Source organism: Pan troglodytes, chromosome 9 (assembly GCF_028858775.2).
Source record: "Pan troglodytes isolate AG18354 chromosome 9, NHGRI_mPanTro3-v2.0_pri, whole genome shotgun sequence".
Classification (NCBI taxonomy): Eukaryota; Metazoa; Chordata; class Mammalia; order Primates; family Hominidae; genus Pan; species Pan troglodytes.
This window is the reverse complement of record NC_072407.2, coordinates 59,042,580-59,114,668: the sequence shown is the minus strand read 5'-3', so window position 1 is coordinate 59,114,668 and position 72,089 is coordinate 59,042,580. Positions and strand designations below refer to the sequence as shown.

At 36.2% G+C, this 72,089-nt stretch overlaps 2 protein-coding genes and 2 pseudogenes across 2 annotated transcripts; all 4 read left to right on the top strand.

Annotated features, from left to right (window-relative positions):
• Positions 1-18,413: 18,413 nt before the first annotated feature.
• Positions 18,414-19,358, top strand: LOC100612075 (olfactory receptor 5G3). The gene has a single exon (XM_024347514.3). The coding sequence runs from the start codon at positions 18,414-18,416 to the stop codon at positions 19,356-19,358; it is 945 nt and encodes a 314-aa protein (XP_024203282.3).
• Positions 19,359-36,129: 16,771 nt separating this feature from the next.
• Positions 36,130-37,068, top strand: LOC112204786 (olfactory receptor 5G3-like; annotated as a pseudogene).
• Positions 37,069-42,452: 5,384 nt separating this feature from the next.
• LOC100609912 (olfactory receptor 5G9-like) lies at positions 42,453-48,656 on the top strand (annotated as a pseudogene).
• A 13,957-nt stretch (positions 48,657-62,613) lies between these two features.
• On the top strand, positions 62,614-63,558 carry OR93CH (olfactory receptor OR93Ch). The gene is given in 1 exon segment (NM_001009111.1): positions 62,614-63,558. A coding segment is annotated over 1 exon segment (945 nt).
• The last annotated feature ends 8,531 nt before the right edge of the window (positions 63,559-72,089 follow it).

Genomic DNA, 72,089 nt, shown 5'->3' with positions numbered 1-72,089 from the left:
GTGGTTTACACATGGTGTTGGGCCTGCAGACACACAGAAGTCAAGAATTGAGGTTTGGAAACCACTTGCCTATATTTCAGAGGATGTAAGGAAATGCCTGGATGTCCAGAGAGATGTTTGCTGTAAGGACAGAGCCCTCATGGAGAAGCTCTGTTAGGGCAATGTGGAAGGGACACATGGGGATGGAGCCCCCACAAAGAATCCTCACTGGTGCACTACCTAGTGGAGCTGTGAGAAGAGGGCTACCATCCTCCAGATCCCAGAATAGTAGATTCACCGACAGCTTGCACCGTGTGCCTGGAAAAGCGGTAGACATGAAATGCCAGCCCATGAAAGCAGCCAGGAGGGGAGCTATACCCTGTAAAGCCCCAGAGGCAGAGCTGCCTAAATTATGAAAGCCCACCTCTTGCATTAGCATGACCTGGATGTGAGACATGGAGTCAAAGGATCATTTTGGAACTTTAAAGTTTAATGACTGGCCTATTGGAATTCAGACATGCATGGGGCCTGTAGCCCATTTGCTTTGTACAATTTCTCCTATTTTGAACAGGTGTATTTACCTGATACTTGTACACCCATTGTTTCTAGGAAGTAACTAACTTGCTTTTGATTTTACAGGCTCATAGATGGAAGAGACTTGCGTTGTCTCAGATGAGACTTCGGACTTGGACTTTTGGGTTAAGCCTGGAATGAGTTAAGACTTTGGGGGACTGTTGGAAAGGCATGATTGTGTTTTGAAATGTGAGGCCATGAGATTTGGGAAGGGCCAGGGGTGAAATGATATGGTTTGGCTGTGTCCCCACCCAAATCTCATCTTGAATTGTAGTTTCCATAATCCCCACATGTAGTGGGAGGAACCTGGTGGGAGGTAATTGAATCTTGGGGGTTCTTACTCTCATGATGTTCTTGTGATAGTGAGTGAGTTCTCATGAGATCTGAGTTTCATAAGGGGCTTTTACCCCTTTACTCAGCACTTCTCTCTTCTGCCACCATGTGAAGAAGGGCCTGTTTGTTTCCTTTTTCACCATGATTGTAAGTTTCCTGAGGCTTCCTCAGCCATGCAGAACTGAGTTGATTAAACTGCTATCTTCAATAATTTACCCAGTTTTAAGCAGTTCTTTATAGCTGTGTGAAAGTGGACTAATACAGCATCACAGACTGGAAAGGCAAATTCTTATCTAAAAATTTTGTTAATCCAGTGAGATCTAAACATTGCTTCTTGCAATGTGGAAGGAGTCTGATATGATCAACTTAACACCTGTGGCTCAGGGGTTGGGATAGTCAAGGGACGGGATTATACTGATGGCCCAGAATCAGGCCTTTCTATTGCAAGATGAATGTTCAGCAACAGCAACATCAACAGCATTAGTGAGGCTGTTTGATCAACCTTGGCAAGGGAAGCCCATGCTGCTGTATTTCTGTATAGCTTCTATCCCTACCACCATGGTTATGCTGTTCATGAATCCACTGTGTTAGCACTGAGGTGGTTGAAGAAAAAGGGTGGTTGCCATCAACTGGTCAAGTCATCCCATCTACCTGTTCGGTGACTTCCACAGGGGGTAATATTCATTGACATTGATATGAGACAAAACAGTCTGCACCCATTGTGCACATACCCATAGTTATATCCACATACTTCTTATCCAGGTTTCTTTGTCTCATATCTTCCAATCATTTTTTCCAGATATTTGAGTAACCAGTCGAACTATTTGCAACATCTCAGATGTTTGAGTGTATTTTTAGTTCAGGCAACTTTCCCTTTCACTAGCATGATGATTTCTTGCAGAATGCCCAGAAAATCAAGTTTGTTTCAAAGTGTACTATATACGAGGAAATTTAAAATATCCCTGTGGCAAAACTTAATGTATACCGCTATCCTTTGCAGGTGAACATAATATACTTCTATACTGTATCTGATAGAGATTGAAAATAAATTGAAAAGGAGGGAATACTTACTTGTAAAACATTTTATGAAGCCAGCGCTATCCTAATACAAAGCCAGACAAAGGGACTACAAGAAAAGAAAATTACAGGCAGACATTCTTATGAAGATAGAGGCAAAAACCCTTGACAAAATACTAGCAAACTAAATTCACAGCACATTAAAAAATCATCAAGATTAAGTAGGCTTTATCCCTGGGGTGCAAGAATGGTTCAATATATACAAATCCATAAATGTAATATATTATATTAAAGTGGAAGTAAAACACCATTTGAATATCTCAATAGATGCAGTAAAGACATTTGACAAAATTGAACATATTTTCATGACAAGAACTCTGAACAAATCAGATATAGAAGAAATTTACCTCAAAACAATAAAAGCCATACATGAAAAACCCAGAACAAATATCATTCTTAATGGTTAAAAATTAAGTTTTTCTCTAAGAACAGGAGCAGGATGAGGATGCCCCTTTCATCTCTCTATTCAACACACTACTAGAGTCCTAGCCAAAAAAGTAGGGAAGAGAAAGAAATGAGGCATCCATAAAGGAAAGGAAGAAGTGAAATTGTTTTTGTTTGCTGACATTATCCAAAGACACATGCACACGTATGTTTATTGCAGCACTATTCACAATAGCAAAGACTTGGAACCAACCCAAATGTCCAACAATGATAGACTGGATTAAGAAAATGTGGCACATAAACACCATGGAATACTATGCAGCCATAAAAAATGATGAGTTTGTGTCCTTTGTAGGGACATGGATGAAGCTGGAAACCATCATTCTCAGCAAACTATCGCAAGGACAAAAAATCAAACACAGCATATTCTCACTCATAGGTGGGAATTGAACAATGAGAACACTTGGACACAGGAAAGGGAACATCACACACCAGGGCCTGTTGTGGAGTGGGGGATAGCATTAGGAGATATACCTAATGCTGAATGATGAGTTGATGGGTGCAGCACACCAACATGGCACATGTATACATAGGTAACAAAGCTGCACGTTGTGTGCATGTACCCTAAAACTTAAAGTAAAAAAAAAAAAAGAAAATCCTAAAGACCCCACCAAAAACTGTTGAACTAGTAAATAAATTCAGTAAATTCGGAGGATACAAAACCAGTATGCAAAAATCAAGAGTGTTTCTACACACTAACAATGAACTATCTGAAAAATAAACTAAGAAAATAATCCCATTTAAAATAGCATCAAAAAATACTTAGGAGTAAATTTACCCAAGGAGGTTTAAGATCTCTACAATGAAAATGGAAATACATTGATGAAATAAATTGAAAAAGACACAAGTAAATAGAAAGATGCCTATGTTTTTAAATTGGAAGAATTAATATTGTTGAAATGTCTGTACTACACAAATCAATCTACAGATTCAATGCAATGCTCCTCAAATTTTCAATGGCATTTTTCAGATACATGGAAAAAAGTTCTAAAGTTCATATGGAATCACAAAAGATGCCATATAGACAAAGCAATCTGGAGTAGAGAGAACGAAAGTGGAGGCATCACACTACCTGACTTCAAAATGACTTACAAAGATATAGTAATCAAAACAACATGGTACTGGAATAAAAATAGACACATAGACCAGTGAAACAGAATACAGAGCCCAGAAATAAATCCACACATTTATGATCAATTGATTTTTTGACAAAGATGCCAGGAATACACAATGGGGAAAGGAGTGTTTCTTCAATAAATGTTCTTGGGAAAATTGGATATCCACACACAGAATAAAGAAATTGGACCTTATCTCATACCATATACCAAAATAATTTAAAGTTGATTAAAACTTAAATGTAAGACCTGAAACTGTAAAACTAATAGAATAAAACACAGGGAAAAACATCCACGACATTGGTCTTTGCAATGATGTCTTTAGATGTGACCCCAGAAACATAGCAAAAGTAGCAACAGCAAAAATAGACAAATGAGATTGCATCAAACTAAAAACTTCTGCATAGTAAAGCAAACAATTAACAGAGTGAAGACACAACCCACAGACTGAGAGAGAATATTTGCAAATCATACATTTGATAAGCAAATAATATCCAAAATGTATAAGGAACTCAACTCAATGGCAAGAAAACGAATATCCCCATTAAAGACTGACAAAAACCTGAGTAAACATTTTTCGAAAGAAGATGTACAAATGGCTAACAGATATCTGAAAAACTGTTCAACATCACTAATCATCATGGAAATGCAACTAAAAACTATAAACAAATATCATCTTATCTCTGTTAGAATGACTAGTATCAAAAAGATAAAAGACAACACCTGTTATAATAACAATTATCAAAAAAATGAAATGTAAAAAGTGTTGGCCAAGATGTGGAGCAAAGAGAACAATTGTACACTGTTGGTGAGAATATTAATTAATACGGCCATTATGGAAGACAGTATGGAGGTTTCTCTAAACACTAAAAATAGAATTACCATATGCTCTAGCAATCCTACTTCTGGTGCAAATCTCAAGTAATTGAAATCAGTGTATTGAAGAGATATCTGCACTCCCAGGTTCACTGCAGCATTATTCACAATAGCTAAGATATGGAATCAACCTAGGTGTCCACCAGTGTTTGAATGAAGAAAGAAAATGTGACACGTATACACAATATAATACATACAGACTTTGAAAGGAAGAAAATTCTGTCATTTGTGACAACATGAATGTTTGGAAGACATTATTATAAGTATATTTAGCCAGTCACAGAAAGACAAAAACTGCATAATTTGTTTATATGTGAAATTTTAATAAAGTCCAACCCACAGAAGCAAAGTAAAACTGTGGTTTCTGGGCACTGGGTGTAGAAAAAATGGGGAGATGTTGGTCCAAGTTCAAACTTTATGTTACAATATGACTAAGTTCTGGGGATCTCACGTACAGCATGAGTGTGATGGATAGGTTAATTAATTTGATTGCAGTTATTGTTACACAATGTATACATATATCAAATCATTGCATTATACATCTTGAATAGATACAATATTTATTTGCCAATTAAATATTTTAAAATAGAAAAAACATCTTGTACTTAAAAAGTTCACCCTGTGTTTAAAAAAAGAAGAGAATAAAGAAAACCTGCAGTTCAAAGTATCATTTGCTTTATTCAAGGCAAAACATGCTGCAGAATTTTAGAAGGATGGATGATTGTCTGCTATAGTGGTGGGTAAAAATTTCATGCAAGAAGTTAGTGATTATCCACAGTTAACAGAAAAGGCATTCCAGGTTGGAATAAGAAGATGTACAGAGGCAAAGAGAAAGGAACAGTGCAGTTGGTTGGAACGAAGTTTCACTTAGGAGAGAACAAAGTGTGGTATCTGTCATCTTCCTTTCATGTAACGTCTTTGTATGATTTTGGCATCAGAGGAATTCTGGCTGAGAGTCATTTAAGAAATATTCCTTTTCTAATGTTGGTGGTTAGCGTTACAAACTTCCCTCTAAGAGCCACTTTACTGGGTTTCCACTCATTTTTGATTCATTGCGTTTTCATCTTCTATCCATTAAAAATAATTTCTCTGGTTATTTTTGTTCCTTTTTTCACTCATAGATTATTTAGAACTATATTATTTATTTTCAAACTATTTAGGAATTTTCCAGAGAGCTATTTATCATTGGTTTCTCATTTAGTTACATTGAGTTAGAGAACATATTTTCCATGGCTTGAATTCTTTTAAATTTATTGAGGCTTTTTATTGAGATAAAATATAATCTATTTTGGCTACTATTCTAACTGAATTTAAAAACAATGTGTTTTCTGCTATTATTGAAGTGTTCTATAAATGATAATGTTTGTTTTGATAGTGTTGTCTAAGTCTTTTATATCAATACTGATATTTTATTGACTTGTGCTATTAATTTTTAGGGAACAATGTTGAAATTTCCAACTCTAGTTGTGGATTTATTTATTTCTCCTTACATTTCTGTCAGTATTTGCTTCATATATTTGGAAGCTCCGCTATTAAGTGCATAAATGCTTAGGATTGTTGTGTCTTCTTGATAAATTGGTTTCTCTATTAATATGGAATTACCATCATTATCCCTGTTTGTTTTCTTTGTTGTAGCATTTAATTAGTCCGATGTTAAGACAGCTGTGCCAGCTCTCCTTTGGTTAGTTTTAGCAAGGCTCATCTTTTCCCAGCCTTTTAACTTTAACTTATTTGTCCCTTAATATTTAAAGTAAGTTTCTTTTAGGAGGTATGTTTTTGATCTTGCTTTATTCATACTAATATAAATTTTACATTTTAATTGGAGGTATATAGAACATTTTCATTTAGAGTGATTATTGATATGATTGCACGCACATAAATCTACAGTCTTTCTGTTGTTTCCTTTTGTCCCATTAGTTATTTTTTCACTTTTGCTTCCTTCTCTCATTTTTTGAATAAGTTTTTGGTTGAAATTTGCTATTTGGGAGTGTTAAATTTTTTAACACTTCTGGCTTGCTGGGTGGTGGAAAAGTAGTGGGAAGATGATCCTCAGATAAAGAAATGTAGCTGGCATCAAGAAAATTGGCTAGCGTGCGCTGAAATGATAAGGGTGAGGCACAGGGTTTGCCACATTAACTGTTGTAAGAAAGGGAAGCAGTATGTAGACTACACTTTCAGGAGTGCCTGAAATGTAACTAGTATCTGACTTTCCTTTTCTTTTGTCTATTACGTGTTTTACTTTAGATTCCTGGGGGTACATGTGCAGGTTTGTTAAAAGGTGTATTGCATGACCCTGAGGTTTGGAAGATGATTGAACCTGTCAGACAGTGATATAATTTGGGTGTCTGTCTCCTCCAAATCTGATGGTGAATATGATTCCCCATGTTGGAAGTGGGGCCTTGCAGAAGATACTGCAGGGTTGATCCATCATGAATGGCTGGGTTCTGTCCTCATGATAGTTAAAGAGTGAGTTTTCACAATATCTATTGTTTAAAAGTGTGTGACTCTTCCCCCACATCTCCTACTGCTACTTATGCTATGTGACATTGACTACTTTCCCTTTACCTTCTGCCATGATTTTGAGCTCCTGAGTCCTCACTACAATCAGATGCTGGTGCCATGCTTCTTGTACAGCCTGCAGAACTGTGAGACAATTAAACCTCTTTTTTTGTTTATAACTTGCCTAGCCTCGGGTATTTATAGTGGTGCAAAAATGGACTAACATAACCAAGAAGTGAAGACAGTACCCCATAGGTAATTTTTCAGCCCTTGACCCCCTCCCTTCCTCCTCCTTCTTGTATTTTCCAGTGTCTATTTTTCCCGTCTTCATGTCAATGTGTACCCAATGTTTAGGTCGCACTTACAAGTGAGAACATAACAGTATTTGTTTTTCTATTATTTTCTTTAGGAAAATGGCCTCCTGCTGCATCCGTCTTACTGCAAAGAACATAATTTTATTCTTATTTATGGATGGATAATATTTAATGGTGCATATATGTCATATTTTCTTTATCCAATCCACCATTGATGGGCACCTAGGTTGATGCCATATTTTTGCACTTGTGAATAGTGCTGTGATGAACATACAGGTTGAGGTGTCTGTTTGGTAGAAAGATTTGTATTCCTTCAGGTGTACACCTACTAATGGGATAGCTGGTTCAACGCAGTCCTTTGAGAAATCGCCAAACTGCTCTCCACTGTGCAGGAACTAATTTACATTCCCACCAATAGCGCATAAGCATTTTCTTTTCTCTACAGCTTGGCCAACATTTTTTTGTTTGTTTGTTTTTTTGACTTTTTAACAAAAGCTATTCTGACTAGTGTGAGATGGTGTCTCATGTAGTTTTGATTTGCATTTCCTTGATGATTAATGATGATAAGCACTTTTTTCATATGTATGTTGGCTGCATGGTTTTCTTCTTATGAGAAGTGTCTGTTCATGTTCTTTGCCCACTTTGTAATGAGATTTATTTTTTGCTTGCTGATTTTTAAAAGTTGCTTATACATTCTGGACATTAGGCCTTTGTCAGATGCATAGTTTGTAAATATTTTCTCCCATTCTGTAGGTTGCCTGTTTATTCTGTTGATAGTTTCTTTTGCTGTGCAGAAGCTGTTTAGTTTAGTTAGGTCCCACTTGCTAATTATTGTTTTTGTTGCAATTGCTTTTGGGGACTTAGTCAAACGTTCTTTGCCAAGGTTCATGTCAAGAAGAGTACTTTCTAGGTTTTCTTCTAAGATTTTAATAGTTTGAGGTTTTAAACTGATGTCTTTAATCCATCTTATATTAATTTTTGTGTGTGGTTAAAGATGGGGGCCCTGTTTCATTCTTTTGTATATGGCTAGCCAGTTATCCCATCATCATTTGTTAAACAGAGAGTTCTTTCTCTATTGCTTATTTTTTTTTTTACTTTGTTGAAGATCAGATGGGTGTAGCTGTGCAGCTTTATTGCTAGCTTCTCTATTCTGTTCCATTGGTCTATGTGTCTACTTTTGTATGAGTACCGTGCTGTTTTGGTTACTGTAGCTTTGGGGTATAATTTGAAGTCAGGTAATGTCATTCCCCTAGCTTTGTTCTTTTTGCTTAGGACTGCTTTGGCTGTTTGGGTTGTTTTATGATTCCATATGAATTGTTAATTTTGTTTTCAAGTTCTATGAAAAATGTCATTGGTAGTTGGTAGAAATAGCATTGAATCTGTAAATTGCTTTGGACAATATGATAATTTTAATAATATTGATTTTTCCAATCCATGAGCATGGAATTTTTTCCATTTGTTTGCGTCATCTCTGATTTCTTTGTGCAGTGGTTTTTATTTCTTCTTGTAGACATCTTTCATCTTTTGGTTAGATCTATTCCTAAGCATGTTATTCTTTTTGTATATATTGTTTAAAATGTATTATGCTCTTGATTCGGTTCTTAGTTTGAACATTATTAGTGTATAGAAATGCTACTGATTTTTATACATTGATTTTGTATACTGAAAGTTTACTAAAGTGGTTTATCAGTTTAAGGAGCCTCTTGGCAGAGTCTTCAGGGTTTTCTAGGGATTCAATCATATCACCCATGAAAAGAGATAGTTTGATTTCCTCTTTTCCTATTTGAATGCCTTTTATTTATTTCTCTTGCCTCATTGCTTTGGCTAGGACTTATAGTATGATGTTGCATAGGATGGTAAGAGTGGGCATCCTTGTTCTGTTCCAGTTCTCAAGGGAATGCTTCCAATTTTTGTCCATTCTGTGTGTTGTGGACTATGGGTTTATCATAAGTGGCTCTTAAGAGATGTTCCTTTGATGCCTAGTCTCTTGAGAGTTCTTATCATGAAGAGTTTTGATTTTATGGAAAGTTTTTCTGCATCTATTGAGATGATCATATAGTTTATTTTTAATTCTGTTTATATGGTGAATCACACTTATTCATTTGCATATGTTTAACCAAACTTGCATCACAGAAATAAAGTCTACTTGGTCATGGCGAATTAACTTTTTAATGCATTGGTGGATTTGGTTTGCTGATGTTTTGTTTAGGACTTTTTTTGCCTATGTTCATCATGAATATAAGCCTGTAGTACTCTTTCTTTATTGTGTCTCTGCCAGATTTTGGTATTGGGTGATGTTGGCTTCATAGAATAACTTAGAGAAGAATCCCTCTTTCTTAGTTTTTTGCAGTAGTTTCAGTAGGATTGATATCAGCTCTTCTTTGTATGTCAGGTAGAAATTGGCTGTGAATCCATCTCATCCAGGGCTTTTATTTGTTGCTAGTTTTTTTTAAAATTATTTTTGATTCATTTTGGAACTTGTTATTGGTCTGTTCAGGGATTCAATTACTACTTGGTTTAAGCTTGGGAATTTGTGTATTTCTAGAAATTCTTTAATTTCCTCTAGATTTTCTAATTTGTGTACATAGAGGTGCTCATAGTAGTCTCTGAGGAGTTTTGTATTTCTGTGGGACTGGTTTTAATGTCATCTTTGTCATTTCTGATTGTGCTTTTTTGGATTTTCCTTTTTTTCCCTTTGTTAATCTAGCTAGTAGTTTATTAGTGTTTTTTATTCTTTCAAAAAGCAAACTTTTGGTTTCATTGATCTTTTCTGTGGATTTTTACATCTCAATTTTGTAGATTTCTGTTTTGACTTTAGTTATTTGTTTTCTTCTGCTATCTTTGGGGTTTGATTTTTCTTGTTTTTCTAGTTCCTACAGGTATGATGGTAAATTATTGATTTGATATCTTTCTAACTTCTTGATGTAGGCATTTAGCACTATAAACTTTCCTCTTAACACTGCTTTAACTGCATCCCAGAGATTTTGGTATGTTGTGTCTCTGTTTTCATTAATTTCATAGAATGTTTTTTAATTTCTGCATCAATTTTTTTGTTTATCCCAAAGTCATTGAGGAGTAAGTTGTTTAATTTACATGAAATCGTGTGGTGTTGAGAAATCTTCTTGGTATTGATTTTATGTTTTTATTGCACTGTGGTCCAAGAGTATGACTGATGTGATTTTGAATCTTTTGGAATTTATTGAGACTTGCTTTAGGGCTGAGCATGTGGTTAATCTTACAGTATGTTCCATGTGAAGTTGAGAAGAATGTATATTCTGTGGTTGCTAGGTGTTGTATTGTGTGGTTTTCTATTAGGTCCAATGATTCAAGAGTGTAATTTAAGTCCAGGGTTTCTTTGTTAGGTTTCTGCCTCTTGCATCTGTCTAACACTGTTAGTGAGGTGTTAAAGATCTCATTTTTATTTTGTAGCTAAGTTCTTCAAATGTCTACAAGTACTTATTTTATGAATCTGAGTGCTCTAATGTTGGATGTGTATATATTTATGATAGTTAAGTCTTCTTGCTGAATTTAACCCTTTATCATTATGTAATGTCTTTCTTTGTCCTTTGTTGTGGGAAGTCAGGGACCCTGAATGGAGGAACCAGCTGAAGCTGTGGCAGAATAACATAAATTGTGAAGATTTCATGGACATTTGTTTGTTCCCCAAATTAATACTTTTATAATTTCTGATGCCTGTCTTTACTGCAATCTCTGAACATAAATTGTGAAGATTTCATGGACATTTATCACTTCTCAAATCAATACTCTTATAATTTCCTATGCCTGTCTTTACTTTAATCTCTTAATTCCATCATCTTTGTAAGCTGAGGATGTATGTCACCTCAAGACCCTGTGATGATTGCATTATCTGTACAAATTGTTTGTAAAACATGTGTGTTTAAAAGATATGAAATCTTTAGGATATGGGCATCCTAAAAAAGAACAGGATAACAGCGATTTTCAGGGAACAAGGGAGATAACCATAAGGTCTGACTGCCTGCGGGGCCTGGCAGAACAGAGTCATATTTCTCTTCTTGCAGAAAGCAAATAGGAGAAATATCACTGAATTTTCTTCCTAGCAAGGAAAAACCCTGGGAAAGGAATGCATTCCCAGGGGTAGGTCTATTGATGGCCGCTCTGGGAGTGTCTGTCTTATGTGGTTGAAGATAAGGGATAAAATATGCCCTGGTCTCCTGCAGTGCCCTCAGGCATACGAGGATTGGGAAATTCCAGCCTGGTAAATTCTAGTCAGACCGGTTGTCTGCTCTCAAACCCTGTTTCCTGTTAAGATGTTTATCAAGACAATATGTGCCCAGTGGGACATGAAACCTCATCAGAAATTCTAATTTCGCCCTGGCCTTGTGATCTTGCTCTGCCCTTCTGCAATAAAAATTGCCCTTTGAAGCATGTGATCTTTGTGACTTACTCCCTGTTTGTACTCCCCTCCCCTTTTGAAATCCCTAATAAAAACTTGCTGGTTTCGCAGCTCAAGGGGCATCACAGAAACTGCCAATATGTGATGTCACCCCTGGAGGCCCAGCTGTAAAATTTCTCTCTTGTAATTTTTCTCTTTATTTCTCAGGCTGGCCAACACTTAGGGAAAATAGAAAAGAACCTACATTGAAATATTGGGGGCTGGTTCCCCTGATAGTCCTTTTACACTATTGTTGATTTAAAGACTCCTTTAAGTGATTTAAGAAGAGTAATCTCTGCTCTTTTTTGTTTTCTATTTGCATAAGAGATCATTTTCCATCCCTTTACTTTGAATCTGTTGGTGTCATTACGTGTGAGATGGGTCTCTTGAAAACTGTTCATGGTTAGGTTTTGTTTTTTCTAACTTGTCACTCTGCCAAGCAGTGCATTTCAATCATTTACATTCAAGTTTAATATTGATATGTGAGATTTTAATCATGTCATTGTGTTGTTAGCTGCTTGCTTTGTAAACTCAATTGTGTACCTGCTATAAATACATTGGGTGTGTTTTTGTGGTAGCAGATATTGTTTTTCTGTTTCTATATTTAGAACTCCCCTAAGGACCTCTTGTAAGGCTAGTCTAGTGGTAACAAATTTCTTTAGTGTTTGCTTGTCTGGAAGAATTTTATTACTCTTTTGCTTATGAAGCTTAGTTTGGTGAAATATGAAATTCTTGGTTGGAATTTCTTTTCTTTAAGGATGCTAAAAACAGACCCCCAATTTCTTCTGGCTTATAAGATTTCTACTGAAAAGTCTGCTGTTAGCCTAATGGGGCTTTTTTTTTGTAAGTGACCTGACCCCCTTTTTTTTTCCTTTTTTTAGCTGCCTTTGAGATTTTTTGTCTTTCATGTTAACTTTGGAGAACATGATGACTATGTGTGTTGGGGATGGTCATTTTTATAGCATCTTGCAGTGGCTCTCTTCTGAGTTTCTTGAATTTGCATGCCAACCACTATAGCACTTGGGAAATTTTGTGAGGCCTGTATCTTCCCATATGTTTTCCAAGTTGCTTACTCTTTGTCTTTATTTCTCAAGAATGCCAGTGAGTCCTATATTTGGTCTCATTACATAATCCCATATTTATCAGAGTTTTTTTAAAAGTTATTATTTTATTCATCTTTTATTTGTCTGACCATGTTAGTTTGAACGAATGGTTTTTGAGCTCTGAGATTCTTTCCTCAGCTTGGTCTATTCCATTGTTAATACTTCCAACTGTACTATGAAATTCTTATAGTGAGTTTTTCAATTTTGGAAGTTCTGTTTGGGTCTTTCTTAAAATGACTATGCCATCTTTAACTCTCAAAGCATGATATAGTTTGAACATTTGTCCTGCCCAAATCTCACGTTAGATTATAAGCCCTAATTTGGAGATGGGGCCTGGTGGGAGGTGATTAGATTATGGAGGCAGATACCTCATGGTTTTGTTCTTTTTCAATAATAGTGAGTGAGTATTCATGAGACCTGATCATTTAAATGTGTATGGCACCTCCCTACCCCCCAACTCTCTCTCTTTCTCTGTCTTGCTCCTGACTTCTCCATGTGAAATGACTGCTCCTGCTTCACTTTCCGTCATTAATAAAATCTCCCTGAGGCTTCCCCAGAAGCAGATGTATGGCCTGCAGAACCATGAAACCATGAACCATTTAAACGTCTTTTCTTGCAAATTATCCATTCTCAAGTATTTCTTTATAGCGATGAAAGAATGACCTAATACAGAAAGTTGGTACTGAAAAGTAGGGCATTGTGATAACATCTGAAAATGTGGAAGTGACTTTCGAAGTGGGAAGAGCTCAGAGGAAGATAGGAAGTTGAAGGAAAGTTTGGAACTTCCTAGAGACTCATAAAATGGTTGTGATCAAAATGCTGATAGTAATATGGGCAATGAAGTCCAGGCTGATGAGGTCTCAGATAGAAATGAGGAACTTATTGGGAACTGGAGCAAAGATCACACATGCTATGCCTTAGCAAAGAGCTTGGCTGCATTCTTTGTAGGGTTGTGTAGAAGTTTGGACTTGAGAGTGATGCAGATGAAAACAATTTCTAGAAGTGTTCGAGAAGTGATATGGCTTCTTCTAACAGCCTATGCTCAGATGCAGGAGCAAAAAACTAAAATGGAACTTATAATTAAAAGGGAAGCAGAACATAAATGTTTGGAAAATTTGCAGCCTGGTCATGTAGCAGAGAAAGAAAAAGCTTTTGGGAAGAGGAATCCAGGCAGGCTGTGGAGCAACCAGTTGCTAGAGATATTTGCATAACTAAAAGGGAAAGATAACAGGGAAAGGCCGGATAGGCATCTCAGAAACTTTGGCAATAGTCCCTTCCATCACAGCCCAGAGACTAAGGAGGAAAGAATGTTTTAATGGGAATGGTCAAGGGCCCTACTGCCCTGCAAAGCCTCAGGACACTGTTCTCTGCATTCTGGCTACTGCAACTCCAGCTCTAGCCAGAGCTCAAAGGGACCCAGCTACAGCTTGGGTTGCCACTTTGGGGAATGCAAGCCATAAGCCTTGGTGGCTTCCATGTGGTGTTAAACTTTATGGTGCACATAATGTAAGAGTAAAGAACAGTTGGTAGTCTCCACCTAGATTTCAGAGGATTTATGAGGAAGCCTGGGTGCCCAGGCAGAAGCCTTCAACAGGGATGGCGCCCTCACAGGAAACATCTACTAGGGCAGTGCCAAGAGGAAATGTGGGGTTGGAGCCCCACAAAAAGTCCCCAATGGGGCACTGCCTAATGGAGCTCTGAGAAGTGAGCCACAGTCCTCTAGACCCTTGAATGGTAGATCCACCAGGAGCTTGCACACTGCATCTGAAAAAGCCACAGGCGTTCAACTCCAACCCCTGAAAGCAACTGTGGGGACTGAACCTTACAAAGCAACAGGGGTAGGTAGAGTTGCCCAAGACCTGGGAGCTCACTCCTTGCAGCAGTGTGCCCTGGATGTTGGACATGCTTCTTTTGTATTTCAGATACAAAACCAGAGCAGAGCTCTGTATCTTTTGTATTTCAGATACAACCAGAGCAGAGCTCTGAGTTGGAGGAGATTTGCAGGGTGAGAATCCAGCCAGCAAACTACCTCATCCCAGCTTGTGCTTACTCCTCAATGCATCATTTTCCACTGATGTAAAAGTGGTCTCTCTTTGGCAAGGAGAATCCCAAAGGGGCACACACACACACACACACAAACACACGTGCATACACACACACATACAGAGTTTTCTTGGGAATCTTCTCTTTAAGATACAATAAGGAGATACTACTTTGTCCCAATGCTACTGATACCAGTTTAATTTTGTCCCTTCAGGTGTAAGCTCTTGAGGTTTAAGTTCTTTGGGGACCTGATTCTAAATTACTGAAAACTCCTTAAAAATGTCACTTATTTTGTGCAGTAGGTGAATGAATGTGTGGGTCAAAAAGTATCTCTTTAACCTAGGCTCATCAATATGAGGAATTTGTCTTCCTCATCAGGTACCTGGAAATTAATACTTCTTGAAAACGGTTACCACCATGGAGGGAGCTGCATCTTCCATTCTTACTAATAGAAAATGATCGTTTGCTTTGAAGCAGTTAAAGGAGATACATAAAAAAGTGAGTAAACTGCATTTGGAAAACATAAACTTTTTGGTAGAGGCAACCTTTGGTAGAAGAACCTCAGGATTAGTTTGAACTTTGGGAACATGACCTTCCACCTCAGTTTCTCTAAAGAGAGCAGACATTGGCATTTTGTTCACATCTTTGTGAAATGAAACAACTGAATTTCCTGTTTTTTAAAAATAATATGGAGATATTGTTGGTAACAATGTTTTATATTCCTAAAAGTTGCTAAGAGAGATTTTAAGTGTTCTCCCAACAAAAAATGATAAATATGTGAGGCAATGCATATGTTAATTAGTCTGATTTAGCCATTTTACAATGAATACAAATTTCAAAACATCATGTTGTACCTAAGAAATAGAAACAATTTTATTTGCAAATTAAAAATAAAATAATTACATAAAATAATTCTGTAAAATGAAAAAAGAGAAAGGCACTGTAATGTTCATGAAGAATTCTAAGACCATGGAATGTTAGATATTGAAAAGCATACAGAACATCCTCTTTATTTTATAGAAAACTCAAAATGAATTACAATCGAGTAAATAAATAAGTAGTATTTGGACTAAAACTAGAATCAGTCTGTATACCTCTTATCCCCACACACCAATCTTGACATATTTGAATATGGATAAACAGAAACACTTCTGCAATGGATAATACTCTTAATGTAAGCCTAAAATTGTCCTTGTGACTGCTGAAAATACATTCCACAATAGCATGAAGCAAACAATCATGATAATGATAAAATTATCATAAATCAGATAGATGCAGTGACTATTTATTAACTGTTTGAGAGTATATACTAAGTTTCACACATTAATTAGTATTTAATTCAAGAATGGTATGCTGTTTGTATTTTATCCACACAGGATATTAATTGAAGTGATGGTGTTTTATAAACCAGGTTCTTTTTTTCATAAATCATCCTACAAGATTGTCTTCTTCTAGAAATTTTAAGGAGTTTTATTTGTTATTTCTTGACAAATGTGTCACAAACATAGTATTTTCTTGAAGGTTTTCCCTGTATAAAGTATTAAGCATTTGACATTTCACATATTATTACTATGATTGATATTGCCTCACAGACTCCAGGATAAGTGCCTTAAAATATTTACATAAAATATAGGAAAGCATGTAAAATAATTATGTGTTACTTTAGCTCAACAGATCTTAATTTTCTATGTAATTTCCATCACAAGTTTCTGTACAACATTTGCCAGATCACCTGATCTCAAAGGCAGGGAGGGTCACTCAATTCCTCCCATGGCATCATCTTCCTTTATTGGAATTACAAGGTTGAGAGAAATTTCTAGCCCCTGTCCTTCCTTCTCAATCTATCATCTTATATTCTTGATTCCTGATGCCTCTTTTGACCTCAGATCTGTCATAGATCTGAGGGCAGGTCTTTATAAATATGAACAACTAAAATTTATTTTTACTAATTTTCAATAAGCAACCTTTTTGTTAAGTGTATTATCATTTCCACGTCCTTATATAAGGGAGAATAGGGAAAAGAGTGATAAATACACTTATGAATTATGCCTTAATAACATTAGGATGTTACTAATCATTTAAAAAGAATAAGAACTCCCCTGCTTGTATTTTCCCTGACATCTAATGTTAGGATCTGAACTTCTCATTGGTTTTGTTTTCTTTTCTTTTTTTTTTTTTTTTAGGGTGAATGCTCTGATTGCAGATTTTATTATTTTTTTTTTTAGATTTTTTCTAAGTATTTATTTTTTTAAATTTTATTATTATTATACTTTAAGTTTTAGGGTACATGTGCACAACGTGCAGGTTTGTTACATATGTATACATGTGCCATGTTGGTGTGCTGCACCCATTAACTTGTCATTTAGCATTAGGTATATCTCCTAATGCTATCCCTCCCCACTCCCCCCACCCCACAACAGTCCCCGGTGTGTGATGTTTCCCTTCCTGTGTCCATGTGTTCTCATTGTTCAGTTCCCACCTATGAGTGAGACAATGTGGTGTTTGGCTTTTTGTCCTTGCGATAGTTTGCTGAGAATGATGGTTTCCAGCTTCATCCATGTCCCTACAAAGGACATGAACTCATCATTTTTTATGGCTGCATAGTATTCCATGGTGTATATGTGCCACGTTTTCTTAATCCAGTCTATCATTGTTGGACATTTGGGTTGGTTCCAAGTCTTTGCTATTGTGAACAGTGCCACAATAAACATACGTGTGCATGTGTCTTTATAGCAGCATGATTTATAATCCTTTGGGTATATACCCAGTAATGGGATGGCTGGGTCAAATGGTATTTCTAGTTCCAGATCCCTGAGGAATCACCACACTGACTTCCACAATGCTTGAACTAGATTACAGTTCCACCAACAGTGTAAAAGTCTTCCTATTTCTCCACATCCTCTCCAGCACCTGTTGTTTCCTGACTTTTTAATGATTGTCATTCTAACTGGTGTGAGATGGTATCTCATTGTGGTTTTGATTTGCATTTCTTTGATGGCCAGTGATGATGAGCATTTTTTCATGTGTTTTTTGGCTGCATAAATGTCTTCTTTTGAGAAGTGTCTGTTCATATCCTTCACTCTTCACATCTTTAGGGTATTCCTAAGTGGGTTTATTATCTCATTATATGGTGACATGGAATATGGAGAGTAAAATAATTCTCATTTCAAATATAATTTTATAATCTGAGGGCATTTTAGGTCATATAGTTGGATGACTATTTTCTGTTTTTTAGAGACAGGATCTTACTCTGTTACACAAGCTGGAGTGCAGTGGTGGGATCACAGCTCACAGCAACCTTGAACACATGGGCTCAAGTGATCCTCCTTCCTCAGCCTCCTGAGTAGCTGGGACTACAGATGTGAGCCACAATTGGATGGCTCTTGGTGGGAGAGTGTATAGGATCCAAAGAGATAAAGAGTAAATTGTTCACATTTACACAGGATCTTTGCACAACTGCTCACATCTAGTATCTAGGAGTATCTCCCAGACCAACACTATTTCACAATTGTCTCTTATAACCCTGTTTAAAATAATCTATCATTAGCTTCAAATACTATTTGTAGCTATTAATCATTGATTTCCTTTGTAATAAAAATAATTCCTCTTTCTTATGACAGATTACAATGAACCAATGGAACCAATGGAAGATAAGAACCAGACAGTAGTGACTGAATTTCTCTTATTGGGCCTCACAGATCATCCCTATCAGAAGATTGTTCTCTTCTTCATGTTTCTCTTTGTTTATCTTATCACCCTGGGAGGTAACTTGGGGATGATCACTCTCATATGGATTGATCCCAGACTCCACACTCCTATGTACTTTTTTCTTAGGCACTTGTCCTTTGTAGATATTTGTTCCTCTTCTTCTGTTGCGCCTAAGATGCTGTGTAATATCTTTGCAGAGAAAAAAGACATCACTTTTCTGGGTTGTGCTGCACAGATGTGGTTCTTTGGTCTCTTTGAGGCAGCTGAGTGTTTTCTCCTGGCTGCCATGGCATATGACCAGTATGTGGCCATCTGCAAGCCCTTGTTGTGTACGCTCATTATGTCTCAGCAGGTCTGTATGCAGCTGGTGGTAGGGCTTTATGCCATGGCTCTTATAAGCACCATGACTCATACAATTTTCACTTTTTGCTTACCCTTTTGTGGTTCAAATATTATCAATCACTTTTTCTGTGATATTTTTCCACTGCTTTCCCTAGCATGTGCAGACACCTGGGTGAATAAATTTGTGCTGTTTGTCTTGGCTGGAGCTATAGGAGTACTCAGTGGTCTGATCATCATGGTCTCCTATATTTGCATCCTGATGACCATCTTGAAGATCCAGACTGCTGATGGGAAGCAAAAAGCTTTCTTCACCTGTTTTTCTCACCTTGCGGCTGTCTCCATCCTGTATGGGACTCTTTTCTTGATTTATGTTTGGCCAAGTTCAAGTTCCTCCCTGGGTATCAATAAAGTGATTTCTCTATTTTATACTGTGGTAATCCCCATGGTTAACCCCCTTATTTACAGCTTGAGGAATAAGGAAGTGAAAGATGCATTCAGAAGAAAAATTGAGAGGAAAAAATTTATTATAGGTAGGTAAAAGAGAATTCTATTTGTGTTGTAGCATAGATGTTGGTGCAAAATATGTAATAAAAACAAAACTGGACTGAGAACCAGAAGCTGCATGTGAGTACTGATTCTGACAGGTCATAGATTATTTAAAAATGGATAAGCTTTAAAATATTTTTCTGCCTCAGTCTTATTTTCTGTGACATAATGAGAATCTCAAAATAAATATAAAGATAGACTGAGAATATAAATATAAAAATATACTAGAAGAAAATGTAAGTGAACATTTGAAAAATCTTGAGTGTGTGAATACTTTTGAACCCAGATATAAAAATGAAAAGTTATAAAGAAAAGATCAAAGCACTACATACAATGTTAAAAGACAAATAATAAAATGAGAGAAAATAGTTGTGTACCTGTGCTAAGCAATCAATATCCCTAATATCCAAAGAAAATGCCCAAATTCACAGTCGATCAAAGAGAAAAACAAAGATAAATGGGCCAACTCATGAATAGGCAATTCACAAAAATGAGAATGCAAATTGCTAAAAATATATATTTAGGATGGTGCAAAAGTAATTGTGGTTTTGAACTATGAATTTTGAATTATTATAACTAGGCCCAAACACAACCTCATTAATCAAAATAGGAAACATTGCAATTAACATATTTTTGCCAACGAGAAATAAGTTTGTTTATTCCTGTAGCATAAAAATCTGTGCTTTGGCTGGGCATGGTGGCTCACACCTGTAATCCCAGCACTTTGTGAGTCCGAGGCAAGCAGATCACGAGGTCAGGAGATTGAGACCATCCTGGATATCATGGTGAAATCCTGTGTCTATTAGAAATACAAAAAATTAGCCAGGTGTGGTGGGACGTGCCTGTAGTCCCAGCTACTTGGGAGGCTGAGGCAGGAGAATCACTTGAACCTGGGAGGTGGAGGTTGCAGTGAGCTGAGATCACACCGCTGCATTCCAGCCTGGGCAACAGAGCAAGACTTCATCTCAGAAAAAAAAAAAAAAACCTGCTTTGAGATTCAACAAACTCTTGGAAAGCATTTTCTGCAACCTGCTTGTTGTGGAAGTGTTTTTCCTGCGAAAAGTTGTCAAGATGTTCGAAGAAGTGGTAGTTGATTGGTGAGAGCTCAGGTGAATATAGGGGATGAGGCAAAACTTTGTAGCCCAATTCATTCAAGTTTTGAAGCATTGGTTGTACAACATGTGTTTGGCATTGTTGTGGAGAAGAATTGGGTCCTTTTTGTTGACCAGTGCCAGCTGCAGGCATTGCAGTTTTCACTGCATCTCATTGATTTGCTGAGCATACTTCTCAGCATGTAATGGTTTCACCGGGATTCAGAAAGCTGTAGTGGATCTGACTGGTGGCAGACCACATAACAGCAACCATTGTAAGAATTAAATAAAGAGGAGAGAAACACAAAGGGTGGCTTGACAGTTAATGGTTTATTTCGGAAAACAAACATGGGAGGGACTTCAGACTGAGTTAGGTCAAAAGCTTCACTCTCTTACAGACTAAGAGTTTTTAAGGATTCAGGGTGGGAGAGTTTATTAGAGGCTTGGACTGCTTCTGTGTCTCTTTGTTGTGCTTATCTGGGAGGGAAAGTTGTGTGTCAGTTCCCATACACCTTTCTGCAGCTGCAAGCACCTCGCCCGAGTCTGCCTTTAGCTTCCCTATCTTAGTGGACCTGAAAGGAAAGGAATGTGCTTATTACTGGGGCCCCATTGTATGAGCGTGAAGTTTGGCAGTTACCCAAGAGACTTCCTCCCCACCCTCCTCTGCACCTGAGCTGTGTTATCTGTGTTTTACTGTCTGCTCTTTTCTGGCTGCTTGTAGTTAGAAGAGAAGTGATTCCTTGGAATCTGTGAAGCTAGAAAGGGAGCTGGAACTTAAAGTAGCAGTGTTTGTCTGAGATAATGGTGCTCCTGCTCTGTCAACCATGACCTTTTTTTGGTGCAAGTTTGGTTTTGGGAAGCGCTTTAGAGCTTCTTCTCAGTCCAACCACTGAGCTGGTCATTGCCGACTGACATATAAAATCCACTTTTTGTTGCACCTCACAATCCGATTGAGAAATGGTTTGTTATTGTGTAGAGCAAGAGAAGACAACACTTCAAAAAGACATTTTTAAAAAATTTTTCCTCAGCTCATGAGGCACCCATGTATTGAGCTTGTTTACCTTTCCAATCTGCTTCAAATGCTCAATGACTGTAGAATGGTTGACATCAAGCTTTTTGGCAACTTCTTGTGTAGTTGTAAGATCAGCATTGATGATTGCTCTCTCTTGGTAATTGCCAACTTCTGATTGCCGGCCATTATGCTCCTTATCTTCAAGGCTCTTGTCTCCTTTGCAAAACTTCTTGAACCACTGCTGCACTGTACATCTGTTAGCAGTTCCTGGGCCAAATGCATTGTTGGTGTTGAGAGTTGTCTCTGCTGCTTTACAACCCATTTTGAACTCGAATAAGATAATCATTCAAATTTGCTTTTTGTCTAACATCATTTCCACAGTCTAAAATAAATATAAAATAAATGGCAAGTAATAAGTCATTAGCAAAAAAAACATAAAGTGAGACATGTCCATTAGAATGATGTATAATATAAACACATTTACTTAAGAATGCATTCAAATGTCAAACGGCAGATTCCCACTGAGTCTTGTAATAAGCTCCACACTGCTTCTTTTCCCTCTACTGCAACCTTCAACATCATAACATCTGTTGTACATCACGTGGCTCAAGTGGCAGGGCTGCTTGGACTGCAACTGGGATCTGCTGCAGAGCCCTTTCCTGCAGCAGATTCCAGTTAACACTAGCAGCCTTTGTGTCACTTGGTATAGGGGTTGGAACAATATTCTTAGCTGTGGAATGTGTTGCTTCCAAAACCCAGGGTCCTACCAAGACACTGCCTCTGTGATCTTCACTTCAAAGGAGTTATTCTAGTATTCCCCTAAGCACTGAACCTGCAAAAGCTTTCCCTAAGTGTCCAAATTCCCAAATCTTAATATGGTTTATCTCATACCCCCTGTAGCACATGTGCTTTACCAAGATCTCCAATATTCTAGTAACTACTTGTGTAACTTGCTCTGTCATTATGATGTTATCAATGTAATAAATCAGTATGATGTTTTGAGAAATGCTTAGGTGGACAATATCTTCAGTCTATATTTCCTTGGGCAGGAAAACTAACATAGTCTTGAGACATAATTGAAAGTGAATACAGTATCGTTCATCTCACATGAATGTAAGTCATTTCTGATCCTCTTTTCTAACCGCAACAGAAAATAATTCATTCCCCAAATCACTGACTGTATCATATACTGGAGACCTTTTAAATGATTCTGTGTTTAGTATAACACTGCTATTGGGGCTACTACTTGGCTGAACTCGAGGCAGTCTATATTCATTCTCTAGAAAACATATGGGTCTTCAGGGTCCAGGCTGATGAATTAAATAGAGAGGGAAAAGAGACAACTGCTGCTAGATCTTTTATGTCTTTAGTGGTGGCATTAATTTCCAATTCAAGTGTTCTGGAATCCTATCATCTCCAGTGACTCTAGGAAGCCTAGATCCATAGCAGCATCTCAAACCACTGAGCTTTTCACCAAGCTGGTGGCTCTCTAGTGCTTCTCTTTATTGCTTTAGTGGAAAAAGTGTCCTTTGGGTCTTCTCAGGAATACATGCATCTGTAGCTTCTTTGGTCTTGTGTAATAAATCCTTTTTAAGCATCTCTACCTCTTTGAGCATTTGGGCCTTTTCTTTAACACTCTGCATGGCAATAATGGCATCCCTACCTCTTTTACTGCATGCTGTTATTTTTTCCAAAATTCAAAGAGCCATCCTAACAGTGCGTTAGAATCAGCTTCTGGTGTCCTGCCTGCAAGCTAATTTCTGAGTCACTGAGGTTCTCCTATGTCAGAAAAATTTCCCCTACTCAGCTTTTTATTTCCCCAGTCCTAGAATTACCCTCAAGATATTAATATATGCTTTCATATGTTCTCCTTGTTCTTGTGGCACATTTTAGCCAATTCTTTGAACTCCTGGTGGGTAATCATTTTCCTCTTAAAGTAGAGCCAATTCTCCTTAGTCATCACACCTCATGATTCTAAGCCTTGACCCTGGTTGCTAAGTCTAAGAGCCATGAGGGGAAGAAAGACTACATCCTGAGAAAAGAAATTACTCTCTTGTGAATGCTCTGACCCATGTGAGGCCTCTTTATTCTCTCTAAGCAAAGGAAGGCTGCTGCCTTCCGGCAAGGGGAACAGGACTACTTCTGCAGGTTCAAGGTTTCAAGGGTACTGGAAAATCTCAAGCACATTCACACCGATGTCTTAGTCCCAATTCTCAGTGTTCAGCTTTTCCCCTGTCAGAGTTCTGTGGCTCTAAAGAGGCTTTGAATTTAGCTTTTTTATTATTACTTCTTGCAACCTGGTACAAGATGTATAACATCTGTAATATACAAATCTGATTGAGTTCTCATGCAGTCTGGGTTGAGTTTTCATGCAGTCTGGTCTCTAATTGCAGATGAATGTTTTTTGAACATTGCCTTTCTGATTTTGACACCATGCCCGAGTTGAAAATTGTCCTATTTGAGTCTGTTTTCATCGTTGAGCATATTAAAGACATTTAATGTAAATTAATTTCATAGTTTAATAATTATTGTTGCTCCCCATATTTCTCATGTTGCATAAGTCAACATACATCTCTCACTTGCACCTTATCCCAATTCACTGCAGGTGAGTCTTGGTAACTGAGATGCTAAGGCATGCCCATGGTTATTACCATTCTGTTCCATCAGCAATGGGTATTGTTGCCATCTTTCCAGTGAGTAATTTGATTCCAGAATTACATCCCAATAATCTGCACCTTAAGGGTCACTCTGGTAAGAGGCATCTTAGTTGAGTTTTCCAGGAAACAAACCTTGAGGAAAAGATTCAAGTGCAAGCATTGGTTGATAATAGTTTATTTGGGAAGCAACTAAAACACTGACAGGGAAGTTAGAAGTGAGATAATGAATGGAAAGAAATTAATACTCTCTGGAGGAGTTTCCTATATTTATTTTGGGAGTGATGGTATAAAGGTGCGTATTCCACTTGATAATTTAGAAACATGGTAATCAGTTCTTATCTCTTCTAGTGGTTACCTTTTGGATTCTATGTAATACACAGCTATTTATTGAACTATTTAAAGTGTTAATGAGAAGATCACTGCAGTGGTCAACTGAGCACTGCCAGTGCTGGAGATCTCTGGGTGCCAGTGCATAAAACACAAGAATCAGAGTATTCCCACCTGAGAGGGCCTGAGTCAAGAAATGTTTACATAAGCCAGTCTTTGGTTGAGAGCTGCTCCTGGAAAGTGTTCATTTTCTGCCACTCCCGGCTTGTTAGGCAGGTAGAAAAGTGGCAGAAAGATAAATCCTCACACACACACACAAATCCACACACAAAAACCTCTGGTGTTAGCAGTTGAAGATGGAACTGAAGTGCACTGAAATGATAAGAGAGAGGCACAAACGGAGTTTGCTATACTGATCATTGCAACAAATGGAAATAGTTTTCATCTATACTTTATCTAGGGACAGTCATTTAGTCAGGAGCTGATTTTAACCTTCTTATTCTCTGCTAGTAATGGGAGAAACAGTTGCATCATGCACTGACCCTGCCCAGTGAGAAAGTGACCACATTTCATTTTGAATGACTGTGTGTGGGTCAGGAGAATATACAAATCTGATTCAAATAAACTGCTGGGAATATCAATATTCATATTTTGGCTTAAAGAAATGAGTTTCTTCTTGGTCGGTGGTTGGGGAATAGTATTATTACTTATGTTTTTGCAAAAGGGTGGCAGTAAAGAGAATTTACAAGTTTGGAGAAGACATTCATAAAATGGAAGTTTTGGTCCTAATTTGTGAGTCTTTTCTGTGAATGGATATACTGTACATGCTATTTTATATTCTGATTTCTATCCATTGATATAAATACCTTTCATTTGATTAAAAACTTCATACAACTTATTACATTAAAGTATTTTTATATTTTAAAGTGTATTTTTATAATACAGTATGATTGTACATGGTACAAAATTCAAATAGTACACTAGGAAATGTAAACAAGATAAGCTTCCTATCCATTCCAAACAGAATTTATGTTGTATTTTTTGAGAACTTTTTTGCATATAGCAACATGTATAAGTGTATGTGCATGTGTAGATTCTGAAGAGTTACACAAATGAGAGAGTGGACTTCCATTGAAGTTACAGCATGCTTGAATGATCTATTTCACCAATACTTGCTTATGGAAATAAAGGGAAGTGACAGCGGAAAGAAGAAGAGGAGTGGAGGAGGGGATTGAGGCCAAAGGAGACTCTGACCACATACAGGTATTGCACAGAATATTTTCAGATTGTTTGGTTTACAATGAGTGCTATAGCTCCATTTTTGTGTAGCAGAAAAAAATGAGATTTCAATAATTCTTTTCGCATTTTTTGTTTTTATTATGTATTATCCTTATCAATGGACGGAGACTAGCTAATTTGGCCATGAGAAGAAAATTGCTGAGACACAACTGCCTTCAGAGGAGATATATGCCTCTCTATTTATAAGTACCATTCCCCTGAGATCTCTGTAGTTAACTTTACTGGGTCTACTAGAGGATGAAGAGGAGTGAAGGAAAACTATCCAACCACCCAAAAAAAACTTTATAATGACAACAGTGTGATTGCTTAGAAGTTCCTGTATAAAAAATGTATCAGTTGAAAGCAACTGGGATGTTTTATTCATTTCACAGTGTTCTTTTTTCTTTCTCATTTCTCTTTAAAAGGAAAATGACATAAATTCAAAAAGATTCCAGTCTGAAGCACAACTATTGCCTGCATAACAAAAACATCTTAACTTTTTCTGCACATTATTATTCTCTTACAGGTTAAAAAGAAAGCAATTTTTATTGTATTAGAACTCTCTAATGGTAAAAAGTGCAAGAATTTAAAATTTTTCTTTTATATTCCTATGATCTTCAAAGTATTAACTTTGAATATACTTGAGTTATTTTCTAAAAAGTGCTCAATCTGAAATAAATTACATTGACTATTTGGCTTTGCACAATAGGGAGAATATAACTGGTTTGTTTACTATATAGAGAGACTAAGAAAAAAGCTAATATTAATTGCTACCAATTCTATGATAGGCTTTAATATTTATGGAGGTATGATCTTTTAATTTTATGAGTAATATTCATTTGAAGTTGTAAAAGAAAGCATTAATCTTAATTATAGTTCATTTCATCTTAAAATGAAACCATACATTGTGAATCTTGTTTTCATCACATAATTATTAGAAACCAATATTTATTTTCTTTGAAGTACTATTATGAACCTTGATTATTTTGTATAGATACTTCCTTAAAAGTCCTGCTTAAAGTTAACATCTAAAACAGTTATGCCAATGAAGTCTTACTCTAGGTAATATCTGTATCTAAAAGATGAGTGCCCACCATTCTGGTAGCTTTGTTTTGGTGCTGTTCATCCCGTGATGCTGAGACAAATATATACAACAGTAGAAGGAATTCAGGGATATGATTACCCAAAAGGGAAACTTTTCTGTCCCAATTTGAGTTGTGTTGATAAGGTGTTCCCAAGATGTTAAGTACGCTCATATTTTGTATGCTACTAGATCTGGTAAACAACTTCAGCACTTTCAGGATACAAAATCAATGTGCAAAAATCAGTAGCATTTCTAAACACCAATGACATCTAAGTTGACAGCCAAACTAAGAATGCAGTGCCATTCACAATAGCCACAAAAAAATAAAATACCTAGAAATACAGCTAACCAGGGAGGTGAAAGATCTTTACAATAAGAATTGCAAAATGCTACTGAAAGTAATCAGAGACTACACAAACGAATGGTAAGGCATTCCATGCTCATGGATAGAAAGAATAATATTGTTAAAATCACCATACTGCCCAAAGCTATTTACAGATTCAGTGCGATTCCTATCAAGCTACAAGTGACATTTTTCACAGAATTAGAAAAAAATTCTAAAATTTATTTGGAACCAAAAAAGAGCTCAAATGGCCAAAGCAATTCTAAGTAAAAAGAACAAAGCTGGAGGCATCACATTACCTGACTCAAACTATACAACAAGGCAATAGTAACTAAAACAATGTGCTACTGATACAAAAAACAGACACATAAGCAAATGGAATAGGTTAGAGAAAGCAGAAATAAAGCCACACACCTAGAATCACCTAATCTCAACAAAGCCAAAAATAATAAGGAATAAGGAAAGGACTGTTCAATAAATGGTGCTGGGATAACTGGCTAGCCATATGCAGAAGATTAAAACTAGACCCCTACATTTCAGAATATAAAAAATCAACTCAAATATGGATTAAAGACTTAAATATAAAACCTCAAACTATAAAAATCCAAGAAGAAAACCTAGGAAATAACATTTTTGACATCAACCTGGGCAAAGACTTCGTGATGAAGATTCCAAAAGCAATTACAACAAACTGATAAGAGTAGATACTATACTTGATCTTAGCCAAAAGGCCAAAAAAACCCAAAAAAACCAAAAAAACAAATATTGACAAGCAAGACCTAATTAAGTCAAAGAGTTTCTGCACAAGCAAAAGAAACTGTCAACAGTGTAAACAGACAGCCTATAGAAAGGGAGAAAATATTCACAAACTATGTATCCAACAAAGGTCTAATATCCAGAATCTATAAGAAACTTAAATTGACAACCAAACAAACAAACAAAAAATCCCATTTAAAAAGTGGGCAAAGGACATAAACAGACACTTTTCAAAAGAAGGCATACATGTGACAAACAAACATATGAAAAAGTGCTAAATATCACTAATCATTAGGGAATCGCAAATCAAAACGACAATGTGATACCATCTCACACCAGTCAAAATAGCTGTTATTAAAAAGAAAATAACAAATGCTGACAAGGTTGTGGAGAAAAGGGAACACTTACACACAGCTGGTGGGAATGTAAATTAGTTCAGCACTGTGAAAAGCAGTCTGAAGCTTTCTCAAATAATGTAAAATGGAACTACCATTCGACCCAGATATCCCACTACTGATTATATACCCAAAGAAATGTGAATTGTTCTACCATAAAGACACACACGTGCATATGTTTATTGTAGCACTATTCACAATAGCAGAGATATCGAATCAACCTAGATGTCCATTAATGGTTGACTGGATTTTAAAAATTTGGTATTACACACCACAAAATACGACACAGCCATAATAAATGAGATGTTCTTCGCAGCAACATGGATGGAGCTGGAGGCCATTATCGTAAGCAAATTAATTCAGGAACAGAAAACCAAATACCACATGTTCTCATGTGTAAGTGGGATCTAAACACTGACTACACATGGACATAAAGAAGGGAACAGTAGACACTGGGGCCTATTTTATGGTGGAAGGTAGGAGGAGGGTAAGGATTAAAACATTACGTATCAAATATTATGCTGATTATCTGGGTGACAAAATTGTCTGTACACCAAACATCCATGACATGTAATTTACCAGGATAACAAACCTGCACCCGTACCCCTTGAAACTAAAATAAAAGTTAGAAAGTAAAAAGAAAACAAATGAGAGTTTACTGTACACATTGCGCCACTTTTTGCTTTCTTAAGAATTTTATTGGCTATTATTTGACAAAAAAACACATAGCTGTTTCTCCTTGACTATTTGTTTGACCTGCCCCTTATTGATAAATATTTACTTTCTGATTCTCTGTAATAAAAAACTAATTTTGCAACAACCACATTAGAAATGTGTTTTGTCTTAGTTTTCTCTTTTCTTTTAAAAATGATATTCGCTTTCAAGTGCTTTTCCCTAAAACTTTTTATATGGCAATATTCTTAACCTTAGAGAAATAATATAGAATAGATAGATAAATTTAAATAATGCAAAGAACACTCATATACTTTTTGCTCAGATTCCTGTTAATATTTTCCATTTCCTTTGCCACTACTCCCATGTACATGTATATTATCACACATACAAAAACATTTAAATGTAGGTTACATGTATTATATTTATTATGGTTGTTTATCCCTAAATACTTTCTTATGTATTTCCTAAGAAAAGGAATATTTTCTTACATAACCATAGTGTAGTTATCAACTTTAGGTTATCATTTAATGCTTTAAAAAATTTAATGGCTACACAGTGTAAATTTTTTTATGTTTTGTGGAGTTATGTAAAGGTATATATTCCCTTGATAACTTTATAATATGTTTTTATCTCTTCAAGTGGTTAATCATGCATTTTTTAACTTTATCAGTTAATTCCAGGCTAAGAAAAATGTTCAAAAAGGATACTTATGTGTCTTTTTGTTGTCATTCTAGAATTTTTAGGTTGTATTATTCTTGTTGGTTCTAGTGGTTAATTTTTTTCCTTTTCAAAATATACATGGAATGCTGTCAACTTTAAATACTTTCTGATAGAAATTTCCTATGAGATGAGAAGATGGGTGGATGTATTCCATCTGCCAAATTCTTTCTTATTCTGTTTTTCACTTTTGATAGCTTTTGATTGTTGTCATTGTCATATCATCATTGCTTGTGTATTTTTCCATTCTATAATATTCATAATCTTTTAGTTCTTGTCCTCTATGTAAAGGTATTCACTCTAATATAGTCTGAATAATTGTATCTTTTGACCAAAATCTCCTTTTTATCCCCACCCCTACTTCCAGATCCCGGTAGCCATCATTCTACTCTCTACTTCTATGAGTCTGACTTTTTTTTAGAATCCACGTGTAAGTGAGATCATGTGGTATTTAACTTTCTGTGCCTGGCTTATTTTATTTAGCATAATGTTTCTAGGTACATCAATGTTGTCACCAAATTTCCTTATTTTTTATGACTGAATATACTACTAAATATAAACTTTTCTTCCTCTAGTCATCCATTGATCAATACTTAAGTTGCTCTCACATCTTGGCTATGGTGAATAATGCTGCAATAAAAATGGAAGTGCAGATATCTCTTCAACATATTGATTTAGATTTTTTTGGATATATGCCCAGAAGCGACATTGTTGGAATGTATGATAATCCTGTTTTTAGTTTTTTGAGGAATTTCCACACTGTTTTTAATTATGGCTGCCCTAATTTACATTTCTACCAACAGTTTACAAGGATTATCTTTTCTCCACATTATTACCAATATTGGTCATTTTTGTATTTTGATAATACTCATTCTAACAGATGCCAGTTGATATTTTATTGGGGTTTTAGTTTACATTTTCATGATTGTTAATGATGTTGAATATTTTTTATATACTTGTTGGCCATCTGTATGTCTTGTTTTGAGAAGTGTCTATCAAGCCTTTTTGGCCATTTTTTTTTTTTTTTTTTTTTTTTTGCTATTGAGTTATGCGAGTTCCTTACACATTTTGGATAAGGAAGAAATGAAGCACCTGATCAGATATATGGTTTTCACATCTTTTCTCTCAATCCATGGGTGTTTTTTTTCACTGATAACTTTTTCTTTTCATGTTCAGAAGCTTTGTAGTTTGCAACTTAATTTGTCTAGTTTAGCTTCTGTTGCCTGTGCTTTTGGGCTAATAAACAAACACACAAAAAAATAATGCCCAGACTAATGTGATGGAGCTTTTACCCTTTATATTTTTTTCTATTAATCTCACAGTTTGAGGTTTTAAATTTTGAATCCATTTTGGGTTGATATTTATATGTGGTGCAAGATAAGGTTTCTCATGATCCAACCCCTAAAAGAAATTAGATTAATTTCCTAACTCCCCTTTTTACAGCCATACTCTTAGAAGTATTTGTCCATTTATTCACTTACTCATTTGTCTGAAAATATTCATCGAGCACTTATTTTTTAATGAACTCTTTGGAAGCTTGGGAATATATTGTTGACAATCCTATAAAATCCCTGCTCATTCTTATGGGGTAGGTGAATGCAATAACAAGTCAATGTTAGTTAATACCAATTACTTTGAACAAAAATAAAACTGGGCAAAGAGAAATGAAGTGAACGAGGCTGAGTTGGGGTCAGCTATACTCTTTTCCGAAGGATGATTGGAGAAAGCCTTTCTGATGAGAGGATATTGTAGCAGAAACTCGGATAAAATGAAACAAATTGTGCAGCTATTTGGAGAGAAAATTGTTTTGAGAAGAAGGAAAAAAGAGAGCAAAGATTCTGAGGAAGGATCTTGGTTTGCTGGTTTCAAGAAGGCAAAGTGGACTGGGTGAGTGGGGGAAAGATAGGACATCCTAGGCTTTTCTTTTCTTCTTCTTATTATTATACTTTAAGTTTTAGGGTACATGTGCAAACGTGCAGGTTTGTTACATATGTATACATGTGCCATGTTGGTGTGCTGCACCCATTAACTCGTCATTTAGCATTAGGTATATCTCCTAATGCTATCCCTCACCCCTTCCCCCATCCCACAACAGGCCCCGGTGTGTGATGTTCCCCTTCCTGTGTCCATGTGTTCTCATTGTTCAATTCCCACCTATGAGTGAGAACATGCGGTGTTTGGTTTTTTTTGTCCTGGCAATAGTTTGCTGAGAATGATGGTTTCCAGCTTCATCCATGTTCCTACAAAGGACATGAACTCATCATTTTTTATGGCTGCATAGTATTCCATGGTGTATATGTGCCACATTTTCTTAATCCAGTCTATCATTGTTGGACATTTGGGTTGGTTCCAAGTCTTTGCTGTTGTGAATAGTGCCGCAATAAACGTATGTGTGCATGTGTCTTTATAGCAGCATGATTTATATTCCTTTGGGTATATACCCAGTAATGGGATGGCTGAGTCAAATGGTATTTCTAGTTCTAGATCCCTGAGGAATGGCCACACTGTCTTCCACAATGGTTGAACTAGTTTACAGTCCCACCAACAGTGTAAAAGTGTTCCTATTTCTCCACATCCTCTCCAGCACCTGTTGTTTCCTGACTTTTTAATGATTGTCATTCTAACTGGTGTGAGATGGTATCTCATTGTGGTTTTGATTTGCATTTCTCTGATGGCCAGTGATCATGAGCATTTTTTCATGTGCTTTTTGGCTGCATAAATGTCTTCTTTTGAGAAGTGTCTGTTCATATCCTATTCATCCTCTTTTTTGGGTTCCTTTGCCATTTGATTGAGTTAGTTCTTTCAAACCACTTAGAAGAATGTGACACATCAGTAAACAACAATAAGATTAATGTCCTGTGGCATCTATTGTGTAAATAAATTTCATCTGTTTTCTGAAATACCTTGATAGACTCCTCATTATTTACAGAAAAAAAATTCAAACTCCTTTGCCTAATGTTAAAATCTATATGAAGTTTAAGGCCAAATATATGTTTTCAGACTTAACATTTGAAATTTTTTATACAGTGGATGTGGACTCTGTCTCGCAGAGATGCTGTCCAAATTTATAGCTGTTCATTGCTGCATAGAAACCTTCAGTCCACTTTCCTTTTATTTACCATATCTTAGCCTCCTTTTGAGATTCATCACCCCCATGAGACTATGTTTAAACCCTTCTGGTTACAGAGATGTCACCTGCCTAGAACTCCTGCACCAATCACAGCATTCCCAGAGCTGCTGTGCACCCAGACCCCACTTTTGACTGTAATCTCTGAAGCAGGACTCTCTTTTTAGAATTCTCACATCTGCATAGTGCCAAGGGCTGGTGTTCCTCAGGCAGCAGTTGCAGGCTGACAACTAGAATTTCTCTTTGGGGCAGACTCAAAGAGAGAGAGAAAGAGATATAGTTATACTTTGTGCAATTACACTTTACTTAAAACTCCTAAGATTATTTTCTTAGAAAATAACGTTAAAATCCTCCCTATGGACCTGATCCCCTGAGCTTCCGATTCCTTGAGGTAGTTGGTGCCAATTTACTGAAAAACTCTTTAGAGAAATCTCTCCTGTGTCCTGTGCAGAATTGGGTCAATGAACTCTTTTTTAACAGTGCTATTCGAAGGTTCAGTTTTCAAGATGGTATCACTATATTATTTCTCTTCTTGGACACCTGAAGAATCTGAGAAGGAGGACAAGTCTACATTTGTAGGGTAACTTATTTTAATATTAGGAACTATGGGTTTTGTGATTCACTTTGACATAGGCACACAGAGTCTAGAGTTTCTTCAGATGGGGGAGTTAAATGATCACCCAAATTATATTCAGGAAGCCATGTATGCAAAAAATAAGCTTAGAAGCCTGGAAAAACGTGATCTCTAAGAGCACCCTGAAGGATGGTTTGGTAAAAATAGAATATTTGTGTCTTTTGGTTTCATTGGCCCAACTTAAATGTACTGAATGGCCCAACTGAAGTCAGTTGAATTTTGTGTTTGGCATAGAGACAGTGAAATTTGCTGGAAGGTTTATGGGTTCATTGAATATTAGAATTAAGAAACCTTGGCTTTTCTGGCTTGTAATTACTTCACTTTACCTAGAATGTGTATTATAAGTAGAAGAGAAACTTCTGGATCAGCTGAGTTGAATTATCATTTTGCTCAGGCCCCAAATCACAATCATGTATAGTATTGCAATTTTCTCTATTACAATCTTTGGCTTGTATAAGACTGGGAAAAATAAAGCTTAATAGCCTTTTCTGCAGCAACTATTGTTTTGCACAAGATTTCAGGTTTAATACCAAGTTTAAAAAAAAGTAACAATTATTAATGGTGTATGTGCTTCATTAACTTCATTTACAGAGGCAATTATCTGAGGCCATCAATGTGTATATTCCAGTTCCAGTTTTCTAAAATTTTTCCATAACCTAAATTTATTCTGACGCTTAAAATTCTATTTCCATTCTTTTGCATGATAAGTAATGAAAATATAAATAACCTGGGGCTAGTGTCTATGTTTAGAAAAAGTAGAATTCTTGAAACATTTTACTACTAAAGTAATAGATTTTCCTTATTAATCTTAAATTTACATCTCTTCAGGCCTTTTCTTTTTCAAACTCCTTTGCCTCTGAGACCATAAAAAGTCAGTGGTTTTTCATTACATGAATTTTCAGGTAACCAAAATCCTTTTGAAACTTTTAGATCAGAGGAGAATGTTGTTAGACCTTCTTTCATTACTTCTCCTCTGTTGGAATCATTATGAATATTTCAAGATAAAAATTGTATGCCTGACTTCCTCAGTTTTCCTTTTTCCCCTTCATCCTCATTCCCCCTTCTTCTCCCTTCTCTTTCATTGTAATTTTGTTCTAAATTTATATTTTCAAAGAATTATAGATTACCAAGAGGTACACAGATAGCACAAAGAGGTCCCGTGTACTCTTCTTCCAGTTTTTCCAAAGTTATATATTATGTATCTATAGTACAATAATGTAAACCAGGAAACTGATATCAATTATAGTATTATTGTATGATGCATGCATAGAATTCCATATCATTTTATGTCATGTGTAGATTTGTTTAACCACAACCAGAATCAGAATACACAACTATCTAATCACCACAAATATCTCTATTGTGCTACTCTTTATAATCACACCACCACCCTTTTTTTAACCATCCCTAATTTCTGGCAACCACTAACTTGCTCTCCATCTCTATAATTTTCCATCCTGAGAATGTTAAATGAGTGAAATCATAGAGTATTGTACCTTTTGAGACGGACTTTCCTCAATTCTGTGTAATGTCCCTGAGATCTATCTTAGTTGTTGCCTGAATCATAGTTTGTTCCTCTTTATCACTGAGTAGTATTCTATGGTATGGTTGTACCACAGTTTGTTTAACCAGTCACTTATTGTAGGATATTTTTTTTCAAATTTTTGGCTATTATAAATAAAGATGTTATGAATACTCTTGTACAGGTTTTTATATGGACATGTTTTCCTTTCTCTGGGATAAATGCCCAGGAGTTCCCTCTTTCTTTCTTAAATTCTTTGTCTTTCTTTTCCAAGAAACTGATAACACTGATTGGATCATAGTACCTCCTCAATATTGAAGAACTAGTCTCTTCTTTGACGGGCAAAATTCAATGAAGAGTGAATGTGTTAATGGGTATATACACCAATGATATGAAGGAATACAGGAGGATCTGAGAAGGCATCCCAGAGAAGATACTGTTGAGTTGTTTGAGTCCTGTTCCAAAGACAGGTTCTCTTGTTTCAGCCTTCCCTCCATTATTTTAGACAATTTGATTAACTGTTGCTATAGAATCTAAGTGAATTGGAAAGGGCATTACATTATCTAATTCTTTTTGTATTTTTAGTAGAGATGGGGTTTCTCCTTGTTAGCCAGGCTGGTCTTGACCTCCTGATCTTAGGGGATCCACCCACCTCAGCTTCCCAAAGTGCTGGGACTACAGGTATGAGCTACTGTGCTGGGCCAATATCTATTTACTCTTAATCTGGTGTGATGATAGGTATCAGCCTGAATTCATTGCTTTCATAATTCCTTTTTCTATGATGTGTTTCTTAAAATATCCTTGGTTAGAAGGCAGATGTTTTTAGAAAGGTAACCTGACACAGTTAGAAGATTACATTAAATAGTCTCCAGAGTTTACTTCTAGGTCTAAAGTTCTAATTCTGTAAGAAAATCCTCTTTTGATCAAGAAGGAAACTGAGGAACCTAGTGAGATTCCGTAAATAGTTCAGTATCACCGAAATGGTTCACAGAGAGTAAGTAGGACACCAGGAGTAGAATTTAAGACTGTTGTACTACTTAACTTAAATAAAAGTTAAATTCAGATGTGAAATTAAGAAGCACTTAATTATGAATATATTGCATATAAAATTATTTCTCTTTCTTGTAACAGGTTGAATCAGAGAAATGGACTATAGAAATCAAACTTTGGTTACTGAATTTTTTTCCGTGGGATTAACAAATCTCTTTCAGCACAAGATTGCTCTCTTTCTGGTATTTCTCTTTGTTTATCTTGTCACTGTTCCGGGAAACTTGGGAATGCTCACTCTTATTTGGATGGATTCTCGACTCCAGACCCCCATGTACTTTTTTCTCTGCCACTTGTCCTTTGTGGATGTCTGCTCCTCTTCTGCCATTGGTCCCAAGATGTTGACTGATATCTTCGTGGAGAAAAAGTAATCTCTTTGGTTGTGCTGCCCAGTTATGGTTTTTTGGCCATTTTGTAGTAACTGAATGTTTCCTTCTGGCTGCCATGGCATATGACCGGTATATGGCTATCTATAAGCCCTTGTTGTATACACTCATTATGTCCCAACAGGTCTGTGTGCAGCTGGTGGTGGGCCTTATGCTGTGGGCCTTATAAGCACCATGACCCATACGACTTTCACCTTTCGCCTACTCTACTGTGGTCCAAACATCATCAATCACTTCTTCTGTGACCTTCTCCCTGTCCTCTCCCTGGCATATGCAGATACCCATATTAATAAATGTTTACTTTTTATCTTGGTGGGTGCCCTGGGAGTACTCAGTGGTGTGATCATCTTGGTCTCCTACATTTACATTGTCATTGCCATCCTGAGAATTCACTCTGCTGACGCGAGACGCAAAGACTTCTCCACTTGCTCTTCACACCTGATGGCTGTCTCCATCCTGTATTGGACACTCTTCTTTATCTGTGTATGTCCAAGCTCTAGTTTCTCTATCAACATCAATGAAGTGGTTTCCCTGTTCTACACAGCAGTGATCCCCATGTTGAATCCCCTTATCTACAGCCTGAGAAACAAGGAGGTAAAAGATTCATTCAGCAAGAAGTTTGAAAGAAAGAAGTTTCTTATAGGTAGGTGAACTAGAATACCAATTATACTGCAGATTGAGAAGTGATACTTAATAGAGGCAAGACACTGGACTGAGTGATATTTTGTGTTTACTGCTTTGTTTTGAGATTCTACAATCTGGTATATAGTAAGAGTTCAATGTATATTTGTTTATTGAAAGGTAAATATGTGGCCAATACTAAATTATTTGTTTAATGGACATTAAAGTTGGACAGGCATTGGTTCAAAAACAGCTCTGGCCAAATTTTCCTGTATGAATGACCTACCCACAGAATGGAAAAATGCATCAGATTGAATATGTATACATAAACACACACTTAAAAGATATGTATGACTTAACATTGAGTTTGGCATGCAAAAGATAATCAAAAATGGTAATTTTTAAAGAGAAAAAAGTGACATTTTTCTTTATGATTTTTTTCTTTATGATTCCATTTCTCACTATATGGCAGTTCTAATGATATGATTTCTATTTGACTTTCTGGTAAAGCATTATATTTCGCAATTTTTTCCCTGTAATATGTACTTGTTTCTTGGTTGTAGATATCCATGTTCTCTATGTTTACAATGGTACCCGGATTTACCTTTAGAGCATTATCTCTCACTTACAGAATACAGTTTTAGAGGGACTGAGATGTCCTTGACTTCCCACAGCATGGTATAGACAAATACCTAAGCTAAAATTATTTCTCCCTGGCCTTTGAATTGTAAGCCAAGTGACACAGTAGGAAAATGGTTGAGACTCATTCATTTCAGCTAGGTCTCCTGATTGTACAGCCTCTGCCATAGGGACACTAAAAGCTGTCTTGGCTCTTATTCTGTTTATACTGTTTCTCTCACCTTCCCATTCATCCTGTGAGCTACCCAGTATTCTTGCAATGAATTTCCTATTTATGCTGCTTGCAATTCAAGAAATCTGACATATTGCCCAATATTTCTTTGCTTATGAAAGTATTCCATGCTCAGTTAAATTTTCTTTAATAATTTTAAAATAGATTCTTAAGGGTTTACTATTTAGCGTACCTTAGGAGTTAGATTAAATTGTAAATTTATTCTATCTAAATGTTACTTGCAGATCAAAGCATTCTTTTTTTGTTTTTGTTTTTGAGATGGAATCTCACTCTTGTCACCCAGGCTGGTATGCAGTGGCTTGATCTCAGCTCACTGCAACCTCCACCTCCTGGGTTCACGTGATTCTCCTGTCTCAGCCTCCTGAGTAGCTGGGATTACAGGTGCCCACCACCACGCCTGGCTAATTTTTGTATTTTTAGTAAACACTGGGTTTCACCATGTTGGCCAGGCTGGTCTCGAACTCCTGACCTCAGGTGATCTGCTTACCTCGGCCTCCCAAAGTACTGAGATTACAGGTGTGAGTCACTGCACCCAGCCCAAAGCATTCTTAAAGTGCCTTCTTTGATGATCAGTTAACCCAGTTCCATTTGTTGAATGATTCCATTAATAATTATCATTAATTGAACCTCCACGATGTACCAGAGGACCTGATTTAACTAAAGAACATCTGCACAGCAAAAGAAACTACTGACAGAGTAGTAAACAACAATTTACAGGATGGGAGAAGATATTTGCAAACTATGCATCTGACAAAAACCTAATATCCATAATCCATATGGAACTTAAATCAACAAGTGAAAAACAAATAGCCCCATTAAAAAGTGAACAAAGGACATGACAGACACTTTCTCAAAAGAAGACATACAAGCAGCCAACAAACATATGAAAAAATGCTCAGTATTTTTCATCAGAGTAATGCAAATCAAAACCACAATGAGATACCATCTCACACCAATTAGAATAATTATTATTAAAAAGTTAGGCCTGACATGATGGCTCATGCCTATAATCCCAGCACTGTGGGAGGCCAACGTGGGTGGGTCGCTTAAGCTCAGGAGTTTCAAGATGAGCCTGAGCAACATGGTGAAACCTTATCTCTACAAAAATATCCGAAAATTAGCCAGGTATGGTGGCACCTGTCCCTGTCTGTAGTCTCAGTTTCTTGGGAAGCAGAGGCGTGAGGATCACTTGAGCCTGGGAGGTTGAAGCTGCAGTGAGCTGTGTGTTCAAGCCACAGTATTCCAGCCTGGGAGATAGAGTGACATCCAATCTCAAAAAAAAAAAAAAAAAAAAAAAAAGAAGTCAAAAACAACAGATGATGACAAGGCTGTGTAGAAAAGGGAACACTGCTACACTATTGGTGGGAATGTAAGTTCAGCTACCATGGAAAGCAGTATGAAAATTTCTCAAAGAACTTAAAACAGAGTTACCTTGTGACTTTTAGCAGTCCCATTACTGGGTATATACCCAAAGGAAAATAAATCATTCTACCAAAAAGTCACACACATTCATATATTCATTGAAACAAAATTCACAAGAACAAAGACATGGAATCAATCTAGGTACCCATCAGTGGTAAGTTGGATAGAGAAAATGTGGCACATATACACCATGGAGTACTACACAACCATAAAAAATGAAATTATGTTCTTTGTGGCAACACGAATGGAACTGGAGGCCATTATCCTAAGCAAATTAATGTAAGAATAGAAAGCCAAATAACACATGGTCTCCTGTGTAAGCGGGAGCTAAATATTGAGCACACATGGACATCAATACGGGAACAATAGACACTGTGGACTGATAAACGGGGCAGGGAGGTCTGGGAGCATGGGTTGAAAAACTACCTATTGGGTATTATGTTCATGACCTGGGTGACCAGATCCATACCCCAAACCTCAGTATCAGGCGATATTCTCATGTAAAACACCTGCACATGTACACCTTGTATCTAAAATAAAAGTTGAAATTAAAATAAAATAAAATGTAAAAAACAATGCTGTATAATCCAGAGGTTTAGAAGTTCAGGTTGTGAGCATTTAATGTGATGGGTAAGAGTTCTCTCTACTGCTATCAAATTCCACTAGGTGAATACCCTATGGATTGATTAATCCTCTATTCTCATTCAAGGATAAGGAAAGAAAAAACAAATTATACACAGCTGTGAAATAATGCGTCATAATCAGAGAAAGGGCAGGATACTGTATTTGGAAAAGAACCTAATGTGCAAGTTATTAAAAAATAAGAAAAAATGTGTTTACGTGTGTGTGTTTGTGTGTGTTTTTTTTCTACTGAAGCAAGAGAAGAGGAGATGAGGATGAAGAACCAGTAGTGACTTACAGTGCACATGTGTTGTGATGATGATTAAGTTTCAGCATACATCATGTGAGTGAAAAATAAATAAATAAAAGAAAGAGAATACCTAAGTTGAGAGAACATTTTCCCAAAGACATTGGTATCGAAAAAGGGTGAGGTGATTAAGCAGTCATGAATGAATTGATAAAGATTTTTGAAGGCAAAGTTTGAAAATGACTGAAATTATTCTTGATTTGACTTCTTCCTCAATATTACGACATTACACCTTATGTAAATGTTTCTGTCTGCATTCGTTTCTTTTGGTTTCAGAGTTTTTAGAAGCAGGGCATTTGGGAAGTGGGGGTCTAAGGTATACTTGTGGCTAATCCTCTAGTGTAGTATACTTTGGCTGAGCAGTTGCAAAAATTTTGCAGTACTTCTTGTTGGGAAATCTTAGCAGTTGTTACATCATTGTGCAAAAGTTTTACTCTGTAAGTATTTAACTGTTTCGGAAAGAAGTGGGGGGAAAAGTTTACCAGTCAAACACAGAAAACAAATAAACTGATCCCAGTGGATTTTGAAACAGCATTTGAAGACAGCAAGAATATCTTAATTTACTTCTCTTAACGATGAAATCCCCAGGGTATAGCATACTTTGGGGACATAAGTTCTTCCAGAATGAAAAATGATATAACTGCTCCTGCAAATTTTAATACAAGTGATTAAGATGCTGAATTTATTCCAGAGTGGAATTTTACCAGTTTATTGGGAAGAAGATTAAGAACAAAATCAAGTAACTCCCAGAAAGTCTGACCTCTTCTTTGTGCAGTCACAGGTTGAGGAGGGAGATAGAATGCATATTTAAAAGGAGTACAGTTTCTACTCCATTTAAATTTTAATCCTTTTTGTTATCTTCAAAGAAGAAAAGATTTCATTAGAATGTAAGTTTAGGTCAATTTTAAAATCCATTTCTGTCTCTCTGTTTACTCTTTGAGAATACAAAAATGAATGAAATGTATTTACAGGAAAATGAAAATGATTGACATTTAAAATGTGACATGGAGGAATATCCAATGTCAGATATTAACTGGTTAGAATACTGCATTAAAATCTAGCAACAATAATGTGAAATCTTGTAAGATGCACAAAGGGGCTATGATCAAGTTAAATTTGTCTTCAAGTCCAAATAACTTTATTCTTTTCCTTAGTCCACATTTATAGATGAATGTGCCCTGAACAGGAGAGAGGTTCCGCACCCATTCTGGGAGTGGTGTCATCAGTATGGAACACTGCATCACCATGAAGGCATGAGGTGTGAAAGGTAATGAGATGACTATAAATAAGAGCTTAATTTGCAGGTGTTTGAGAGCTGCTGTATTTAAGCTAACTTGGGCCCTACACAAAATTTATCTGGAATCTCATTGCTTTCTTTGTAGTAGCCTCTTTACTGTTAAATGTGCATTTGAATTGATGGATTCTATACTTCAGAAACAGCATACAGGTTTGGATTGGGACATTGAAAGATCTCCCATTATTTTTGTAATGTCCTGATGGAATGCCACAGTGGTAAAGTAATAATGGAGGCTGTAAATTCAGACATGGCAATATCTTAATCTCAGCACCCTAAGGAAGTAGCAGTGCTAGGACTGCTTCATCATCTTCCACAGAGTTTTGATTTCCTGCTCTGTGAAATGAGGTGGGCCAAATATTTCTTATCCCAGTTTGGGTGGAAATCAAATATATGGTCATTTGTGAAGAACTTGAGGCACAGTCTGGTAGGTCATGAATACTTTACAATTGTTGTTGTACAATATTCACTGTAGCTTCAGTCATATCCAGTCTTTAGCACTGCATGGTGGAAAGTGATTTTGTATTTGCCACCATTTCTATAGTCTTGGGTGAGACATCTTGGAGCCTCACTTATTTATAAAGGATGAGGGTGGGGCTCTCTTAGCTTCTTTGAATTTTAGAAATCTAGAACTCTAAATGCATATTTTGAAATTGTTTCTCATCCTTTACCTTCTGGGTTTTACACATTTCTTGCTTCTTGTTTTTATACTAGGCTGATTGCAGCTATTTTCTTTTTTAATTGCTGAAATACTTGAAGGAATTGCTTTTGATTTTCATTATTTTTAGTCAGGTTTTGGATTGTTTTTAATTACAAATATAATGCATGTACAGTTGCCCTTTGAACAACATGGGTTTGAACTCTGGAGGTCTGGTTTTACATGGATTTTTTAAAACAAAAATTATACCCAGTGTGCCTGTCTCTCCTGCCCCCTCTTCTATCTACTCCACCTCTTCTACCTCTGCCACCCCTAAGACAGAAAGACCAAATATTCCTCTTCCTATTCCCTCTTAGCCTACTCAACATGAAGACAAGAATAAAGACCTTTAAAATGATCCACTTCTATTTAATGAATAATACATACATATTCTCTTTCTTAAGATTTTTAATACTATTTATTTTCTCTAGCTTATGTTATTGCAAGAATACAGTATATAAAACATATGCAAAATATGTGTTAATTGACTGTGTTAGCATCAGTAAGGCTTCCAGTGAACAATAGGCTATCAGTAGTTAAGTTTCTGGGGAGTCAAATGTTATACGTGGATTTTCAACTGCTTAGAGGGTTGGTGCTCCTGACTCCTGTATGGTTTGAGGATCAACTGTATATTTTCTCTTTGTAACAAAATCTTAAAATTGTAAGTAGGGCTAGCTTTAGTTACTCACTCAAATAGGGTTCCCTGCCCCTTTGTTCTCAGAGCTAATGACTGCTCATGTGGTATATATCCTTCCAGACACATTTATATATTCTTTTTTTTCCCCCATAGGTTATTGTGGAATAGGTGGTGTTTGGTTACACGAGTAAGTTCTTTAGTGGTGATTTTTTTGAGATTTTGATGCACCCATCACCCCAGCAGTATACACTGCACCCTATTTGTAGTCTTTTATCCCTCACTCCCTTCCCACCCTTTTCCCCATTAGTCCCCAAAGTCCATTGTGTAATTCTTATGCCTTTGCATCCTCATAGCTTAGCTCCCACTTATGAGTGAGAATATAATGATGTTTGGTTTTCCATTCCTGCGTTACTTCACTTAGAATAATAGTCTCCAATCTCACCCAGGTTGCTGTGAATGCCATTAACTAATTCCTTTTTTTGGCTGAGTAGTGTTCCATCATATATATATATATTTTCTTTTATGTGTTTATTTTTTTTTAGCTCCAATATATGAGACCATTGATGTTTGACTTTCTGTGCTTGGCTCATTTCACTTAACATGATGTCCTCCAGTTACCTCCATGTTGCTGCAAATGACAGGATTTCATTCTTTTTATGGCTGAATAATATTTTGTAGTGTATATGTACTACATTTTCTTCATTCATCTGCTTATGAACACTTAGGTTGATTCCATCTCTTGGCTATTGTGACTAGTGCTGCAATAAACATGGGAGTGCAGATAGCTCTTTGACATACAAATATATTTTCTTTTGGGTATGTACCCAGCAGTGAAATTGCTGAATCATATGGTAGTTCTACTTGTGTTTTTTTGAGGAAGCTCTATACTGTTTTCTATAGTAGCTGTATTAATTTACATTCCTACCAAAAGAGTATGAGGGTTCTCCTTTCTCCAGATCCTCACCAGCACACATTATTGCATGACTTTTTGATAAAAGTCATTTTAACTGGAGTGAGGGGATATCTTATTGCAGTTTTGGTTTGCATTTCTCTGATGATTAGTGATGTTGAGTAATTTTTTTCATATAACTGTTTGCCATTCGTATATCTTCGTTTGAGAGACATCTATACAGAGCTTTTGCCCATTACTTGCTAAAAATTGTTTGAGTTCCTTATAGACCATTTAGTAGGCCACAAAAAATTCAAAAGTCTCAAAAAATTAAAAACAATTGAAATAATATCACATACATTTTTCTGACCACAATAGAATAAAACTAGAAATCAGTACAAGAGGAACTTCGGGAACTATGCAAATATATGAAAATTAAACAATATGCTTCTGAATTACCATTGGGCCAATGAAGAAGTTAAGAAGAATTTGTTTTTTCAAAAGGAAACAGTTAAAAAGAAAACACTATATACCAAATGTATGCAATAGAAAATAAATCAGTACTAAGGGGTAAGTTTATGATAAAAGCCTACATCATAAAAGTAGGAAGACTTTAAGTAAATAATTGATGCAGCTTAAAGAATTGTAAGAGCACTTTGTAGATTCTGGATATAGCCCTTTGTCAGATGAGTAGATTGCAAAAATTTTCTCCCATTCTGTAGGTTGCCTGTTCACTCTGATGGTAGTTTCTTTTGCTGTGCACAAGCTCTTTAGTTTAATTAGATCCCATTTGTCAATTTTGGCTTTTGTTGCCATTGCTTTTGGTGTTTTAGACATGAAGTCCTTGCCCATGTCTATGTCCTGAATGGTATTGTCTAGGTTTTCTTCTAGGGTTTTTATGGTTTTAGGTCTAACATGTAAGTCTTTAATCCATCTTGAATTAATTTTTGTATAAGGTGTAAGGAAGGGATCCAGTTTTAGCTTTCTACATATGGCTAGCCAGTTTTCCCAGCACCATTTGTTAAATAGGGAATGAACAGACACTTCTCAAAAGAAGACATTTTTGCAGCCAACAGACACATGAAAAAATGCTCATCATCACTGGCCATCAGAGAAATGCAAATCAAAACCACAATGAGATATCATCTCACACCAGTTAGAATGGCAATCATTAAAAAGTCAGGAAACAACAGATGCTGGAGAGGATGTGGAGAAATAGGAACACTTTTACACTGTTGGTGGGACTGTAAACTAGTTCAACCATTGTGGAAGACAGTGTGGCAATTCCTCAGGGATCTAGAACTAGAAATACCATTTGACCCAGCCATCCCATTACTGGATATATACCCAAAAGAATATAAATCATGCTGCTATAAAGACACATGCACACGTATGTTTATTGTGGCACTATTCACAATAGCAAAGACTTGGAACCAACCCATATGTCCAACAATGATAGACTGGATTAAGAAAATGTGGCACATATACACAATGGAATACTATGCAGCCATAAAAAACGAATGAGTTCATATCCTTTGCAGGAACATGGATGAAGCTGGAAACCATCATTCTCAGCAAACTATTGCAAGGACAAAAAACCAAACACCACATGTTCTCACTCATAGGTGGGAATTGAACAATGAGAACACTTGAACACAGGAAGGGGAACATCACACACCGGGGCCTGTTGTGGAGTGGGGGGAGTGGGGAGGGATAGCATTAGGAGATATACCTAATTTAAATGAAGAGTTACTGGGTGCAGCACACCAACATGGCACATGTATAAATATGTAACAAACCTGCACATTGTGCACATATACCCTAGAACTTAAAGTATAATAATATATATAAATAAATGTAGCTAATTAAAAAAAAATTAAATGACCTTTATGTACTATTTAAGAAGACCATTCTTACAAGAAAATTGTAATGCTATCTTTATTATATCTTGTCACATATTTATAGTTAGGATTATTTAATTTAGGTAGTGTAAGGTAGAGTTTTAATATTTGTTATTTTTTCAAAAGCATTCAAATATTATAATACCTTTTATGTTTAATTCATCATTATTTTCCCAATTTGAAATAAACATTTATGTTAAATTGGCATATGTTCATGAATCTGCTTTTGGGTCTTCTACTCATATTTCCGTATAGTCTAGGAACAACACCTTGTTGTTATAATTATGGTAGCTTTATAATCTGTGCAGATACCTGGCATAACACATCCTTTGTCTTTGGTTTTCTTTTTCAAAATTGTGTTGGCTATTGTTGAACATTTTTCTTCTTTATACATTTTTAAATCAAATTGTTTTATTAAGATATGTTTAGATTTTGGTTGGAGCTACATTAAATTTGTAAAATAATTTGGTGAGTATCTTAACCCAAATAGCCTGAGAAAACCAGGAGCAAACCTTTTTCTCACCAAATCACCTTTATTGATCCATCACAATGAGGGAGACCACACAGCTTATAAACTACGGATGTCTCATTAAATGAAGGAAAGATAGTTATTATAGGATCATTGAGAAGGGCTGAGTTTAGGTAAAATTTATACCAAGAGAATTTTTGATATACACCAAGCAAAGTGGGGTTGTCTATAAAGCAGTCAACATCAGTTTCAAATTACAAAGCAGACACAGGGTCCTTCTTCCTTAGGAATTACAAAGTTAAGGTAAATGTGGAATATTGCATCTTGAAGCCCCTTGTTTGATGTTCTGTATCTGTGTTGGAAATTAGACTGCTTTGCTATGTCAAGGTGACTTAGATCTTCTAGAAGAGAGTAAGCTGTTTTATCTACTAATATAATTTAAAAGAAAATTAGATGGCCTAGTATTTTAGAATACAAAGTCATTCTTGAGTAATAAAATAGTAATTACTCAAAGAAAAGTGTTGTTGGGACACTTTACAGCTGCAAAATATTCTATGGAGAAATCTTGTTTCCTGCTGACTCTGCGGTTGTATTTATCTAAGTCTGTTGGTCCAGTGTGAAGAATGGCCAGTTAGATTTTTACTTTCCCAATAGGAGCTAATTTATTTTTTCCAAGAGAAAAAGACTCTTTATGACTAAGTCATTTGATCCAGAAGAGATCAAAAAACAAAAATATTATGTTTTTCTGGCTTATTTTGTCATTTTTTTAAATTTCATTAAAGTTCCATTATTTGTATTTTTCTTCATAGAAATCTTGAAAATGCTTTGTTAGGCTTAATAGTGGTTTTTTTTTATCAATTCCAGTTGATTAATATGATTTTTGCTGAGATAATTTACATTTGATTATTTTTGATTTTCCATATTGATTTTCTATTCTACTACCTTGTTAAGCTTTTATTATTTTTTTCTAAAAATTTATCTTAACAGTTGATTCTCCTAGGTTTTCTATGTGGGTGATTATTTTGCCTGCTAATAGTGACAGTTATTTCTTCTACTTTTACTACAGTACTTATATTTATCTTTTTTTTTTAGAATTTTACAATCTTTAATATAAATGTTAAATACATATGTTATGGACATCTTTAAATAGTGTCTGATTATAATGTGAATGTTTCTAATGTCTTAACACTACACACATTTTTTTTTCTGGAAGATTCTTTGTATTAAATTAAATAGTTATTTTTCTTTCCAGTTTTGGAAAGTTCTTCTTGAGAGCTGCATTTTATCAAATTCTTGTTCAAATTTGATTGAAATAATAATAATGCTTTTTCCTATAATCTGTAAGGGTAGTGATTAATTTATATAGGTTTATAAAGTTTTAACCATTTCTTAGTTAAGTCCCAAATTTCTCTTTAAAACGCTTAAACCATACTATTTTTTAGAACTGTGATATATCTAATGTCCTAGCATTTTATTTGGGCTTTTTAAAAAATATCAATGTTTCTAAGTTAGTTCCAACTATATTTCTTTTCCTGTGCAATATGTTATGATTTTAAAAAATCAAAGTTGAATGCACGATCAGTTCTCTATTTTTCTCACTATAGAGACTAAAATCAACCAATGGCTGATGGAAATATAAAAGGATCACAGAATTCATTTTTGTAGGCTTAAGGTATCATCTTCAGCTGCAAGTCTTCCTTTTCTTACCATTTCTACCTTTTTTACCTCATTACTATGACAGAAAACTTGGGCATGATGGTTCGCATCTGGCTCGATTCCTGCTTTCACACACATATGTACTTTGTCCTCAGCTACCTGTCCTTTGTGGACATCTGCTTCTCATCTGTTGTGGGCCACAAGTTGCTCACTGACTTATTTGCTGTAAGGAAAGCCATCTCTTTCCTGGGCTGTCCCTTGCAGCAGTGGTTCTTTGGGTTCTTCGTAGTCATTGAGTATCTTCTCTTGGCTTCCATGGCCTATGACAATTATGTGGCCATCTGTAACCCATTGTTGTACTCAGTGGCCGTGTAATAGAGACTGTGCATCCAGCTGGTGGTTGCACCTTATGCAGCTGATTTCTTCAACACCATAACTCACACAACGGCTGCTTTTCAGTTTCCCTTTTTTCACTCCAACATTATCAATCATTTCTTCTGTGACGTGTCTCTCCTTCTTTCTCTCGTGTGTGCTGACGCCCGGATCAATAAATTGTTAGTTTTCATTGTGGCTGGAGCTGTACTAGTTGTCAGTAGCCTGACCATTATAATCTCCTATTTTTACATCCTTACTGACATTCTGAGGATCTGCTCTGCTGGTGGGAAGAACAAAACTTTTTCCACCTGCTATTCACACTTAACAGCTGTTTCCATCTTTTATGGGTCTCTCTTCTTTAGCTACGTTCGACCAGGTGCAACTTTTTACCTGGAACTCAATAAAATAGTGTTGGTGTTCTGTACATCCCCATGTTGAAACCTCTCATCTACAGCTTGATAAATAAAGAAGTATCCTAGCCACTAGACCACCAGGGAAGTGGGGAAAGGATTCCCTATTTAATAAATGGTGCTGGGAAAACTGGCTAGCCATATGTAGAAAGCTGAATCTGGATCCCTTCCTTACACCTTACACAAAAATTAATTCAAGATGGATTAAAGACTTACATGTTAGACCTAAAACCATAAAAACCCTAGAAGAAAACCTAGGCAATACCATTCAGGACATAGGCATGGGCAAGGACTTCATGTCTAAAACACTAAAAGCAATGGCAACAAAAGCCAAAATTGACAAACGGGATCTAATTAAACTAAAGAGCTTGTGCACAGCAAAAGAAACTACCATCAGAGTGAACAGGCAACCTACAGAATGGGAGAAAATTTTTGCAATCTACTCATCTGACAAAGGGCTAATATCCAGAATCTACAATGAATTCAAACAAATTCACAAGAAAAAAACAAACAACCCCATCAAAAAGTGGGCGAAGGACATGAACAGACACTTCTCAAAAGAAAACATTTATGCATCCAAAAAACACATGAAAAAATGCTCATCATCACTGGCCATCAGAGAAATGCAAATCAAAACCACAATGAGATATCATCTCACATCAGTTAGAATGGCAATCATTAAAAAGTCAGGAAACAACAGGTGCTGGAGAGGATGTGGAGAAATAGGAACACTTTTACACTGTTGGTGGGACTGTAAACTAGTTCAACCATTGTGGAAGACAGTGTGGCAATTCCTCAGGGATCTAGAACTAGAAATACCATTTGACCCAGCCATCCCATTACTGGGTATATACCCAAAGGAATATAAATCATGCTGCTATAAAGACACATGCACACATATGTTTATTGTGGCACTATTCACAATAGCAAAGACTTGGAACCAACCCAAATGTCCAACAATGATAGACTGGATTAAGAAAATGTGGCACATATACACCATGGAATACTATGCAGCCACAAAAAATGAAGAGTTCATGTCCTTTGTAGGAACATGGATGAAGCTGGAAACCATCATTCTCAGTGACTATTGCAAGGACAAAAACCAAACACTGCGTGTTCTCACTCATAGGTGGGAATTGAACAATGAGAACACATGGACACAGGAAGGGAAACATCACAAACCGGGGCCTGTTGTGGGGTGGGGGGAGTGGGGAGGGATAGCATTAAGAGATATACCTAATCCTAAATGACGAGTTACTGGGTGCAGCACACCAACATGGCACATGTATACATATGTAACAAACCTGCACGTTGTGCACATGTACCCTAAAACTTAAAGTATAATAATAATAAAAAAAGTAAAAGCTGCCATGGGGAGGATGATTACCAAAAAGAAGTTTTTTAAAAAGAAAATTACAATTTTAATTCTCATCAAGAACAAAAAATAGATAAAAGGAAAAGCTTCCAGACATAGTTAGACTTCCTGGTCATCATCCCAAGATACTAAGCCATTTGCAAAATTTAGGGGATGGCATATTTCTATGCTTCCATCTGACTTTTATTTTACTACTTACTATTGGAAAAACCTCCATTTCATCATCTTTCTATAAATGATAAAAATTCTTAGTTACCTACAGAGTCAGAACAATTATATGTCTCCCCAAAATCTTCATTACTAGGAATATGATAAAGTCTAATGAATATTAGAACCATCTAGCGACTGTTTTTACTGGCACACTAGTTATATTTAATAATGTAAATGTCCACACCAGGAGTGATTTATTGGGAAAAAAACATGTGTTCCCCATTCCCATCTACAGAATTGAAAATGTAAAAGGTTACTTTGCTTAAAAATAATTTTTTAAATAAAAGGAATTCTTTTTCTTATATTCCTTTGAATTTATTTTATGCCTATTTTCTTTATTTTTATATTCTAAAAACAAAATAAATCATCATTATAACAGAAAATATAAAATATAAAGGAAAAGAGGAGCAACAATAAAAATAAAAACCCTAGAGTCTTACTATTTCATACAGAGACAAATCCTGGCAATAATTTTCAGATGACTCTCTGTGTATTTGACTCTTAAGTCATTTCAGCTATTACTTTATTTGTTGATATTTAGTTTTTTTCTTAGTTCTTTTAGGTAAAAATAAGTGGGAATAGCTTATTATAGAAACTAGAAATAAAATGCAAGAAAGTGAATAGTAAAATAGAAAAATTTTTAAAATTCAGAGGCACTGGGTATGGAAAAGTTAGAGGTAAATTAAAATACAGAAAATTTACAGCCTATTTTCATGTGACCCTTTTTTGTTGTTTCCAAATTGAAAAAGAAATATAATAGACAAAATTTTAAAATAGTTTTAGCATCTTTTTGTTTCTTTGAAATTAAGGAAGAGTTTCTGGTCAAGAAAAGTGGATGCAGAGCTGATCCTGTGCATCTAAAATAACTCTTCATACAGAACCCCAATTTCAGAATGAATCAGGTGCTATCAGATCTTCTCCAGTGTTTACAAACTTCCCTGGAACACATTGGGATGATACGTGTGGACACTCTACTTTCCCCAAGGCTCTCAATATTTCATGGGTGTCTCATTGAAGGAGGGACCAATAGACATGTTCAGATGGAAAGCGGTCTTGTCTGGACTCAGAACAATGGGTCAGTAACTGCAGTCTCCTTGAATTGCACTTGAGCAATTCCAATGCCAAAAATAATGGGTTGAAGGCAAATCTAATGATGTTGACAGAAAACAGACTGTCTGTAGCCTGAGTGTGATGAGAGGCTTTGCACCCTCTTAGAGATTTCAGAAATCACTTTTTCCAACCACAGTTTTTACCATATTTTAAAAGTAGTAAACAAAATTTTTCTTGAAATGAGAAAATTGTTCCACTTAGTAAGATTATTATATAATTTAATGTATTAATTGAATCAAAACGTCTTTGGCCTAATAAGAATATAAAATATATGGGCCTAAATTAAAAAATACTTTCTCTTGTTGCCTAGGAAAAGCAATAAATACATACTTTTAGAGACCTAAAATTATTAGAGAATGTTTGGAAAGCAGAACACAAAGAAAGTAAAACTCACATGTAATTTCACTACTCACATATGAAAACAATGGTAATACACATCAAAATAGATATTTTTTCTACTATTTAAAATTTATATGTTTGTACCATATATATAGGATTCTGAAATATAAAAATGCAGATAGTTTATTTTATAAGACAATGGGATCTAGAAAAACACACGTTCTTGTCATGTAATTTTATTTGTATAAATAATCTATGCTAAATCCATTGTTTACGTTCTTCCAGCATTTTCTTATATGTAGGTATATATATTTTTACAAGATTTTTATAGGATTTTATATTAAATGTTATTTTTAGCTTGCTTTTAACTAAATAAATCCTAAATATTTTAAAATAAATTATGTGCTATTAGATATTCTTCACAAGAGGATTTTTAGTTGTCAAAATTAAGTTAAAAAATATGTATATGGTGACTCCTGATTAGCAGGCATTATTCCAAGTCCTGAGGATACAGCAGTAAATGAGACAGGAAAAGTTCTTTTCTCCTTTGGAGGGAGAGAAGTGTGCATTTAATGGCGAACCAGCTAGGGATTAGTATTACTACAAATAAAGAAGAGCTAGGGATCAGCACTACTACAAAAAAAGAAGAGCTAGGAATCATTACCCTACAAAAAAAGAAGGATCAAATATATCTCATGATGGAGACAGGATCATACAGTTTATTTACAGTGGGGTTGGGATTCTAACTCAGGTCCTCAGACAGCAAAACTTGTGCTTTTAGCTATCATACAAATGCCATCATGAAAGGAAGATCATCTAAGGGGAAAAAATGGCTAAGAAGAAAAGAAGCCAAATAAATTACATTTACCTCTGTAGCAAATACTACTAAAGAGGAATTCCATCTTTCATTCTCCTCTTGCTTAATGGAAGCCCCATTTTTAGCTGGTCACATTGCAACCAAGATAGAACACTACATTTTTCAGTCTCCTTTGTATGTGGCTGTTGCCACATGACAAAGTACTGAAATGTAAGAAGAAAATGTGTGAGGTTCTTCTGGGAAGTCTCCTTAGATGTTTAGGTTAGCATTCTTCCTGTCACCTGTCTCCTTTTTGTGACCTAAATGTAGATTCAGTGGCAGTCATTTTGTACTATGGGGAAACATTTGGGCTCCTGTCACTGTATAGCAGCCTTTTCTGCCCTACATTGGCTGTTTACTTACTCGTTTTATAAGAAAGAAAAATAAAGTTTAAACCACTTGTTTAAGTTACTGCTATTTTAAATTTCCTATCACATGTAGGCAAACCTAATCTGAACTGATAAAATCCCTTTTTTGGGGGTGGGTAGGGAAAGAACATCCATGTAACACCTTTGGTCGACTATTGGTTTGGCTTTTAAGCTTTAGCTCATTAAAGGAAAATAAAATTGGGACAATATAGTTAGGAGAAGTTTTCTACTCATTTCTTTTCTGTCACTATTTGACACCATTCAAAAGAAACAAAAACTGTCTTTGATTGACCCAATTTTTTTCTACTTGCCTGTTAGCTGTGTCCAGAGTACTGGTATCCTCCAACTGACTTATTCTCCTGGATCAGGGGCCTACCTCTGTGGTTTGAAGATTCAGGGCCTCATGGTTGACAGCCACACCAGGTGTGGGAGGGACAAGTTATCTTAGAACCACTAAAAGAGTGGTTTTTTTTTGCCAAAAGAAGGGAAAAGGGACATCTGATTGGGAAGACAAACATATTTAAAATGGAACTTTGAGGAAAGAAAGAAAAAGGTTTAAAGATGTTTTGAAGAAAGAGAGAGGAAAAGATTGTTTTTAATACTATTAGATTCAGTGATGTGTGTGCATGGTGTGAGTATGTGAGAGAGAGAAAGAGAGAGGAGGATGTGACAGTCAATTGTAGGTGTCAAGTTGGTTGGACTAAGGGATGCCTAGATAGCTGGTAAATAATTATTTTTGGGTGTGTCTGAGAGGGTGTTTCCAGAAGAGATTGGCATGTGAGTAGGTAGACTGAGGTGGAAAAATCATCCCTCACTCAATGGGGGCAGGCACCATCCAATCGTCTTGGGGCTTGCATGAAACAAAAAGACAGAAGAAAGGCAAATTCTATTTTTTTCTCTCTCTCCTAGTGTTGGGACACTCTTCTTTTCCTGCTCTTGGACATCAGAACTCCAGGCTCTCCAGCGTTTGGACTCCAGGATTTGCACCAGTGGTCCCAGGTTCTCAGTCCTCAAGCCTCAGACTTAGAGTTACAACATCAGCTTCCCTGTTTTTGAGGCCTTTAGGCTTGGACTGAGCCATGCTACTGGCATCCTAAGGTCTCTAGCTTGCAGATTATCTGCCTGGGACTTAAACTTCATAATCATGAACCAGTTCCCCTAATAAATTCCCTCTTAGGCATCTATATCTCTATCTGTGTCTACATCTATCTATCTCTGATAGGTTCTGTCTCTCTGGAGAATCTAATATCTATATTATATTCACAAATTTAAATATGAATGGCACAACTATATTAAGGTTACGTAAGTGAGGCTACATTCTGCAAAATTCAAAATAAAATCAGTATCCAAAATTACACATAATTTATAGAAATTTTTTTGTATTCTTAGCTATAAAATGGGGATAACATTATCTAGGGCATTGTATTACTATCAAAATTAAATAAGATATTGCAGGAGAGTATTTAGAAGTGCTGGATGATGTTTCTATTCTTGTTATTACTGACTTTTTTCTTATTATTATTGATATTCATATAGTCATCTTTATGGATGTTGGAAAGGCATGGGACATCATCTGCTCCTGATTAAAACACAATTTTATTTACCTAGAAATAGAGGAATTCTTCCTTATCATATGTCCCAAGGAGCTACTACTTGTTTATCATGAGAGCCTTGTACAGTGTCTGGCACAGAGTAGTTATTCAATAAAAGTTTGTTGAACCCAACGGAGCATAACAGGCTTTTGTTTTCTTCAGATCCATTTGGAAAGAAATGCAAGGAAAGATTAACTATTAATGTTGATTCATCTTTCTCCAGTTTCTCTGTTAGTAAAGATTTCCTCAAAATGACCTTATATCCTGAGTTTTCAAAACCTAATTTTAAATATTAGTTCAATTTCCCAACCCATTAAATTTTGCTTTTATAATGTTTGCTTTCAGTACTCATGAAATATACATTTTCATATTCTTTATGAAACATCCTTTTCTCCTTCCTTTTAGTAATCTTAGGTAAGAAATTGTGAAGGAAAAGAAATAACTAATTCAACTGAGTTACTCCAGTGACAACTTTCTGTAGAACTCTTTTCCTGAGAAATTATCAGATTTGTATAAGGATTATATTTTTCAAAACTAAATTTTAATTAAAAAATTACTCTAAGTTTATATAAAATATTTCACTAAGAAATATATTGTATATCTTTAACTCTTAAGTCAACTCTTGTTAACATGCTCTCAGCGAATACAGAATACGTTTAAGGGTAAACAGTATTCCCAGCGAAATAACACTGTCGTGGTTTCTTCTTAAGTTGTTAAGCATTGCCACTAGATGGCAGCATCAACTTATCAATTAAGATAACAAAATTGTCTCAGGTTTCCTTTATTAATTGAAAGCATTACTAAGATGTTAGGCTTGGAATTTTGGAGGGCCGTGAAGTCCAAAGTTTGTGTGTTAAGGTCTATGCACATTTATTCCACAGGAAAGGACCGGAGCTTTCATTAGATCCTCCAAGTTAATGGCACATCAATCTTTAAAATTGCTGATATACTTTCACATTCGTATCTTTTGATTTGTGAAACTAAAATATAAAGAGAGAAAATAACTTTCCAATGACATGTAACAGAACTATGGCATATCTTTTCTAGAAACACATAGTTAAGAGCTTTTGACTCCATCATCGAACATTCTTAATAGCTCCTTATATCACATAACGATCATAAAAAAAGGCATATCATTAGCTGAAAATACTTTCTAGTCTGTCATTTGCTACTTTCCAAATAAATAAAAGTGAGTAAAATATGTATATTTTAAAAATGACTGCTTCTACCTTTTAATATCGACCACAGATTAGAATGTTTAGAATGATTTGTATTTTACTCTAATTATTCAGGAATTTAAAAATATCTAAAAAGTAACTTACTTCCTTTTCATGGGGTAATACTTACATATTAATAATAATGGTAATTGCAAAATGCTGCTGTTAATGGGGGTATTGGAACACTCTTTAAGAGAAAATAATATTATAAAACTTTTTAGCAACAGGTGATGTAAGCCCTTTAAAAATTATTTTATTAAAAAAAACTTTGCAAAGTGGAAATTATTCTCATTCAAGAGATAAGAAATCCTGAGGTTCATAATAGTGGAGTGACTTTCCTGAAGCTACATGGGAGGAAATGGCAGACACAGATGTCAAATTAAATTCTGCTTGGTTCCCAAGCTCTTCTTTCTCTTTATTGAAATGTTCACAGCTTTCCTTGGCTAGGGGAGGGAGTTCCCCAACCCCTTTCGCTTCCCAGGTGTGGCGACACCCCACCCTGTTTCTGATCGCCCTCCCTGGGCTGCACCCACTGTCTAACCAGTCCCAATGAGATGAGCCGGGTACCTCAGTTGGAAATGCAGAAATCACCCGCCTTCTGCATTGGTCTCGCTGGGAGCTGCAGACCAGAACTGTTCCTATTCATCCCTCTTGCCTGGGAATCCAGTGCTTCTTAATTGTCAGCTTGTATTTAATATTGGGGCAACTTAAGGCTGTTTAGAAAGAATGGGTATCTGAGTGAAGATTGTACATTTTAGGTTTCACGGTAGAGTGACTCACTGGGCCACTTCATTGAGGAACTCTCAAAGTCAGCATCCTAGTTCCTCTTTACACTTTCATTGAGATCTGTAATCAAATACGGGCAAGTTTTTAAAAACCAGAGCTTTCATGTAATGAAAGGTATGTCTTTCTTTAATCTCAGTATTTTCACAATGGACTCTTGAGGTGATGTGTTTTCAGTAAGTTCAGATTTACATATTGTTTCCGTAACATTTTCAAAATATCTGATATCTGTTGGAATATTCTAGGTTATTCTGTAATGACCAACCATCTTCCAATTTCTGAGACTTTAATAAAGAAATACATTAATTTTTTCCTCACAGTACATTCTCATTTCATGTTGGTGTATTCCGTGCACAAAGACTTCAGGTAGTTGAACACTCCATCATCTGGAACTTTCCTCCTCAGTTTGGGAGGAAAGAGAATATAGGGACTCTTCTTTGCATCTTCCCAAGAGTAACACATACCTCTTCTGTTCAAATTGCAATGATCAAAGGAAGTTTTATGGCTATGCCTACTTCCAATGGAGTGAGGAAAAGCAATAATTTGTAATGCTGAAATATCAAGGGGATAGGCATATCACATATTCATTTAGACTATGAATGATAGATCTTCATTAGTTTGTTTGGGACATATTTGCAGCTCAAGCCTTCATCTTCAGAGAGTAACTAGAGCTATTAACTCTTCTCTGTTATTAATGTCTATAGATTCCTCAACCACTATAAGGAAGCAATTTTGATATAATAATCTTTTGAATTAGAGTTATCTCCATCTTAACAGGTATATTGTCAATTTGTCTGTTCGTATTATTTTCTGCTTGTTTTATCTTATTGATTCTCAAATATAATGTTGATGGTAAAATATAAAATCTGCTATTGTATAAAGCATTTTTGCTTTAGCTATTGATTGCATGAATTTGAAACACAGTTTTCAGAATCAATCTGATACTACCATAAACAACTAATAACATAACTTTTTTTCTGATTTTACCCTCATTTTCAACTAAAAATGTGCAAATCTATGATGGCATAAGGTGAATATTCTGTGGTAAGGCCTGGCATAGTTTGTACCTTTCCTTCGTTTGCCAACTGTTTCTTGCCCAATGATATGGTTTGGCTGTGTCCCCACCCAAATCTCATATTGAATTGTAGCTCCCATAATTCCCATATGTTGTGGGAGAGACCCAGTGGCAGTAATTGGATCATGGGGGCAAGTTCCCCCATAGGTTCTCATGGTAGTGAATAAGTCTCACAAGATCTGATGGTTTTATAAGGCATTTTCCTTTTCACTTTTCTCTCATTTGCTCTTTTGCCTGCTGCCATGTAGCCTTTTGTCTTCTGCAATGATTGTGAGGCCTCCTTAGCCACGTGGAACTGTGAGTCCATTAAACCTCTTTTTCTTTATAAATCACCCAGTCTCGGGTATGTCTTTATCAGCAGTGTGAAAACCAACTGATACACCCAGAAAATCATTTAGGTAAAGGAAGAAAATACTTTTTAAAAGCACAGACATATACATTGAAAATAAAGCCAATCATCTGCCTTTTCTTTGACATATGGGTTTGTTTTGTAAGTTTAACATCTTAACTTTAATCACGAGTAATTATCCCATTACTTCTAGAAAAGCACTATCTAGAAATCATCTTTGTGGCTACAGAAAATACATTTTTACAAAAACTTAGAAATATAGATTCTAAAGATTATTCAGCACAGATGTACATAAAGAAATTTAAAATAATTATGTGATAAGCAACATAGGAAGAATTAAAATATTAATATTGATTCTTATTTAAATCAGTAAATACAATTTCAAAACAGTTAGAAAATACAAATACCCTCATGGAATAAATATTTACCTGTTCTTCAAATAAAAGTGCTTTAACCAACCATTAGAGAGAGGGTAAATAGAGTCAGAACTCTAGTAACATCTCAGATGTGTTTGTTTCCATGAAGAAGAGGCAAAATATTATAGGCAAAATCATAGTAAAGTAATAATGAAGAGGATTTGTGAACTTTAAGGAAACTACAATGCAGCTGCAGAAATAAAAGCCACATGGAGGCTTTAAAAGGAATCGACACTTGGAGGATCAAATTTCTGTTTGAGAGTAATTTTTTGTTTTTTTTTTTTGAGATGGAGTCTCCTTCTGCCACCCAGGCTGGAGTGCAGTGGCACAATCTCGGCTCACTGCAACCTCTGCCTCCCGGGTTCAAGCAATTCTCCCACCTCAGTTTTCTGGGTAGCTGGGATTGCAGGTGTGCACCACCATGCCCGACTAATTTTTTTTTTTTTGTATTTTTAGTAGAGACGGGGTTTCTTGAAAAGTTCTTACAAAGTGCAGAGAGAAAAGAAAACGTAATTAAAAGGATGAAAAGACACATACTGATATCAAAAACATAGAATAGAGATTCACCCAACAGATAATATGTGTATTTTTAGGATAAATCAGAACAATCAGGGCAGAAAGGATGATCAAGGCTACAGAATGTTTCCTGGGCTAATAAAGGGTCACATATTTAGGTCCAGGAGTGGTGGCTCATGCCTGCAATCCTAGCACTTTGGGAGGCCAAGGCAGGTGGATCACTTGACGTCAGGAATTCGAGACCAGCCTGGCTAACATGGTGAAACCCCGTGTCTACTAAAAATACAAAAATTAGCTGGGTGTGGTAGTGCACCTGTAATACCAGCTACTTGAGAGGCTGAGGCATGAGAATCCCTTGAACCCGGGGGGTGGAGGTTGCAGTGAGCCGAGATTGCGCCACTGCTCTCCAGCTTGGGCGACAGAGTGAGTGAGATTTCTTCTCAAAAAAACAACAAAACAAAAAAAAAAGAAAGTCACGTATTTAGATTTAAATTTTTTACTACATCTGGACAAAAATCAAGAAAAAGAAGCTCACACCTAGACAAGTCCTAAAAGAGATGGTTTTATTGTAAGGTTAATAAAATAATTATTTATGTATGAAGACAATCAAACCTGCTACCCCCAAAGGGGGAAAAGTCAAATAATTATCAGTATCCTTAACAATATTAAACATAGTAAAAATTAATATCATTAGTAATAATGACTGTTAATACTATTTTAGACAAAAAAAAATTAAGAGGTGATACCTAAAGGGTTTTCAGGGGAGAGGTAAATTTGTTTTGCATGCATATAGTCAACAGACTCATAAAAAATTTAGCTCTCATAAAAAATGCTTTAAAGAACATGGCAGCATGTAAAGAAATCAAAAACAAAATTCTCAGAGTAGGGACATTCTGTTGTATGCTGAAAGACTTGTAGTTGTCTAGAATCAAAATTCAGAATTCTATTTTGACTTTTTTGTCAGGTTAATGCTATTTGCAGTGGAGGTAAAACTTAACCATGAAGTGTTTTGTTGAACTGGTTTTTATTCTTCTCTTGGCAACAAGAAATGTGTATTCTTTACCATACTTCAACTGTTTAGATATAATCTGCTGAAGTTTAATGATCAATTAATACATCATCAGAAGTCATCTTCCAGCTTACAATAATTAAACTCTTTCGTGTTTTGGTCAAAGTTGTGGGAAAATTAACTTCTTCAGCAACATGTGTTAAATGCTACTTCTAAGGAAAATCCATTTTCTACAGATTTTGCTCATGTTCCCGAGACATGAATGCAAAACAGATGGGGGGCAGAGATAGCTAAAGTTCTTTGGTGGCCCTCCCTCTCCTGTGCTATGTCAATTTAAAAAAGATACCTTGTAAATGGAGTTTCCTTGCTTAGTATGGAACTAGAGAGAAGTGGAGTCACTATATCCAGTTAGAAACAAAACACAAAATTATCAGGAAACATCTTACTGGACTTATTTAGAATATAAAACAACTTTAATTGCACTTTCCCTTAAGCAGCCTCATTCCCAAGTTATGGCACACTCTGGGGACAGAGTGCCTTCAATAACAACAGCAAGAAAAAAAATGATGCAACTAGTTCAGGGAACTTTTATCTAATTGGAAAAGAATCTGATTATGTTTTACACTGATGTCTTCCACATTTATTTGGAAGAAGATAAAGAATAAAATCAAATGACAAAAGTAAATTCTGACCCATTCTCTATGTCAAAGTAGCTGTGTGAAGGGGAGGGTTGTAACTTGAGACAGGGCTTAGTTTTACTTTAGTTCCTTTTGTTGTTGAAGTAGAGGGAGCCCATTAGAATGTAAGTTGAGAACTTTTAAATAATTTCTTTTCGTCATCGTTAAAGAAGGAGGAACTCATTAAAAAGTGAGTTGAGAACTTTTAAATAATTTTCTGCTTTTTAATTATCTGCTTATTAACAAGCTCAAGAAAACGTAAATTTTTTCAAGTGGAATTCAACTAGATTACATATTTGGTTCATGGCAAGATCAGCATTACCCTTGTCATTGACGAATGATTCAGCAAGAGCTAAGAAGAGATGATGTGTGTAGAGATAAGTCAAGGTTCTGCAACCAGATCAAACTATAATCACATAATTATAAAGTGGGACAGAGATGCTTTAGCAGTACTATAATGGGACAAGACAGCATTGAATCCCACCCATTCGATGCCTAAAACACCCAGGTGATTTCCTTGCTAAGGGAAAGCTGTTGTAGGTTGTGTTGCTGGTACCTTAGTGCCCTGAATATGAGAGCCAATTGTGTCTCTCACTCTGTGTGGTTTGATCTCTATGGACCACTGTATTCTATTCTAAGCACTGAATAAAACAGAAAAGGAGAAGCCAAAATGTGTCTAGAGGGATAGAAGGATTGGGCAGTTGTAGAAACGAAGATTGACAAAGAAAGGGTGAAGAGCTCTGGACAATTTTCAAGTCAAAGGCTGAAATGTAGCGTGTTCCTGGAGGAGCTTAAGCCAGAGGTGAGTGTGATGGTTGAACACTTAGACTGGCCACCTAATCTGTCTTTTTAATTCCTCTGAAACAAATGATATCATGCAAAGTGTGTATATTATTGGCCTTAAAGGAGGTCTATTAAAGTCAAATAATAAATCTCATGTTAGAAAAATGAAAGAAAAGTTCCTATCGTAAGTATGATATTGAACTGCAATATTCGAGGCTAATAAAATAGTTTTCTGAGCACTTGTACCTTGATCCTCTCATTTTAAGTGGATGATAATTCTCAGAGACCAAAGAGCAAGAGTTTTTGCTATATTTAATAAATCAAGCAGCTAAGATTTGGAGAGATCAGCTGAAGATCACCCTTATAGTGGATGACAAAAGAATATACAGAGGATACAGAATTTGGGCTCTTTTTCCAGATTTTTTTCTTTCTTTTGGATCTCTTTTAAGAGCAAAGGAACTGTGAAGGCACAGGAAGCATTTAAAAAGTGTGAAAAAGGAAGGAGTATAGTCCTTTTGGATGAAGTCCAAATATGGGGTCCATGTTTGAAGTTTGACAGACCCGTGTTCAAAGTTCACCTCTGCCAGTCACAAGATTTATGAATGAGGGTTGAGCTTCAGTGTTTCTCCTTGAAATTAAAAAAAAATATTTAGCTTGCAGGCTTTCTAGAGGGATTAACTAATGTGATAACATGAGTAGTAATTATTGAGCACTTATCTAGATGTTTAGTAAGACTCTTCTAGATATTTTGCATGCATCATCTCATTTAAACCTCACAACACTTACATGGTAGGTATTGTTATTCCCATGACAGAGTTGAAGATAAGTTACTTTTTCAGGGTCAGAAGAGGTGGACTCCAGTGCACTTGGAAAACATGCATTTAGCCTTAGGTTGTAATCATAAAGTGCACAGCATATGGCCTAGAAATGAGTGGCTGTTCATTTCCTCTCTAGCTTGCTCACTCCCACTCTCCTGCATCCCTTCACCAGGTGTGTGTCTACCTGGTGGACTCAGGTAAGGGTCACTGAAGTAGAAGTCATTAGGCAAGTATTCAGGAATCAACTCTGCCAATAATTAGTTATGTGACCTTGAGAAAGCTGCTTCTTCTATTTTCTCATCTATGTACAGATGGATTTTCATGGGGTCTTAAGATGTCATAGCTTCAGGTCTGCTGTTTTGCACTGGTGTATATCTCACTTTTGTTTGACTGCATGGTGTAACTAATTTATATCATTCTTGACTTTGACCAAGTTCGTGGCATATTTTTGCTGTGTCTCATTTTTGAAGTCACATTTATCAAGTCTGTTGTGAATTCTTTGCTCTTCTTCTAGTAGAAAGCAGAACCAGTCAATGGCTAATGAAAACTACACAAAGGTCACCGAATTCATTTTCACAGGCTTGAATTACAATCCTCAGTTGCAGGTCTTCCTCTTCCTACTCTTTCTGACAACTTTCTATGTCATCAATGTAACTGGAAACTTGGGAATGATTGTCCTTATCCGAATCGATTCCCGCCTTCACACACCCATGTACTTTTTCCTCAGCCACCTGTCCTTTGTGGACATCTGCTTCTCCTCAGTTGTGAGCCCCAAGATGCTCACTGACTTCTTTGTGAAGAGGAAAGCCATTTCTTTCCTTGGCTGTGCTTTGCAGCAGTGGTTCTTTGGGTTCTTTGTGGCAGCAGAGTGTTTCCTCTTGGCGTCCATGGCCTATGACCGCTATGTGGCCATCTGTAACCCATTGTTATACTCAGTTGCTATGTCCCAGAGGCTCTGCATCCAGCTAGTGGTGGGTCCCTATGTCATTGGACTCATGAATACCATGACTCACACAACAAATGCATTTCGTCTCCCTTTTTGTGGCCCTAATGTCATCAATCATTTCTTCTGTGATATGTCCCCCTTACTTTCCCTTGTATGTGCTGATACCAGGCTCAATAAGTTGGCAGTTTTCATCGTGGCTGGAGCTGTGGGAGTCTTCAGTGGTCTGACTATCCTGATTTCCTACATTTACATCCTCATGGCCATCCTGAGGATCCGCTCTGCTGATGGGAGGTGCAAAACCTTTTCTACTTGCTCTTCTCACCTGACAGCTGTTTTCATCTTGTATGGTACCCTTTTCTTTATTTATGTACGTCCTAGTGCAAGCTTCTCCCTGGATCTCAATAAATTAGTGTCTGTGTTTTACACAGCAGTGATTCCTATGTTGAACCCACTTATCTACAGCTTGAGAAACAAGGAAGTCAAAGATGCCATCCACAGGACTGTCACTCAGAGGAAGTTTTGCAAGGCCTAAATTCTTATCTAGAAGGAATTAGGGAGGAAAATTTAAAAGAACAGAGTAATTGTGTGGCTTCCTAAGATTCCAAAACACTTGCAAGTGTTTGGGGGCTTTTAGCATCCCTTTATCCATTCAACCATCCAATTATTCACTTATTTAGTCAATCCATGTGGATTTATTGGGCCCTATATGTAATCTTTTCCCTATAACATACCAATATTACAGTTCAAACTCGTGGTCCATTTAATTTTACTTCCCTCAGACATCTCATGGTCCAATTATTTTCAAAAAAGCTTTACTTTATTATTTATTTTTTGTTATTTTTAAATCACTCTGCTAATGTATTTTTTGATGAATCCCTGGCATTAGAATATAAAAATTCAGTGCTGTAAGTTTTGTACTCATGTCTAACTCCCGTCAATAGGAATTTGTAAAAAAAAATGATGTGGGATTTTGTGGTTGGCCTCATGAATGGAATGAAACTCTTGGCTGTATGCACCAGGATTTTAGGGTGGCCTTGACACAAAGAACTATGCATATCTCTGGGAATGAAGACAGATCTCTTTTGAACTGTATGACAAATGAGGCAGGCCACTGGGCCTACTTATGGCAATAAAGAGACTTGCATGCATCTCTAATGAATTTCATACCTAAAAGAGCTTCTGATAAAATCGGTTCTGTATTTTCTCATGATTCAATTTTCTGATAGATGTTTAGAGGATGTTTTGAACTTTGATAGCTTGTGGTTTGGTCATGTGTATGATAATGTCTTCTATAACCTGGTAATGGCCCAGCCAAGAATGTATGGAGAAATGTTATAGTAGAAAGTAGGCCCTTTGTAGATCTGCTGGCTCTAGTGAGATTAGTAGATTTCCAGCATCATAAAGGACCACATGCATGCAGCTCAATTTGACTGGCATGACTCCTGGGCATGATGAGTACTGAGCATCCCTGTGGTCTGTAGCCCAGTGATGTGTCACCACAGCATGAGGAGAGTGGGCACCCATGCCAGGGGTTCCATGTCCTCTTAGAGTCCTACGATGGTTACCCAATTCTATCTTGTCTCTCCCAACCTAGCTTTACCTCTTGATTTTGTAATGAAGAGACAAAAAAGAGAGAGCTTCACTGAGGAATAAATCAGCTTCCTAGATGACATTAAAATCATAGCCAAATTGTTACAGAAATATTCTAAGGTTTTTAAGGGACTTTTAGTTCCACCTATTTGCCCAAAATGAATCCGGCAAGGATAATTAAAATGTTTTCACTGAAGGTCATATTCTACTGGCTAGGTAAATAAATAAAGTTTCTATATTTTAGAGTGCATTATATGTACAAAGTATTATGAGCTATTTTTATTGATTATTCCAGAATGCACAATTTCTGAAAACAGACAATTGCTCAATGAGTGCCCACATAATTATAACGTGTTTAGCTGGAAGGGCCTTAGAGATCAATTTATTCTAGCCAGATTATTGGCCAGTTACGGAGGCTTGGGAAAAATCTTTTTTATTATCTTGTCATTTATAAAAATCCAAAATGTGGCTTGCCATAAAATGTACTTATGGTAGTTCCACTTGGACTTCTGGAACCTGGGTGAAAATAAATTTCCTAGGTAACATAAAGTTTCTACCCCAGATAGTAGAATATTTGTTGGATATGGTAGAGAAGAAGTGTGATATAGTAAAAATAATTATAGGATTTAAAATCGGAAGACTTCATACATTAATTTATTTTAACAAATAATTATCGAGCTTCTTCTATGTGCCAAGCACTGACCCTGGTGCTACATGTGATAGTGAAAAATATGAATATCACTCCTGCATCCATGGAATTTACAGGATAGTGGATCTAAGATACATTTCTGGTAATTACACTTTTGATGTGTCAGTCAAGTCCAGGATGAGATAAATGGAAGTAATGACAATATCCACCACATCATAGGGCTTCTATGAAGATTAAATTAGGTAATAGATGTGGAATTACTACATAAGTTATAAACACATTTTGCTGCTTCCTAATGAAACTTATTCAATGAAACAGCAAAATTTTGGAACTAGATTGTTTCCCTAAGTGTGCCAGATTCCCCAATATTTGTTCCATTGCAAGATTTTAACATGTAATAATGGAAGGGGAGATGGAGGCAGCATGGGTGTGGAAAGAGCTTGGGTTTTGAGACAGTCTAGGTCTAACTGAATTCTAATCCTCATTTTGTCACTTGAAGTTTGTGGTTTTAGGGCTGTCTTTTAATTCTACCTATAACCTTGGGATAATACCAAATTCGCTGAGTTTTTTGAAGGAGCTGAAGTACAAAGGAGCTGAAGCAGAAGCTTTATTATTTTTTGTAATTGGCCCTTTAAAATGGTATTATTATCTTAAACCTTCCTTCCACTTACTGGCATTGTAGATAGCTAGCTCTAATAGTTTTTTCTTTCACTCAGAAGTAAGAAACAAGTGATTTTCTTTAAAGTATTAAAAAAAAAGTTGAGTCCACTGTAACATCAAGCTGTATACCCTATCACAATTAATCACCCTCACTACCCCATCTCAGGCTCTGGAGACTTTAGTAGAGAAAGGAGGCAAATCAGATTCCCCATTTAATGCTGTTCCTCATTTCTGACTATGTAGTTGCTGTGTGACTAGCCCAAGATCAAATGCCAGGATTGAAAGAAGAGGCAAAAGAGAGCAAAAATAGATGACTGGAGTAGTAGGAATCTGGTGTTAGCACATTCTAAGAATGTCTGCATGATTGCTAGTTCTTTCTCTTGGGAGATGCTTTCATAGCTTCCTCAGAACAAGAGTCCCTGCTTCCCCTGCGACCCCTGAAGGCTTGACCTCTTAATTCAGCCCTTTAGTTTTTTGTGAGGCCAGTGCCTTATCGGGCTGGACATTTACGGTTCCTCCAGCAGTTCCTTAGCTTTTGGCATTGACTTCTATACCATGATCATCTCACCCCCCAGGAGATTGCCTTGAAAGGGTTCCTTTTTAAGATGATACAGAATCTTCCCGCTTCAATGAGACCCATATCTGGCTAATGGGGACACAGATGCCTCCTGTTCCCTCCATGCTCTGGAAGAGTAGGCTCTTCCACCAAATGTGGACCTTTTGCAGGCTCTGTCACTTGGTTTAGGTAGAAGGAAAAGAATGGCCATTGACAATTCTCTCCAAGGAAATTCTCCCCCAGTTCTCTTCACTTCCTCTTCCCAAATTCTTTTCCTCTAGGCTTAGAGAGTTCAGAGGTGAATGATCAAATCTACTAATGGTGGAGGAACCAGTATGGGATGCTCCCATCCCCTTAGCAAGCAGATGTCCATATACTAGCTTTAGAATTCACTGACTTCAGACACTCAGCAGTTTGCCCTTGATTTGGGGACCTGTGCTGAAACTCAGAGACAACATTTATTTTCCTGTTATAATTTAAATCAGATAATAAACAGTAGGTATCTAGTTTTTTACCTAGATATAATAAATGCTCAATAATAATTTTATCATTGCAACATTTATTGTTTTTGACACATGACAATCTCTAAATGTTGCTGCATGTAAACTAATTTGATTTCTGTGTTATTAGCAGGCACTTCATCACCAACACTTCTAAAGATACCTTTATAACTTCTTAGTTTACTTTGAGATTTCCCATAACAGAGAAAAGAAAATGTACATAAATATGGAATTCTGTTTTATATTCCTATAGTAATGAGTTGAAAAATAAAGACCTTTATTTTTCTTTCCACAAATAACAAAACTGTTAGAAATACAGTTTTGCGATCTGATGAGATGGGACACATTCAGGGACTGTGGAAAACAGTGTAGAAATTCCTAAAGAACTAAAAGTAGATTTGCTATTTGATCCAGCAATCCCCCTACTAGGTATCTACCCAGAGGAAAATAAGTCACCACACAAAAAAGATACATGTTTGTAGCAGCACAATTTGCAATTGCAAAAATATGGACCCAGAATGCCCATCAATCAATGAGTGGATAAAGAAAATGTGGTATCTATATACCATGAAATACTACTCAGCCATAAAAAGGAATGAAATAATGGCATTCGCAGCAACCTGGATAGAATTGGAGGCTATTATTCTAAGTGAAGTAATTCAGGAATGGAAAACCAAACTTTGTATGTTCTCACTCACAAGTGGGAGCTAAGCAGTGAGGACATAAAGGCATAAGAATGATACAATGGACTTTGGGGACTCTGGGGAAAGAGTGGGAAGGGGCGAGGGATAAAAGACTACACACTGGGTACAGTGTACACTGCTTGGGTGATGGGTGCACCCACCAAAATTTCAGAAATTATCACAAAAGAACTTATTCATGTGACCAAACACCATCTGTTCCCCCAAAAACCTATAGAAATAAAAGATTAATTAAAAAACTTGTTTAAGTTGATTTACTCAACAACTCTTTGTCGGAATGTAACTCATATTTGTATCCTGCCCTTTATAACAAATGCTCTCAGTTTGCAGAAAAGTAAATGAGGTGTAGGACATGAAAACTCCTTTCTCCATTGTATCTTGGATCAGAAGATGAAGATAAGAATACAGATACCTAGTGAATTATCTGTATGAGTTTTAATTTAAATCTCTTCTTGTATGTAAATTGAGGATAATATTTATCCTAGAATGTTGTTTATAAGAAGTTGATTTTTTTCTGGTATTATGGGAAAGTGTTTAAGAGTAAGGTGCTTGATGAAAGATTCTTTTGAAGCGAAGAACAACATGCCACAATGGAAACACACCTGGGATGAGACTGTGAAAATTTAACAAGGTGGTAGGTCATTAAGCATGTTACATATCCTTTGAGATGTAATAAGCACTTAATACATGGGTCTATATCGCTAAAATCATTGTCTCATGCTGGACTCACACATTGTCATCCTAGACTCTACATTTTTATATATTGTGTTTTCTTTTTTGGTTCATGTTTGTCATGGATGGTTTCTTGCGACATTTTTACATGCTCCAAATGGACTTTAGATGGAATGCAGTCAGCTAAATGAGGTGGTCACTCTTTACTTAACTGTTATGTTGCCTGTGTCTACCAATACTTGAAACCAGCGAGCTGTGGGAAATATACTAATGAGTAAGTGGGACTCCACTGTAGTCAGTGCCTTAGTTTGGGATTAGGTCCTTTTTGCTATATCTCAACCTTCCTTGTTCTTTGGCCCCTGAGTGCCTGGGATGGAGGGAGAGAAAGATAACACAAATACTGGAGGATTTTCCCAAAGTAGCCTGCCTCAGATAGCCCTTCTCCAACTGTGTGAGTTACTGGTAGACATAGAAAACAAATTCATAATAAAGTATTTTGGAGAAGACTGTGTCTTGTATATTCCACCTTTCCTCCCCTTGGTGACTCAATAAGAACTTTAGCATAGAAAGTGTTTCCAGAACTATGGCATTAAATAAATCTGTTTATATTGATGGAACCAGTGTTATCTGACAATGGAACCTTTTGTCTGAGTTATAGGCACAAGTTCTGTCCCACGATTACAGTTTGAAAAACAATGTTATATAGGGAAAGAAAGAACACGATAGGAATGTAAATCTTTCCTGTCACTTGAGGTAAAATAAATTGAGTTTTGAGAAGTGATAGAGAGAAGCTTTACCACTTAAAAATAGATCTTTAAAATTTTTGTTTCTTAAAGAAAGGGAATGAGAAGGGCATGAGGAAGAAAGAATTTAGTCAATATTTGCTCTGAAAAATGACTCAGATAACCAATGGTAAAGATAAGCATAATACTAGCAAAACATATGGGGGTACTGGTGTATTTTCTAGGCTTAAAAGGGGTGTAGAAAAAACGTGCTAGATAGGTTTGACCATATATCATAAAACTTCCATGGTCAAAAAATTAAAAATCAATTTAAAATGTGGGAAAATATTTGTAGAAAATACATACCTGGAAGTTTTCTTACTATTTTTGCAAAGGGCTCATAGATATATGAGAACAGTTCTGACTAAAATGTCAAGAGAAAATGCTTAAACCAAACATTGGAAAATATCTCACAGCTTGGTAAGTAAAATGCATTTTGTTCTTGTAAATGGCAAAATCAATTTGTAAATATCTATCAAGAGGCTTTAAAATGCTTCTGTAGTTGGACTCAGTAATTTCATTACAAATAACTTGTCCAATGGAAAGAACTCCAAATGGGGAGTAAGATGGGGTGGCACCTCTTATTCAGGGACGTGTTTGTTGCTGAGTCTGTGCATAACCCAAGCATCCCCTGGATATTTTAGCTTATAGCTTAAAATGACATGCTTTTTCCTTTAATGTCAAATTATAATGGACTCCAGTTCTCATTCTTCTGGGCTGCAAGAAATGCAACTGTACCAGTGTCTCTTCTCCATGGAGTTCAGGGTATTCCAGGGGAAACAATGAGTGCTGGTGCTCTCCTGCCTCCTTGATTGCCTCTGGCTGCTTCTGCTCCACTGACAGGCTCCAGGACTAATTGCTGCAAGTTTCTTCTGCTTCCCTGCTGTGGCTAGTCTTCCCTCTGCCATTTCTTCCCAAACATGCAAACCAGCCTATCTTATCCAGAGCCACCCACAGCATAGTTGAGGCCAGTCTGCAACTTCTAATGAGTCTTTATTAAAGACTGGGTATAATAAGAGAAAAACATGTAATTCTGGGAACATTTTGGAGCTATGACATGGCTTACCCTGAGCCTACAGGTAGATTGCTCCATGGGCTTCAGAAAGACAAGTCTCATCAGAACAAAGGAGTCAATTCATAGATTATTTTGCCAAAGGTTTAGTGATTTAGTCTTGAACAACATTACGTGTGGGTCTCCACAGTCAAGTCTTGGTTGAGTTCAGCCAAACTGTACAGTCTTGTCTTCATTTAAAGGTGCTTCCTGTAGAGTTTCAAACCATAATTTTTAAATAAGAATCTAATTCAAGGAGAACACAATGAATTGGCCACAATTTAGAGGGATATTGCTATCTAAATTCTTTCTTACAAAAGAATCATTTCTCCCAATCGCTATCTTTCAAACATGTCCCACAGAAGAAAATATAGAAAGACCCAGTAGAGTCATACAAATATACAACTGGAAGAAGAGTTCCACAAAATATACTTAGTTTTACTCCTTCAATACACTTTAAATATTCTGCTTCAGAAATCAGCAGACTATGATTTGTGTATCAAATCCAGCTTGACACCTGTGTTTGTACAACTTGCAAGTCAGGAATGGTTTTTACATTCTTAAATGATTGGAAACAGTCAAAAGGAGAATATTTTATGACTCATGAAAATTATTTGTAATTTAGATTTTAGTATCCATAAAAAAAGTTTTACTGGAACACAACCATCTTTATATTAGAATCTCTCAACAACAGTTCTACTGACATTTTGGCCTGGATAACTCTTAATTGTGGGGATATCCTTTGCATTGTAAGACATTTAACCACATTCTGCCCTCTGCATTAGATGCCTTTAACACCCCTCATTCCAGGTGTGATAACCAAAAATGTATCCACATGTAAGATAATAATATATAAACCACAACTACTGATTTATGAATAGTCCTTGGATGCTTTGGGACTACAAGGGCAGTGTGGGGTTCCTCTATTTTTCCCATTTTTTCTTTGTCTTGACCAAAAAATATGGAGTATCTTGATTGCTCTTGTGACCTTACCAGCTCCATGTTTTTCCCTGCATACTTGAACTCAAGCTTGGACATTTCCAGCACTGATACACTTGTTTAGGTTGTTGTCTCAGATACGAAAAGAAACTAGCCCTGGTCCTGAGATGAATTCTTTAAACTGTCCTATAAATTCCATAACCCAACACATTCATTGGGCATATGCCCAGCAGAACCTCCCTTTCTCTTGCCATCTGTCATGAGGATTGCTGCAGCACTTTGTAAGTTTCTCTAATAAATGCTTTGGATGGATCACCCTGGTGTTTAGTGTTTCTATCTTTGGAATCCCAATTGGCCCCATCTTGGGAGGGTTTTGGGCACTCCTTTTTGAGACCTCCCCTGCAGTCACTTTTGGGGTTACTCTAGCCTCAGGTTTGGATGGATGAAACAAATAGAGCTGAGTAGTTGTCACATAAACAGTATGCCAGCAAAGCCTAAAATGCTTTCTATATGGGCCTTTATAGAAAAGTTTGACAACCGTGTTTTATGTATTTATTGTATCGCATTCCTTTAAATAATGCTAGTCATAACCTACTAAGATGATTTCATTTCCCGGTAATAGAACTCAAACTGCAGCTTGAGAAATTCTGTTTCTATGTAGCTTTAGAGAGACAGTATACTAAGTATTGGATAAGAGCATGTGCCTTAGAGCCACACATATCAAATCTTGACTGTGCTACTTGATAGCTGTGTGGAGATGGGCAGATTACTTAACCTCTCTGAGCTTCCATAACCTCCTATGTAGAGAGAAGGTGATAATAATAGTAGTTAAGCAGTTAATTTTTGTAAAATGTCTAGCACAGTGCTTTGGTACATAATGAGCACTAGTGGTTTGCTATTATTATTGGTGCTTAACATATTTCATGTTATGGTAAAATAATGAAGAGCATTTTTAATATATGA

What these genes read in the sequence shown, in the direction of transcription:
- LOC100612075 (XM_024347514.3), top strand. Translation starts at nt 18,414, where the DNA reads ATGGAAGATAAGAACCAGACAGTAGTGACTGAATTTCTCTTATTGGGC.